The following is a 72,089-nucleotide window of genomic DNA, read 5'->3' as shown; positions in this document are numbered from 1 at the left end:
GTTGGATACAATGAATGATGTATCCTTTATAATTTTTTAATTATTTATAATTTTTGTACTTTGTATTTTTTCAAGCTTTCCGCTAGTATTTTAATAAAATTCTCCAGCTGTCTGAAAAAAAAATAAATGGTTCTTCCTAAAAAAAGTTCATAGATTTCTTGACTCTCTGATCTTACATTTGAATAAAATGCTCAATTACTCGTTTTTTTTTCTTTTCTTTTTTTCGTTTTTATGATCTTTCGACAAAAAGTATTGATTACTATGACACAAAAGTAACGAATACAAAAAAAAAATTTAACAAAAACAAACTCGAAAACAAACTCATATGCATATGATAACGCGTTATATTATATGCTTCAAGAATCAAGATAATATTTTTGATTTTACACATTAATTATTTTTTGTTGTAAAACGCATTACAAATAATAATATAATATTTTATAAACTATAGGAGCTTAAATCTTGTTATAATCGTATTTTTTTTGTAAACTAAACTAACGGTAGTACATAACTTGACTTTTGTAACAAAAGTAGAGCAAATATATTTTCAAGGATGCCAATGTAAATATATAGAAAGACAAGGGATTTGTAAAGCCTTTCCTACCAAGACATGAATACATGTTGTACCATGATACCTCATACATCATTATGCAGCCCCTACTAGATTCAACTCTCAATACGAATTGCTGACGTGTACGGTCAAGATCCTATCCCACTTGTATTTCCAGCTTAGATCTGATATGGTACACCTATACCCCACCTTAACCCACCCCGTTTATAATTTCCATTCTTCGCCCTTTCGTTACTCTCTCATCTAATTTTTCTCGATTCACTATTTGCGCACGCCGTTTGATCTCAAAATTCTTTTTTGTAATTCTAATTTAAATTTTTTCAAAATCATTAATTCAAAATCAAATCGAATTTGATTTCCGTATTCCAATCAAATTATTATTTCGTCATTATTTAATTTTATTATATCTCATCACATTTAGGGTTACGATTAATAACTCCAGACCCTAGCTTTTGAAATTTGAACAATATCCGATTTGATTTAATAATTATTACATCTGTATCTAATTACTATATCTATCTATAAGGTTGTATAATTAACGTCAATCAATGGGTAAAGATATAGTTATAGTTGATGTAGAAGAAGGTGAAATATCAGATTCTGCTGGTGTTGAAGAAATCAGTGCTTCCGAGTTTACTCCGAAATCACCGGCGATTATACCGGAAACTAAATCGGAAACTGTTGATTTTAATAAGAATGCAATCGTTGACCAGTCAAAGCAACAACCACAACAACAACAAGTGTGGACGATGGAAGATCTGGTCAAGTATCAAAAAAAGTATCAGATGTCTAGGAATTATGCTCCAGGGTTGTATAATTTTGCTTGGGCACAAGCTGTTCAAAATAAACCTCTTGATTCTTATTTAACAACCATGAATAATAACAATAATAATAATTTGAATAATGATTCGAATCAGTTGAGTGATGTAAATAATGTGGTAGTGGATGTAAGTGGTGATGATAGTGAGAAAGAAGAAGGTGAAATTGAAGAAGGTGAGATTGATTTGGATGTTGATATGAATACGGATACTAATACTATTAAACAAGGAGATGATGATGATAATGCTTTGAAGTTGATTAATGTGATTCGTATTGGTTTCGAGGGTATAACTATGAATGATGCAAATAAGTAAGCGAATTAAATAGTTAATTTAGTAATTGAAGTATTTGAATGTTCGGTTTAAATTTGATTGGTTGATTAATTTTAATGACTTGTTTGTAGATCATTTAGTGGAGTTTGTTCTCGACTTGAGGATTTGATCGATAGCTTGTCGAAATTGCTTTCTGAGACCTCCGTTGATTGTAAAGATGATTTGGTTCGGTTGGCCTTTTCTGCTATTCAGACGGTTTATTCTGTAAGATGACATTTAGGATTTGTAGTATCAGTTAGATTGATAACTTTTTTAAAACTGCATTCTGTTTCTAGTTACAATTCAGTGTTAAGTAGAGTCTAAAATGTGTTTGATTGCAGGTCTTTCGTTCCATGAGCCAAGATCAGAAGGAACAAAGTAGGCACCTTATGTCAAGGTCTTTATCCCCACTTTTATTAGTTTGTATTCTATATTTCAATGTATTGTTACTTCATTGGTGTCTGACATGGTTATTGTACCGTTTGCGGTGATTCTTTCTTCTATAGGATGCTGACTAATGTGAAAAACAATACCCCTGTTATATTGTCTCCTGAACAATTGAAAGAGGTTTGTTATGAATTGGATGATGATTTGTTATCGAGTGTTTTGAGTGTGATGTAGTTATAGAATATTGAGGTCTTTTTATATTCAACAGGTAGAGACAATGTTGCAGTCATGTAACTCACCTGCTGTTTCTTTGCGTACTAAAGACAGCGTTGAGAATGGCGATGTAATGGTTACACAGGAAGAGACTTCTGTAAGTAAAGAAACAGTTGCAGATGTAATGCGTGTTGAACCTGTAGATCAAAGCACGAAAAAATCTGAATCTTTGAGCATACAAACATCTACATTCAAGAACAGGGTGTTACTCCCTCTTCTCGACCTTCATAAGGATCATGATGTTGATAGTCTTCCATCTCCAACACGTGAAAATACAAACTCTTTACCTTTAGGCAAAGGACTATTTGCAAGGGATGTTGCAACAAGACCAGAGTGGCCTACCCCTCGTGCGGTTCTACATCGTTATGAAACAGATGCTCTGAAAGCTGTGTCTAGTTATCAACAAAAATTTGGACGTAGTTCTTTTATGACGAATGATCTTCCAAGTCCAACCCCATCTGAAGAAAGTGGTGATGCAGGCGGTGATGTTGGCTGTGATTATGGTGGTGAGGTTTCTAGTTTTTCTACTGTTCAGAATTCGAACAGTGTAACTCAAGCTACTTTAGAACTAAAAGATAATGTTATCAGTCCTTTTGTAGAAAGACCTACTGTGGAGTTATTCACAAATTCTAAGAGTTCTCCGCCTGTGTATTCCATATCTAGTTCTGTGACTAGGGTTCCGAATAAAACACGTGACCCTAGACTCCGATTAGCCAATAATGATAACTCGGTAGTTTCCAGTCAAGGTCCCTTATCATTGCCTAGTAAACAACCTAAAATTGAACCGCTTAATGGATTACAAGATTCAAGGAAGCAGAGGAGTTTAGATGAGCTTGTTATGGCTGATGGTCCTGCACTTAAAAGGCCAAAAAATGACGTTGCAGATTCTGCTATTCCTAGAAATACTATGGCCGTTTCACAAAGTAGTGGTTGGTTAGAGGATAGGGTTTCAACTGGGATGCGGGTTTCACATAGAACAGGTAATGTAGTAAATGAAGCCAGAGGGTTAGTAACTGCTGCTACAACTTCTGCTTTTCCTAATAATAACAGTAATGGGAGTTTGCATGTACCTGTTACGGGGATCAATCCCACTTCATCTTCGTTGCAATCGATTCTGAAGGATATTGCGGTGAATCCTGCTCAGTGGATGAATTTAATTAGTATGGAACAACAGAAGTCGGCTGATCCCCCAAAAAGTGTGACACAGACTCCAAGTCAGAATCCTTTGATGGGGTCCACACCAATGACTACTGTTGCCTCTCAACCATTGGTGATTGGGCAGAGATCAACAGCTGAGATGCAAATACCTCAGGCGGTCTTAGCGGTCAGCATTTTATCATGATCTGTGTTTTTAAATGCTATATTTTTTGTGCTCTTGCAAATGTCATTTATTCTTGCTATGGTCTCATTGGTCTATCTATGGCTTCCATGGTTGCAAATGGCGGTTGCGGCGTCTGTTGCGGCGGTTTGGTGACTAGGCTGTCTTGTTACGTCTAATTAGTCGGTCAACGCTAAAAAGTCTAAAAAGTCAGGTCAAAGTCTGTCAAAAGTCGACTTTTTGTTTGGCTTTGCTTTATTGTAAACGAAAATCCCAAACCTTTTTAAAAATTAATAAATACACTATAATTTATTGAAAACATTATAGAAAACCTATATATTATCTAAAACTAACACCCCATCATCTTATTTGTAGATCACTTATTTTAAAAATCTATGTTTAAAATGTTAATATTTAATTTAATATATTTTTATTCAATATATCCTTATAAAAGTCAATGTTGTTCAACGTCGGTCTCGACCCCGTCTTGACCCACTCGAACTTTCAAGATCCTGACCAACTTGTCTCCGTCTCACGTCATTTTCAACCTTGATGACTTTGGCTGTATGCAATGTGCTGAAATTTTTTCTGATCCGTCTACATGATGTGTAAATGTGCTCATTCTGTTATTGTCCACTTGAGCTTATTATGCGAATGTGTGGGTGCTGTCATTAATTGCTTGTTTGGCCTATTGGTTGATCAGCTTTTTGTGTGGGTGATAAGGCATTCCTTATAATATTGTGGTACAATGCGATTTTATGTGCATGTCACTGTTAGATTATGAATGGCCAACTTTTAATGTTTTGCAGGACGACTCAGGAATAGTCCGAATGAAACCTCGTGATCCTCGCCGTGTTCTGCACAGTAAATCATCACAAAAACCTGAGTTGAAAAAACCCGATTTAATTACCAGTTCATCAACTGGTGACAGTACTAAGGGCAACTCAAAGCGAGATCCAAGATTATCGTCCAAACCTGTCTCGGCACCTGATATCACTCACCAATTTACCAAGAATTTGAAAAACATTGCTGATATTGTGTCGACAACTGCTACTGCATCTGTGCAGACACCTTCCCAGATTGGGAGTGGGCCCACAGCAGAAGTTGCTCCAGGTCCAGACCCCTCGCAACCACAGAACGATTGGGGAGAGGTTGAACAATATTTCGGAAAGTTTGACGATAAACAGCTGGCGGCTATCCAACGGGAAAGATCAAAACGAATGGAAGAACAGAAAAAGATGTTTGCTGAACGCAAACTATGCCTTGTGTTGGATCTTGATCATACTCTTCTTAATTCAGCTAAGGTAATATAGTAATTCTATCTTGTTTGGTATATGTATAAAGTTGTTTATTATATTAAATTTATTTAATTTCTGTGTCAATGTTCCCAGTTTTCTGAAATTGAACCGTTGCATGATGAGATGTTAAAAAAGAAAGAAGAACAAGATCGTGAGAAGCCGCATAGGCATCTTTTTAAATTTCCTCATATGTGTATGTGGACCAAACTGCGGCCTGGGATATGGAAATTCTTAGAAAAGGTACGAAATCGGATAACTAAATTTCTCTAAAACTCAAATCATAAACTACTGCCAACAGTTGGTTTTTAATTCGTTGTTTTTTCTACCTCAGGCTAGTAAATTGTATGAGCTTCATCTATACACAATGGGAAACAAACTATATGCCACTGAGATGGCCAAAGTGCTTGATCCAAAAGGAGTTTTATTTAACGGGCGTGTTATTTCAAGGGGTGATGATGGCGATAATGTTGATGGAGATCCAAAGAGTAAGGACTTGGAAGGCGTTCTGGGTATGGAGTCTGCAGTTGTAATTATAGACGATTCTATAAGAGTTTGGCCTCATAATAAACTTAACTTGATAGTTGTAGAAAGGTACACTTTGACTTGATTCTATAAGAGTTTGGCCTCATAATAAACTTAACTTGATAGTTGTAGAAAGGTACACTTTGACTTGATTCAAGGTGTAATTGCTATTTTTTAGAGTAGTGTTTTATGTCTTTGTGTTTTTTAACCATGTTTATTTGCAGATACATATATTTTCCATGTAGTAGACGACAGTTTGGGCTTCCGGGTCCTTCGCTTCTTGAGATCGATCATGATGAAAGGCCAGAAGACGGGACTTTAGCATCTTCTTTGGCGGTAAACACCTCTGATATTATACCTACTTGCTGTGATCACTGTTGTATAAGTCGGCCGACGCATCGGTTTGGGGACTTACCTGTCCTGTTTCGCCCAAAAACACCTAAAAAGTCGGTCAAACGCTAAAAGGTCTGGCCAAAGTCGGTCTGAGTCTGACTGAGTCGGTCAAAGTCAAAATTGGTTAAAAGTTTTAGTGTTTTCTAAAACTATTTTGTGCCCTATATCTATATTTGAAATATTTATGTGTAGTATGTATATGTTTGATAATAAAAGTCAATGTTGGTCAACGCCTGACTCGTCCTAAACTCAACCGACTCATACTTCCATGGTCCGGACTGACTCATCCTCGACTCGCGACATTTACAACCTTGGCTGTGATAGTATACTGATGTGTTTTGAATTTTGATACATGGTTGATGTGCAGGTTATTGAGAAAATACATGAAAAGTTTTTCATGGAAAAGTCTCTAGATGACGCTGATGTTAGAAATATACTAGCATCAGAGCAGAGGAAGATTTTAGGTGGTTGTCGAATTGTATTTAGCAGGGTGATCCCTGTGGGTGAGGCCAGTCCTCATTTACATCCGTTATGGCAAACTGCTGAACAATTTGGTGCTGTTTGCACCAATCAAATCGATGAACAGGTCACCCACGTGGTTGCCAATTCTCTCGGCACTGATAAGGTATCTTGAAATAATCTTTTGTAATGTATAGCATCATAAAATTTATATATATGTGTTACAAGAAGCTTGATTTATGTGGTTTCGTATTAGGTTAATTGGGCCCTGGCTACGGGAAGACCTGTGGTGCATCCCGGATGGTATGAAAATTATTAATTTTTCTTCTTAAATGAAAAGCTTGTTACTTCGGTTGGTACACCGTGTTCTCCAAAACTGGTTTAACATATGCACAATTCAACAGGGTGGAAGCATCAGCGTTACTTTACCGAAGAGCGAATGAGCATGACTTTGCAGTCAAACCTTGAAAATCATGGTTTTACAACTTTGGGAAATTATACCATGCCCTTAAAAGTAAAAAAGGAAGAAGGTGAAACTGTTACTAATTTTTACCAATGTTAACCCAATGATAAAGGGTTACAGTTACACATCCCCACTTATACTGCTGACAAAATGCCATTGCATCCGTCACAACTAAACCCTTTCAAGGAAAACCTATACCATAGAGATGCTTTCTTTTCGAAGGTGAACGACTGAAAACCTAGAGGGAATGGTGACGTGGCATACTTGACGAGTCCAACGAAAGCGTGGGACAAATTATACACTACTAAATTGAATGCACAAAATAAAAGTTGCATGCTCATTGTTTTAATGTCAAATCAAAAGAAAAGGAATATATAATTTTGGAAATGATTTTTGGGTAAATATCAAGATATCTCAAGTCCAATAAACCATTGACCTAAGTCTCGTTTCAAGAATAAAAAACATTAGGAAAGATGTTTGCTTAATTCTTAACTATGTTTGATCATGTACAAAGTTTCCGTACTTGTTCAAATGATACTACTTTCAAAACGGAAACAGTGGTGCACTAACTTGAGACTAGTAGTGGCACTGTGGCAGAGGGGTTGATTGTTGAATGAAGAGTTGGCAGGATATTGTTATCTTGCAGTTGGGTTAATCAGAAAATTGAAAGTGACAAGTTCTAATTGTATGTTTAACCTCAAAATGTGATCTTGATTTAGAAATTAAAGATATATAGAATATAGATATAGATGTGACCAGAAATAATACCCAAATAAGGATCACTGTAATGGATAAGAGAACCTCTAAAGTAGGTTCTGTACCTCACTCTGGCATCCCTGCATGTTTACTCTTATAGTTTGCTGATCCATTTTCTACTTCTCGAAATGCTGGGAAGACACTTGATAAGTAACTAAAGCTTACTTTAGGTTCACGTCTTCAATAAAGATAAGAGATTAAGAGCCGTTCTCGACAAACGTGATCAAATATAATCTGTTTGGAGCTTCCTCTTGTAACTAGCTTTTAAGGCATTCAAGTTTGTTTACTGCAGTTGTAGATTGTCAACAGTAACTGAGCAAAAAGACCACACATTCAGGATGCACTGCAAATTGTAGAGCTTTGGGGTGATGGTGACAAATGTATACGGTCACTTGAAACTACCGAAAGTATACTTAAACTAAGATGAAAACATTAAATTAAATTCTAGTATTAAAAGAATTGAAGTGATAACATGATAAAAAAGACATCCCAGATGAATTGTGTTGAAACTACTATCAGCATCACAGCCCAAGTCAAAACTCTTGACTCACTCATACCATCATTGACAATGTGATCTGGTCATTTTCACATGTAATGCTTGTTGATTAGCGCTATTTAAGCTGCATATAATCAATCTTTACGAGAGGGTAAAGGGATAGTTTACAGTATGACCAACTTTAGTCCTCATAAGTTGTAAGACTAACTAATTAGGTATTAGTGTGCTAACAGATTACAAGTATTAGTGTGCTAACAGATTACAACTGTTGTCACCTAACAAGTGTTCGAGTATTCATCACCCCTTCAGACATGCCAAAGCTATCTTATTAATAGCAAATGTTTCTCCATTGGCTGCTAGAAATTGTTGGTAATGTGGTTTTCAGAAGTTTGGTGGAAGAATCGTAATATAGTAAGAATGAGAAAACGAAAGGGTCTAGACTGCTTATCTTTAACCATGAATCCATGATAGTACCTTCTGATTAAAATTCAGTGATTAGTTCTTTTAACAGAAACCACGATCGAAATGATTATTTAAGTTTAAAAGTTGACTGACATTGCAATGTGTACATGTAAATTTTGCAATGTGGTAATAATATCAAAGGACAGTTAACGACTAACGAGAGACAGTGTAACGACTAAAATTATCAGTTAAATTCTGCAAACCCGAAAGTGGTCCTACCAGCGGCGGAACTTGAACTCGGATACAGGTGGGGTGGGTGTAATTTTTTTTTAAATATTTCATATTCAGCAGGGACGAACACTAAAAAAAACCTTAATTTTTGGTAAATTTTTTTTTTTTTTAGTGTAAAAATTTTTGTTCTGTAAAATCCAGGGTGGACGGATACCCACTTTGGGTTACCCTATGTTCCGCTTCTGGGTCATACGTTTAAATTTGAGAATCTTTAACATCATTGACAGTAAGTCGTATGGGTTACACGTCCGTAAGAACGATAGATCACATTCTATAGTTATATGTAAAGTGGAAAAGGAGTTGTGTCAAATCGTGTATATATGGCAGGGACATGCTAACCCTGTGTGCCGTAGCACCCACCAATCCCACTCCGAAAGAGACCTGTGCCGGAAAAGTACCTCCTCCCAGTATCCACAGTGGCGGCAAGAGCAATTTTTACCCCAGCTAGCTAGACCCCCGAAAACACTTCACAAATTCCCCCCGGAGGAGAAATAATTCCATGCGGAGCGCCCAGACTGAGAATCGAACTTGCGCCTTTCTTGTGTCAAAGCTTCCCCCACTGTGGGCCCAGGGATCAAAGGCATCGGGTACCACTGAGCTAGAAGCTCGTTCCGTAAGAACGATAGATCACATTCTATAGTTATATGTAACGTGGAAAAGGAGTTGATGTTGTTAAGAAGAAGCAAATTTAGCAGATTTTGTTGATAGATAACTATATAATCTAAAATAAGGGTAATACACAGAGGACTGGAGAGTGCACTGAAGTTACCTTTGGAGAGATGCTACTATAGTCTTTTGGCTCATGTTAAATGGGTAGCCTTGCAACATGTAGACAAGAATCCTTTGACATTGCATGTAAAATAAAGGATAAAAGTTCTCTCCATTTAGAAATAACATGACTAGTAATGTTAAAAGATTTTGTGAGAGGAAAAGTAGAGGGCCACCATTTATTCTATTTATTTGAGATTAAATTGTATTTGTGTACAAAAATTAACATAACGAGTCATTTTAGTGGAGAGAATCCCACTCCGTAAATAAAAACATCAACATATTTTGCATTATTTTATTAACTAGCTTACGAACCCTCGCTTCGCGGAGGGGGTTCGGTTTTCAATTTATTTTATTGCGTTTAGTTTGTAAAATTATTTCGTGGCTAACGATGATGTCGTTGAAGCGCAACTCGAGTCGAACTAAAAGGTATAATCCGTGAAAGATTTAAATGTTATTTTAAATTAACAATATATGTGCATCTCCGTGTTTCGCTATGGAATTGTCGATTTTTAAAAATTTAACGCAAAATCAACGTGTATGAAAAGTACCTCAAATATTTAGCGTTTTTTAAAAAGCGTTCGTTTTGCGTATAGTTAGTGACATTGTGTTCCTAAAATTATTTCGAGTTTAACGATGGTGCCGGAAAAATTTAACTCGTTGCGAGCGAGAAGATATGAGCCGTTGAGTATTTGGGTGGAGTTTATTTAAGATTTTTTTTTTATGAAAATAGGTGTTTGACACTTTACCCCCTGTGTGGGGGGTCGATTTTAATTTTTGGAAATAGTGTGCGGTTTTTTTTTTGGAAAATTTTAAAAAGGTGGGAAAAGAGAAAAAAAAAAGTTAAAGGACGAAAACGGCCCTGGTGCTATTTATAAGTTTTGTCTAATAGTATGATAATTCCCCTAGTAGTAGTATATAATTGTAAAAACCTTGTTTAAATCTTTTTACACTAGTGCTTTATTTTGGCTGTCATTATGCGTTAGTAACTCTGCCAAATTTTAAATATCTGATGAAATTTCAGTCTATGAATCCCAGAGACATCTTAGAGTGTGTGTGTGAGTGTGTGCAATTGCACAGTTTAAAAATTGAGTATTTGATCAACTGAGTAATTTAGACGCAAAAAAGTCATTTTAAACAAGGTATTTGATCAGATGGTTCGAAATTCGGCAGAGTTACTAACGCTTAATGAAAGCTTAAATAAAGCACTATTAAACAAGGTTTTTACTATCATATACTACTAGGGGAAATAATAAAATAATGCAAAATATATAGATATTTTTATTTATGGAATGAGATTCTCCCATTAAAATAAATCGGTTATGTTACTTTTTGTACACAAATACAATGAAATCTCAAATAAATATATAGTGGCACTCTTATTTTTCCTCTCACGGTTTAAAAATACTTTATTTAATAAATAGAATAAACTAGTGAAATGACTCGTGGAACTACGAGTTTGTTTAAACGAAACAGTTTAATAATATGTTTTAGATATTAAGTTAACGTAAATGCTAAAGTTATTTAGTTTAATGACCCCTGGAACCACATTTTCGACTAATAAACTTGTCGTTGTTTTTACAAACATATTGATATACTTAATTTTCTCAGAATAAATGAGTTACATTTATTCTTACACGACTTTTTCCAATTTTCATTACAATTACTATTTTTCTTGTCATAAAAACCTACATTACAACATTTTATTCAGACATGTATTTCTTATACATATGTAACGTAATTAATCCCATAAAGAGAACCCATATTTGAATTTGAATAATAATAATAATAATATAATAATAATAAATTTGCTCAAAAATTGAGTATTTATATTTTTAATAATAATTATAACAAATGACTCTTTATTTTAAAAAAAAAATTAAAATATAATTATTATATGAAGGTTGTACTACATGTTTCAAAGTTTTTTTCACATGTGTTCATGGGGTGTTTTGTAAAAGATTGTACAATTAGTTTTAAAGTTTGTAAATATGATCATGAGGATGTTTTATTATAATGTTGTACATAATGCTTCAAATATTGTACATATGGTCATGAAGGTATTTTACTATAAGGTTATACATAATGCTTCAAATATTATACATATGATCATGGAAGTATTTTTATCATAAGATTGTACATAATGCTTCATATATTATACAATGAGTTAATATTTTTATTAAATATAATTAATTATTTTAATGACATCATTATGAGGGATTCATATGTTTTTTTCTTTATTTTTGAAAATTTTTAAGCTTAAATAATCTTTATTTATGACATCATCATTTTAAAAATTTATATGATACTATAGATGGTAGGTTGACCGGTCTCTAATTTATGCTTGGAATGGTTATTAAAGACAAGAGTTTTATGTGATTTTAATGGTGGAAACAAAGTCTTTTAGTGGGTTTTCATGTATATTAAGTGTGGAAGAATATTGCGCGAAAAGATGATAAAAGATGCTGAAAACGCTGAAAAAATCGACTCTTGCGAGTTGTTACGAAACTGGTCATAACTTGAGCATACGACCTCCGATTGAGGTGATTCAAAAGCTCAAACGTCCGTATTTTAGAGGGCTACAACTTTGGTTTATATAGGTTGGCATAATTTAAGCCACCCATGGCATAAAATTGCGCCATTGTTAGTTGGAAGACAGTACAAATCCACTTTGTGAATTTTACGCCTGATATCCACCTGGAGGCGTAATTTACGCCTGTTCCAGCGTAATTTACGCCAGTTATGATTTCTTCTTCCGAATTTGAGGGGTTTTTGACATAGGGAACAAGTTGGTGATATCTATAAATACAAACCCCTAGGTTACGAATTTAGGAACTTTTTACCTCAGTTTTGGAGCTACAAACCCTAACCTTAACACCAGAATTCACATCTTTTCAAGGATCAAAGGCTCGTTCATCATGCTTCATCATCCATTCATCATGTTCATCATCACCAATATGTTCGGCTAAGTTTCTTATTTATTCTTTCCATTGAACAATTGTGTATTTATGATTTCATTCAATGTATTATTGTGATTCATGAATTGTATTGATAAAGTGTTTGGATTCATGAATTCTTGAATTAGTCAAGTTATCGTTTAATTCAAATTTATCAATTTCTATTGTAAGACTTATCATTGTTAATTGATAATTTGTTCTACATCCATTTAGTGTTAATTAAGTTAGGGATAAAGACAAGTTATATGACTTACATGAAAGTGCCCAAGATAATACTTTTGATACATTGAAGAACTTATGTCTATGTGAGTTATATGAAAACTTGATAAAGCTTAATAATTGTTTGAATGAATTGTATCGATTGGGATTTGAAAGGGATAAATTTTTTTACTATTGATCACAACCAATCACTATCAATTACTAGTTTCATGCTCTTTGCTTAAACCTCATAAGCTTAAGTCTTTTCATTTAAAGTCTTTTAATTAGTATTAATTTTGTTTTAAAAACCCAACTCTAAGAATTGCTTGTTTTTGACCACCATCTCCCGTGGAACGAATCCTATTTACCCTAGCTAGTCTAGAGTGTTTAATTCATTTTTGGTTAGTACTTCGATGAAATGTCCCGTTCATATGGATTATAAACGTTTCATATTAATTGGTTTCGTTGCGAGGTTTTGACCTCTATATGTGAAATGTCCCGTTCTTATTGATTAAAAACGTTCCATATTAATTGATTTCGTTGCGAGGTTTTGACCTCTATATGAGACGTTTTTCAAAGACTGCATTCATTTTTAAAACAAACCATAACCTTTATTTCATAAATAAAGGTTTAAAAAGCTTTACGTAGATTATCAAATAATGATAATCTAAAATATCCTGTTTACACACGACCATTACATAATGGTTTACAATACAAATATGTTACATCGAGATCAGTTTCTTGAATGCAGTTTTTATACAATATCATACAAACATGGACTCCAAATCTTGTCCTTATTTTAGTATGCAACAGCGGAAGCTCTTAGTATTCACCTGAGAATAAACATGCTTTAAACGTCAACAAAAATGTTGGTGAGTTATAGGTTTAACCTGTATATATCAAATCGTAACAATAGACCACAAGATTTCATATTTCAATACACATCCCATACATAGAGATAAAAATCATTCATATGGTGAACACCTGGTAACCGACATTAACAAGATGCATATATAAGAATATCCACATCATTCCGGGACACCCTTCGAATATGATATAAATTTCGAAGTACTAAAGCATCCGGTACTTTGGATGGGGTTTGTTAGGCCCAATAGATCTATCTTTAGGATTCGCATCAATTAGGGTGTCTGTTCCCTAATTCTTAGATTACCAGACTTAATAAAAAGGGGCATATTCGATTTCGATAATTCAACCATAGAATGTAGTTTCACGTACTTGTGTCTATTTTGTAAATCATTTATAAAACCTGCATGTATTCTCATCCCAAAAATATTAGATTTTAAAAGTGGGACTATAACTCACTTTCACAGATTTTTACTTCGTCGGGAAGTAAGACTTGGCCACTGGTTGATTCACGAACCTATAACAATATATACATATATATCAAAGTATGTTCAAAATATATTTACAACACTTTTAATATATTTTGATGTTTTAAGTTTATTAAGTCAGCTGTCCTCGTTAGTAACCTATAACTAGTTGTCCACAGTTAGATGTACAGAAATAAATCGATAAATATTATCTTGAATTAATCCACGACCCAGTGTATACGTATCTCAGTATTGATCACAACTCAAACTATATATATTTTGGAATCAACCTCAACCATGTAAAGCTAACTCCAACATTCACATATAGAGTGTCTATGGTTGTTCCGAAATATATATAGATGTGTCGACATGATAGGTCGAAACATTGTATACGTGTCTATGGTATCTCAATATTAAATAATATACAATACAAGTTGATTAAGTTATGGTTGGAATAGATTTGTTACCAATTTTCACGTAGCTAAAATGAGAAAAATTATCCAATCTTGTTTTACCCATAACTTCTTCATTTTAAATCCGTTTTGAGTGAATCAAATTGCTATGGTTTCATATTGAAATCTATTTTATGAATCTAAACAGAAAAAGTATAGGTTTATAGTCAGAAAAATAAGTTACAAGTTATTTTTGTAAAGGTAGTCATTTCAGTCGAAAGAACGACGTCTAGATGACCATTTTAGAAAACATACTTCCACTTTGAGTTTAACCATAATTTTTGGATATAGTTTCATGTTCATAATAAAAATCATTTTCCCAGAATAACAACTTTTAAATCAAAGTTTATCATAGTTTTTAATTAACTAACCCAAAACAGCCCGCGGTGTTACTACGACGGCGTAAATCCGGTTTTACGGTGTTTTTCGTGTTTCCAGGTTTTAAATCATTAAGTTAGCATATCATATAGATATAGAACATGTTTTTAGTTGATTTTAAAAGTCAAGTTAGAAGGATTAACTTTTATTTGCGAACAAGTTTAGAATTAACTAAACTATGTTCTAGTGATTACAAGTTTAAACCTTCGAATAAGATAGCTTTATATGTATGAATAGAATGATGTTATGAACATCATTACTACCTCAAGTTCCTTGGATAAACCTACTGGAAATGAGAAAAATAGATCTAGTTTCAAAGGATCCTTGGATGGCTTGAAAGTTCTTGAAGCAGAATCATGACACGAAAACAATTTCAAGTAAGATTTCCACTCGAAATAAGATTGTTATAGTTATAGAAATTGAATTAAAGTTTGAATATGATTATTACCTTGTATTAGAAAGATAACCTACTGTAAGTAACAAAGGTTTCTTGATCTTGGATTATTACTTGGAATGGATTTAGAAAACTTGGAAGTAAACTTGCAATCTTGGAAGTATTCTTGATTTTATGAAACTAGAACTTTTGGAATTTATGAAGAACACTTAGAACTTGAAGATAGAACTTGAGAGAGATAAATTAGATGAAGAAAATTGAAGAATGAAAGTGTTTGTAGGTGTTTTTGGTCGTTGGTGTATGGATTAGATATAAAGGATATGTAATTTTGTTTTCATGTAAATAAGTCATGAATGATTACTCATATTTTTGTAATTTTATGAGATATTTCATGCTAGTTGCCAAATGATGGTTCCCACATGTGTTAGGTGACTCACATGGGCTGCTAAGAGCTGATCATTGGAGTGTATATACCAATACTACATACATCTAAAAGCTGTGTACTGTACGAGTACGAATACAGGTGCATACGAGTAGAATTGTTGATGAAACTGAACGAGGATGTAATTGTAAGCATTTTTGTTAAGTAGAAGTATTTTGATAAAGGTCTTGAAGTCTTTCAAAAGTGTATGAATACATATTAAAACACTACATGTATATACATTTTAACCGAGTCGTTAAGTCATCGTTAGTCGTTACATGTAAATGTTGTTTTGAAACCTTTAGGTTAACGATCTTGTTGAATGTTGTTAACCCATTGTTTATTATAACAAATGAGATGTTAAATTGTTATATTATCATGATATTATGATATATAATATATCTTAGTATGATGTATATACAGTTAAATGTCGTTACAACGATAATCGTTACATATATGTCTCGTTTCGAAATCATTAAGTTAGTAGTCTTATTTTTACATATGTATTTCATTGTTAATACACTTAATAATATATTTACTTATCATTTAACATAATTAACCAAGTGTATCAATATCTTAATATGATTCATATGTACCTAGTAAGACGTTGTTATAACGATAATCGTTATATATATCGTTTTCGAGTTTCTTAAATTAATAGTCTCATTTTTATGTATATAACTCATCGTTAAAATACCTAATGAGATACATACTTATAATAAAATCATGTTAACTATATATATAACCATATATATGTCATCGTATAGTTTTTACAAGTTTTAACGTTCGTGAATCACCGGTCAACTTGGGTGGTCAATTGTCTATATGAAACCTATTTCAATTAATCAAGTCTTAACAAGTTTGATTACTTAACATGTTGGAAACACTTAATCATGTAAATAACAATTTCATTTAATATATATATATATAAACATGGAAAAGTTCGGGTCACTACAATATGAGACGTTTTTCAAAGACTGCATTCGATTTTTTAAAACAAACCATAACCTTTACTTTATCGATAAAGGTTTAAAAGGGGGAATTGGCTCAAATATACATTTTTAAAAAATTTTCGTTCAATATACACTTTTTAAAAAAAATTGTCTTTTTACACCATTAGATCGACCAACAATATGGTCGACCACCCCTTTACTTGGTCGACCACCTCATTTTTCAAGGTGGTCGACCAAACTTCAATCAGAGCATGGTTGAATACCTTGTAAACATGGTCGACTACCACCTCAATTGGCTATGGTTGACCACAAAGCAAAAAAATAACGCGGGCGACCAATGAGTTGGTCGACTTCCCTGGATTCAGGTTTCACGCATCTCGAAATCTGCAAAGTGTTACTAAATATATTTTCTCGAATTAATCCACGACCCAGTGTATACATGTCTCAGACTCGATCACAACTCAAAGTATATATATTATTTTGGAATCAACCTCAACCCTGTATAGCTAACTCGAGCATTACCGCATATAGAGTGTCTATGATTATTCCAAATAATATATATAGATGACGTCGATATGATATATCAAAACATTGTATACGTGTCTATGGTCTATCAAGATTACATAATATATATTATACTACATGTATAATACAATATAAGTTAGTTAAGTTATAGTTAGTATAGATTTGTTCTAAAATTTTAGTAGCTAAACTAGTAAATCTAACCAATTTTGTTTTACCCATAATTTATTCGTTATAAATCTGTTTTGAGTGAATCAAGTTGCTATGGTTTCATAATGAACTGAAATTTATGTAACTAAACAGAAAACGTATAAGTTTATAGTCGAAAATACAAGTTACAAGTCATTTTTGAAAGAGGTAGCCATTTTCGTCGAAAGAACGACATCTTGATGACCAATTTGAAAAACATACATCCACTTTAAGTTTAACCATGATTTTTGGATATAGTTTCATGTTCATAAGAAATATCATTTTCCCAGAAGAACAACTTTTAAATCAAAGTTTATCATAGTTTTTAATTATCCAAACCAAAACAGCCCCCGATTTTACTACAACGGCGTATGTCCGGTTTTACGGTGTTCTTCGTGTTTTCAGGTTTTAAATCATTAAGTTAGCATATCATATAGATGTAGAACATGTGTTTAGTTGATTTTAAAAGTTAAGTTAGAAGGATTAACTTTATTTGCGAACAAGTTTAGAATTAACTAAACTATGTTCTAGTGATTACAAGTTATAATCTTCGAATAAGATAGTTTTATATATCAGAATCGAATGATGTTATGAACACCATTACTACCTCAAGTATAGTAGGTAAACCTACTGGAAATGATGAGAAAATAACTTGAGCTTCAAAGGATCTTTGATGACTTGGAAGTTCTTGAAGTAGAATCATGACACGAAAACAAGTTCAAGTAAGATTACTACTCGAATTAAGATTGTTAAAGTTATAGAAATTGAATCAAAGTTTGAATATGAGTATTACATTGAATTAGAGAGATAACCTACTGTAAATAACAAATATTTCTTGAGATTGGATGATCACTTGAAATGGATTTGCAAGATTGGAAGTGAGCTAGTAAACTTGAAAGTGTTCTTGATGTGTTCTTGAGTAGTTGTTTTGTAAGTTGATTTATGTTTGGATTTTTGAGCTAGATTGATGTAAATTTTGATGAAGATGATGAAGAACACTTTAAACACCAAGAGAGAACTTGAGAGAGATGTGTTTGATGCATGAAAGTTGCAAAATGAAAGTGTTATGGTTGGTGAGAAAAAATGTGATACTACACTTGTGATATAGACTCCATTAGTTTGTATTTTTGTTAGATATTTCATGCTAGTTGCCAAATGATAGTTCCCACATGTTTTATGACTCGTTAAGGGCTACTAAGAGCTGATCATTGAAGTGTATATACCAATAGTATGTACATCTAGGAGCTGGGTATTGTACGAGTACGAATACGGTTGCATACGAGTAGAATTGTTGATGAAAATGAATGAGAATGTAATTGTAAGCATTTTTGTTAAGTAGAAGTACTTTGATATGTGTCATGAAGTCTTTCAAAAGTGTATTAACACATCTTAATACACTACATGTATATGCATTTTAACTGAGTTGTTAAGTCATCGTTAGTCGTTACATGTACATGTTGTTTCGGAACCTTTAAGTTAACGATTTCGTTAAATGTAATAAATCCCATTGTTATTATTTCTAATTAGGTGTTAAATTGTTACATTATCCTGATAACATGATGTACTAATATATCTTAATATGATATATAAATATTAAGACGTTATTACAACGATAATCGTTACGTATAGGTATCGTTTTTGAATTTCTTAAGTTAGTAGTCTTGTTTTATGTATAAAGTTCATTGTTAATATACATAATGAGATACTTAAATATCATTTCATCATGTTAAACATATATATATGTTCATGTATATAATATCATGTCATATACAAGTTATAACGTTCATGAATCATCGGACAATCTGGGTGGTCAAACGTTAACACAAAATCCGTTCCAATTAATCAAGTCTTAACAAGTTTGATTGCTTAACATGTTGGAAACATTTATTCATGTAAATATTAATCTCACATAATATATAATCATGGAAAAGTTCGGGTCACTACATTCGACACCCATCATAGGCCCTCCTATTTGATCAGATGATTTGAAATTTTAAACAAGGTACGTTTAAATTTGAGTATTTTTAAATTGTTTTTTTTTCTTTTTTGTAAGCGAGAAAAATCCTCCTATGAACGAGCACATTGGCCCCCCATAGATGGTAAAACCTCGGGTAATCAAACTTTCCGAGTGCGATACCTGATACCGGGTGAATCGCACATTATGCGCACTCTCTAGTCACACTCACTTTTTGAACAATTTAGCATTGCCAGGAATTGAACCCGGGTGGTGTGCTTCATTGGGCAACTCGGTGGCCATTTATACGTGGTTTATTTTAAACTGTTATTTTAAAACTGTTTGCGACGAGCCTAAACGAACTCAAGTCCCGAACTTGAACTTATCGAACTTGAACTTAATTTGAAGTTCGTTTAGTAAATGAGCCCGAGCTTTATATCTCGAGCTCGAACAAACTCGTGAACTTAAGCAAAATTTTCATTTATATACACTAAATATTATATTTTTCTAAGCAATATGATTATAATGCATATAATGAATAATGCATATAATGCATAATGCATGATTATACAATAACAATTACTATCATATTAATATCATTATTAATATCAATGTCATTCAAATTTTATTATAGGTAGATAAAAATTATAAGAATATTTCATCCGTCTCATTAAAAATGTCCAATATTGACTTTAAATATATTTATTATTCAACTATGACTTTAAATATTTTTTGTGTTATGTGATACCCGATGAAAGATATAAGAATGATAACTCATTTAAATGTTAATCAATTCATATAATTTTCATCAAATATCATATAATACGAAAATATATATTTAAAGTCAAAGTTGAAAATGAGAGAATGACAAAAGTCAAAGTGGACAATTCTTATTGTACAGAAGGAGTATAAATAAATAGTATAAAATTAAATATAATAAAATAAAATTAAAAAGTATGAAGAAAATTATGAATTATGTAATTAACGGAGCTAGGCTCGAGCTTCTAAAATATCCTACGAGCTGAATTCAAGCTTAAAATATCATGATAGAACCGAGCCTAACTCTCGCTTTATTAAATTTAAACGACTTGAACTCGAGCTTATTGAGCTCAAGTTTGACTCGACTCATTTACACCTGTATAATTACTTTGGTTGTTCGGTTTAAATTAAATTTAAAAATAGATAAAACTAGTTTTCGAACTCTCGCTTCGTGTCGGTGGTTTAGTTTTCAATGTATTTTATTGCGTATAGTTTGTAAAAAAATTTCGTGGCTAACGATGATGTCGTTGAAGTGCAACTCGAGTCGAACTAAAAGGTATAACCCGTGAAAGATTTAAATGTTATTCTAAATTAACAATATATGTGCATCTCCGCGTTTCGCTACGAAATTGTCGACTTTTAAAAATTTAACGAAAAATTAACGTGTATGAAAAGTACCCAAAATATTTAGCGTTTTTTAAAAAGCCTTCGTTTTACGTATAGTTAGTGACATTGTGTTCCTAAAATTATTTCGAGTTTAACGATGGTGTCGAAAAAATTTAACTCGTTGCGAGCGAGAAGATATGACCCGTTAAATATTTGAGTGGAGTTTATTTAAAATTTTTTATGAAAATTGTTATTTGACACTTTACCCCATAGAGGGTAGATTTGAATTTGTAAAAAAAGTGTTGGGGCTTTGTTTGTGTAATGAAATTTAGTTAAATTAAAAAAAAGGTGAATGGGCGAAAATACCCCTAATTACTATTCATAACTTTTGTCTATATTAGAAGGTGGTAGAAAAGTCGCATTTGAGGACCAAGCTAGATAGCTAACTAGATATCAATAATCACTACAAAGATATACAGCTAGCATATATACCATCAAGGTTATCTATATATTCAGAGCAACCGATCAACTCCTGTACGTATAGATATGGGTGAATCTCATAATAATTATATATAGCGTGTTTGTATACAATTGTATCAGTATCTACGCAGTATCAATTAAGATATATATAGAGATCATTCGGCCAGTTGGTTATATCGATCACCGGCTGTATATATAATATAGTACTAGTAATCTTATATGTAGATCCGATCCAGGTACGTAATTAATCAATCATCTAAGCTGGATCAGCGCATATATGGATAGTCAAAGTAGCATCACTAATGATCAGGAGAAACAACAACAACAACAACAAGAAGAAAGTGAAAGTAATAGAGACGACTGGTCAAACCCTAATAATTATAATCTTCTTCATCATCATCAGATTGTCGGAACAACAACTCCAACGACAAATGATGATATTTACGGTGGTTATATTCCTCCGTCGATGATGATAATTAATCCTCAATTTCAAAATCAACAATTGCCACAACCACCTACAGATCATAATCATCGTCAACAAGGTACGCCTAGCCTCTATATATACCCTTAATTGCCTAGCTTGTTCTCCCTATATGTATGTATCTATTAGATAGAGGTAATTGTTTTGGTTATATTAGGGTTTTTACTTTTTAGTTTGGAGCCTTCTTGTAGTCCGTTGTATTCCTCTTTAAGTATTTTCATGAAAGTTCATGAAAGTTCGTTATTATAAAATTTTAGTTTTTTTTTATATAAAAAAAAATGTATCTCTCTACCATTTATTATGCCGTACGAGAATAAACTCTTTAATCGTATAGATTAAGGAAAAGGTAATCCTGTTGTAATTTAGTGACGATCCAAAAATGTTTTTGTAAGCAAACTACAAGTAACATTTTTTTTTTTTTGTAATAGGAAATGCAGATATATTAATTCATTTAGTTAAACCAATGAATATGAACATATTTTTCATTAATGCCTATTTTATTTTCGTATATTTGTAGGCTTTTGCTACTTATTTTCGTATAAAAAAAATTAAATTAACTTTTAACTTTTATTTTGTAGCATAAAATTTATTAATTATACTTATTAGTTTCTAATTATACTTGATTATTGATTTAATAATCATATATGGTTTAGATTTTATTTTTTATGAAAATATAGTTTTCTTCAAAATTTTCTTAACACATACCTAAAAGACACAATATAGCTTTTCCCATATAATAATGTAATAAATTTAATTATATCATTATCCAAATTATCTTTTATATTATACGTAATATTAACGTATCTTATTTCATATTTTCATCGATTCGATAATGTTATCCACTGCACGTTAATGACAAAGTTTAATTTTGTACATTAAATTGTGATTAAGCCTTAAATTTCACCCTTTCATTTAATTGTCATATTACAATCTTCTTTTTCAAATTAAATTTAATATATTTGATGTAGTGTCCAGATCGATCACTTCCTATATATGTTAGAGAAACTTATCCGTTACACATATATAGTTTATCGTACGTTGGTGAAATTAAGGTGCGTATGTAAGCCAGGCAAGTTCAATGAACTGCTACCAACCTGGCCTACCTTATTATGTTTTTATTAGCAATTCCGTGTACGACATCAATTCCCCTTGGGTTTCACATTCACATGCTCCTACACTTGTGCATGCCTCTAACATGCACAATTGCACAAATATACATTGTTTATTTGCTTAGCTAATTACAATAATTGTCACTTAATTAGATATGTGTCACTACGGATTCTTAGTAACTTTCAATTCTAAGTTTAATAATTTCAATCTCTTCTTAATGAGTTACACATGTTTTTTAAAATAATAAAAGTATTTATTATTATTGTTATTATTGTTCAAAGAAAACAAATTATTATTACTAAGGAGAGTTACTCCGCATTAAGTAGCTTTGGGAGAAAAACTCATTGCAAGCTTCAGGTTTAGTCACAATCTTGTTGTCAAATATACTTTTAATCGTCAAAGAGTATAGTATACACTACTAGAAAAATAAAAATGAAAACAAGCGACGATCACTTTTGCGGTGCACCGCTAAAAGGTCACTAAATGACAAAATTTTATCAGCTAATTAATATTAATATTTTAATAATATCAACATCATATTGTAAACTAAAAGCATGTTATCAGACCACTCTCAACCATGACGCCGTCATGGGCACTTCCTCAGCGCCACATCAGCTTTCTCTCTCCTCTTTTCTCACCACTTCCTCCCATAACACTCCCATAACACACCATTGCCAACCATGACATACTTCCTCAATTTTTTTATTTACTTTATGTATTATTATTAAAACTAAGTTAGAGTTAAAAATCAATAATTTACCAATCAAATATATGAAATAATGATTAAAAAAAAAAAAAAAAAACAAAAATCAAAAGAAGACTACACGTATACTACTAGTATAGAACTCCCAATTTTTAGCAACTATCAATTTTGTAGTGGGTCCCATATAAATAAAAATATAAAATACAAAATTAAATAAATTACACCTACCAAACTCATCTTCAACCTCACCCCTTCCTCAACCTCACCCACCTTTTTTTAAACTTCCATTTTTCATGATATATAAATTTACAGCAAAAAAAAGGAAAAAAAAATGCACTGAAAATTGAAAAAACCACAAAACTTCGCCCTCACTCTCGTGGATATGAGGAAATTTTCCAGGGCGAGGAGCTTGAGTACGAGGGAGGGAGGAGTCATGGCGGTACAATGCCATCGGCGCCCTCGAGGAAGTGCAAGGAGGGCGGCCCGATGGCTCACCGTTGGGAGTGGTCTCAAGGGTCATTGATCTAGCAATATTGTGGTGACTCTTTGTACCTTAAGGTTGAGGGAATATTGTGGTGCTTCTTTGTACTTTAAGGTTGAGGGTTTAAGTCTTGCTGGTAGACTTATTCGTGAATTATCATATATATTCGTGTTAATAGATGTGTGAGTTATGTAAAAAAATAAATAATAAAAAAAAAATGTTTAATTTGTTAAAAATCCGAACTTGTTTTTTCTTTCCGATTAAGTAACGATTTTGGTTCTATACTATGGGACAAGAAAAAAAGCAATATAAAACTTAGCAAGAATCAAAGAGACAAATGGAGGATTTGGTTTAAGTGTATCACAATATGGGGCTTTTCAGGTTCGACGTTTTTGAGCCATCAATTACAAACTTTACTAGCAAACCGGATTTTTGACACTCAAAAGAAATTTGACACTTCATTTTTATCTTATTTATTACTCTCTATTTTTTTCGACTCAACTTTCAATAATATTTTATTACATCATTAAAAACTTTTCCTCAACTTAACATTCAAATTTGACATCCACTTAATAACATAATCTCAAAATTTAACATTGTTACATTTGAGTACCGAGTGTCCATGTCTCTTTGTTAATTAACGTCTATTTCAGTGTCGAAAATGGACCTTAAAATTGACTAAGGTGGTGTGTCGTTCTGTGTTCATTTCGGTGTCTATTTCAGGGTCGATTTTAGTCATGCACCAATAAGAAAATAGAATAATTAAAAAGGAAAAAAAAAGTAGAAACATCACCGTTGCAACAGCAACGGTGGGAAGGGGTGGGAAGGGACGGCGAAATTGAAGTTGAGGCGGTATCCCTGTCCTTGCAGCGTGGTGATGTATAGCGGAATTGAAGCCCGGACACCACATGCTCTTACAGTCAAAATTTTCTATTTTCTTTCCACAAACATCAAATTTACCTCTACATCATAGTCCACTCTAACGGGTGATCTAATTAGCAATGTAATGCCAAACTTGTTTAAGAGCTTAATTTCTAAATGATGCCAAACTTATAGATTTATGTATATCTATATCTATATCTATACAATATCTACACAAACTATGTTTGTATGGAGTAGTTATCTAGAGAGACACGTGTTGGTGCCACATGGGCTTCTAGAATTGAAATATTTCATTGTGAATGCAATCAAAATACTGGCGTACCACATGATGCATCTCACATTCTTACCTACCATATTCTTAATTTTAAGACCATCAATCCATCAATCCATTCACCATTTCCTTATTTAGTCATTTTATATCCATCAACAACCCCAATTTTGACTTCTGTTGGTATTTTGGTATATATAATCCAAAATCAATTAACATTGCACTTTTTAACCAAGCATTTTTCTAATATTATTTTCTTAATTAATAGATTCTCACAAATCTCTTTTAGTGATAACTTTGTTAGTGATTTGAGTATCACTAAGTAATGCTCAATAATGAATCTGAAGAGTAGACCGCACGTACGACCGTTCGAGCAAACTCAATATTGTCGTAAAAATAGCAGGAAGTTGTCGTGGAGATTAGGAAAACTGAACGGTGGAAACTTGATACTATCACAGAAATTGTTAATTTAATAACTAAAACCCCGTTTGGCTCACGGAATCCAATGAGATTTCGTGAGCCAAATGGGGCCTAAAGTGTTTACATGATTCAAGAATCATCCAAATCATCAGTCTAAATACATTGTTTTCTGAAACTTTGTTAAAAGATCAAAGGCAATATTTACAATCATCGATTTTTATTTAAAGTTTAAAATTATTACTTTTAAAACGTTGATAATAATACAGTAAGAACCCGTTTGGTTCACGGAATCTCATTGGATTCCGTGAGTCAGACGAGACCTAACATTAATAATTGCATGTATATATGTCTAGCTAGCTAGTTTAAACTAATCAATTGCATGTATATATGTCTAGCTAGCTAGTTTAAACTAATCAAATCTTTCTCGGCTTGAAAGAGGAAAGGATACATGTAATATGCCTATATAGCTTTACCAGCGTGCATGTATATAAAGTAAATCGATCCATATCAAATATTATTCAATTATTTAACTTCAATTTTTTTTATGCATGGTATGATGAAGAATTTCCGGTTAAAAGACACTACCGAGGAGTAAGACAAAGACCATGGGGAAAATGGGCTGCCGAAATACGAGATCCCAACAAAGGTGCGCGTGTATGGTTAGGTACTTTCGAAACAGCCGAGGGTGCAGCCCTTGCTTATGATCAAGCCGCACTTCGGTTCAAAGGCTCCAAAGCCAAACTCAACTTCCCTGAACGTGTTCAGGGTCACTCTTACATAACCACATCAACAACCAACACCACCACTAGCCGCCCACAACTGCCTATTGCCACCTCATCACCACAACCTCCTAATCCTACATCACATCAAGCCATAGCCACTAATTATCCTGATTTTCTTCAGTATGCTCAACTTTTGTCTACTAATGAATCCCAATTAAACTACTTAAGCTCTACTTTACATCCTCATAATAGTAATTCGAGTTACGCTAATTACTCTCATCAACAACAGTATTCTGAATATGGTCAATCTGACCAATCTTCTGCATCAATGGATGGATCATCAACAATTTCTTATCAGCAACATTACACCAATGATCCGAATAATTTGTCATCGGATTCAGGGATGTCGAATCAACGTGTTAATAATTGGGACCAGTGGAAGGATGGTTGATCCTAATTAGTAGAATGTGATTTATGGGGATTAATTGCAAAGGTTACATATGAGTATCATTAAGTACGGACTTAATTAATCTGAGATTTAGGCCGGCTTGCAATTTGTTATAAGCAAGAAATTAATTAAGCTCCATCATGGCATTGCTAATATGAGTGATTATTTATTGTTGATTGGTTTCAATGTACTGTTGTACTAGGGATTGGTGTGTATTGATTCAGTATTTGTTATTATTGTCATTAGTTCTTTTATAACTAGAATTTGTTAAATGCATGCAATAGAGTTCAGAATTCAGTACATGCACTTCTGAATATTGTCACGGTTTAAGCAATTGGTATCCTTTGGATCCCTTATCTTTGGTATAATATTGTATGCCCAAAGTCTGCAGAATTAGGAGATCGATCCATATTAGATCATCAAACAAGCAATTGGGAAATTATGTAATGATAAAAAATGGACAAACTGTGCACGGTGGTAAAGTCGTTCTTAATCGCTGGTGACACAGAATAGCATGTTAATGGTATCTTGTGTAAAATCAATATCATGTCATTGGATAAGCTTGGAACATGTAAACAATGTAACATGTTTAGGGTACATTGTTCATAAATAATAAAATTAACAATGTTATAGTTTTTAATGGTTTGAATATTATTAAGTTTTTTTTTTTTTTTTTTTTTTTGAATATTATTAAGTTGAATTGTCTTTTAAAGGTAATAAAAAGTGTGTGGTTACTTTGTGAAAGCTACAAAGTTAATTGGAGTGCAATTAAATATAATTTTAAATAAATTATTATCAAAAAACTTATAGTTTGGCGATTTTAAATAAATTATTATCAAAAAACTTATAGTTTGGCGGTATTTGAAAGATTCTATCAGTCAAAGAAGTTAGAGGTTCAAGCTTCATTGCTCAGTTATTGCTCAGTTGTAGAGTTCAAAGAGTGGATGTGTCATCTGACTAGCCAATATATCTTACGTACTACTATGTGTGCAACAATTTCATCTATGGAATTATCGTGATATGAAATGCATAGGGGACCATCATTTTGTTGCGGCATGCTCCTCGAATTTACGGATTCACAGGGGCCTCAGGCTCTACTTAGTTGATTAACAATGAAAAAGGCTTGCGAAATTTAGTTGGGCCTTTTGAATTGAATCTTAAGTAGTCACTGCTTTAGCTTTTTGGCGTTAAAAAATATGATAAAACTCTTATTTTTTTGGTATATTTTTTTGAACGGCAAGTTTTGCATCAGTGTATCATTTATTTCAACGACACTCTTCATTTACACACACACGCGTTCGGGAGGAAACCCGAATCGCATTACTGGAACCCGATCCTTAATATTTTAGAATTTCGTGTAATTTAATCGTGAACATTATATTATTAAAAATTGGGAGTTGAGAATAAATATAATAAGTCGATATATAATAACCGATCTAAAGTACCTCATTTTCTTTTTGTCGTTAAAAAATCTCTTTAAAATAAACCAAATTGTGATGTGATGCTTGTAGATTGACAAGACAGTAACTCGATCAAGATCATATAATTGTGGATCTTGATAATGATGGCTAATTACAGTCTTGTAGGAATATAATAGTGCGTTGCTAAAAATAAAATATAAATTATTTAATTGGAAGGGGATAAATCCATTTCAATTTTGATAAATCTACTAAATTTATCTATTACGGATTAATAAGTTATACCATACAACTTGTTAATCCATAAACATAGTGGTTAATAAAAAATTAAAATGGATTTATAATTGCTCTAGTTAATTAGGTTTAATTTATAAAATCGATGGTTTGTGGTAGCCGGTATTTTCCGCTAGCTTATTCGTTTTTCTTTTTCTTTTTCTTTTGCTTTGTTCAGGTTTGTTGACGTGGTGATTCTATGATTAACATTAAATAAATTTCTATACAACTTGATTGAGACTTTGTAAAAAAAATTTAAATGATCTTTTACTTTCTTATAACCAATAAATTTCAAAAAATATGAAATTTTATTTTAAATTTAATGATGTCCTACATAATCTTCGTATAGTTTATTTTTTAAAATTTATACTCCGTATATGTGTATTTTGAAAAAATAACAGAAATAAATAAAAAATACAAAAATAAAAATAAAAATACAAACATCAATCTGCCCATGCATGCGTTGAGCGTGGGTGAAGAGGTAGTAGTCCCATGTGCTTTATTAAAGTGGTCAGTCAATCAGTCAGCCTAGCAGCTAGCTAGAATTTCATCACTTTCGTCAACAACGCATATTGTCACATACTTATTATTGAAGAAAAAAAAAGGTGATCCGAATCATTTTGCAGATATTAAATCGGATCTGATCAAGTGGTCCATTTTCAATCAAATCATTCATAACGTTTGATTATAAATGTAAAGATAAATTTATTTATTTTTATTCTATATTTTGTCCGGGACATCCGATAAATTAAAACCATCGATAGAAAATTAGGAGATGATCCGTACACCACCTTATTTTTGGCATACGCCATCAAAACAATAATTTAAACATTTTTATCCTTCATTTTATTCACCACCAACTCCTCATAACTTCTCAAAAGAAGGGTAGAAATGTCCAAATAATTATTTTGGTGGTATATGACAAAAACAAGGTGGTGTACGAATCAACTCTCAAGAAAATTAGAATGACAACAAAGACACATCCAAATTTTAAAATGCTCTATTCTTTTTTTTTTTCCTTTCTAAAAATAAAAATAAATTAAAAAGAAAGATTAAAGATAAATGAACATATATGGTCCATTTTTATTAGTGTTTTGTTTATATTCTTTTTGAAACAGAAGCATTTGAAATTACTGACGGAAATAGAAATTACTCACCTGATATATTTTACTCACCTGATCATTTTTTATGCACCTACGTGCTTTCGGACGGTAATCCGAACCGCATTACAAGGAGTGATCCTTAAACCATCCCGGGAGGCAGGCGTGGTTCCTAAAATACGGGTCATTAAAACCTTTCCGAAGCAATCCATAATCGGGTAAATACCCTATATATTTTTAAGAAAAAGACTCGAACTTAAGACCTCACATTCTCATTCAATACATAAAGTATTATGCGTACCACTAGGCTACAAGGAAGGGTACACAGTTTTGATTATACTACTAAATATTAGATCATTAGTTACGCAACCGTTTAGGATCGTTGTTGCCTTCGTGGAAGCTAATGACTCCAAAACACCCGTTTTGGGGCGTCGTTGGGCAAAGTTGTAGGGGTTGCGCATAGAGCATGTTTCAACGGAGAACATAACATGCTTTTTTCAACTAAATAGTACGAAGTATTACTGTTTTTTACTTTCTAGTCACATTTTTTAAATCAGGACATCACCCACAACTTTTGGTATCTCCTCACCAAGTTTCTATAATATCTCTCGCTATTTCAAAAAAAAAAAAAAAAAAAAAAAAACACCTCCCACAATTTTCACAATACTTTTTCATAACATTTCTCTTAATAATACTCTTTATCCCAACATTTTCACATCATAGTGATAACCTCACAACGTTCATCCTTATAACTATTGATCTAATAAATATATAGCGTGTTCGAATATGTATCCGGTCCCGAGAATTTGAAAAAAATTGTCCTTAAACTTTAACGAATAATATAAATTATTTAATAAAAAAAATCCTTTCGGTCTTGCTAGAATGTTAGTGGTCTTTGATTTTTTTCTATGGCTTTTAATTGTTGTTATTGGGCCTATTATGTTTTGTCTTCGCTGCTTCAGTTGTGTTTTTCTAATTTTCATATTTCTTAAATCTCCGATTATGCATGTATATGTAAATAATTTGGGCCTCCCGAAAGTTCTGAACTCTGAAGGGTCGATCACTTTGTTCCCCCTCCGGACCTATCAGAATATGATATATAATATTTGTATATTTATTTGATGAAAGTTCAATAATACTCTGTACTTTCGTAATTTTTTTTTTTTTTGACATCAGTTTGGGATCACCCGAGGGGACTAAACCACCCACGTGTTCATCTCTTATAGTTGCATAACCTGCCCCCAACTACTGCCCCCGCATTAAGCGAAAGACGATCACGCGTTCATCTCCTGTAGTTGCATAACCCACCCTCAACTACTGCTCCCCGCATTAAGCGAAAGGCAACCTAGGTGGATACTTCAGATTAAGGATAACATTGAGTACAATGTTGCAGCTCAGTAGAGTCGAACTCCTGACTTCTCGTTAAGAGAGACATGCTAGTACCAGTTGAACTATAATTTAATGATTATTTTATTGTATACATAAATAAATAATTATTTTATGGTAGATTTATATATATACCATTGGCATGAAATTATTCAGGGCCAAAAAGCAGGTCAAATATTTCGGCTATACTGTCCTTTTGACAATTTTTGCATTTCTTTCACACCTGTTCTGATTACTATCATCACATTCTCACTTTCCGCATGTTACTTCAACAGTACGTGTTTCAGTTTTAAATTTATCATTTGACGAATCATATGAGTTGACTTTCTTAGTGCTAGAAACTGGAATTAATGAGTTCAAAAACCACAAATAGTAAAAGCGATTAATCTACTGCATCAATCTATGAATCTGTGTTATGTATAATTTTGCATTTTAACTAATTATAAAGTTATAATTTTTGTATATTAATTAATCAGTAGTAATAAACGAGATAAAACGGGTTACAGCGAGTAATAACTTGTATATTAAATTCGGCTTCTTTTATGTCACGATTCATTTCCATATTAGTATTGTTATTAATCATTTAAGTATTAAATCTTATCACTATTATCATTTCTTTAAATTAACAATTAATATTTATGATATGAAAAAACAAATATTCATGGTAGAGTCTGATAAAATTGATTCATGAATCCGTGAACGTGTTTAAACAATTTGCGGGTATACATGCTAACCTAAATTTTTACTCCTTCCGTTTCACAATAATTGTCATTTTAACTTTTCAAAGTCTTTTTTTTTTTAATTTTAATTTTAGATATTTTGATTTGTGTCATATAATATTTGTTAAATTGAGAGCAACAATCAACAAGAACACCATCAGAACTTTAATATGAATAATCAAATTATCACTTGACACAATACAATCGAATCAAATGGTTTTATCTCATAAACTGGAGATAAAACTAACAGGTGCTAAAATTACAGAGTATTCAAGGACACAATTGATAACAAGATTGGTTGAAATCAACCAAACATAATGAACCAAAATTAGGGTTTATGATCGAATAGCAGAGAACAAAAAGAGAGGAGCGTTTGTGATGTCTGCAACCCTAGCCCACACCAACACTTAAATATTGACAAAAGAAACAACATCAACCTTGAGGAAATATCAAATGACAGAACCAGTCCCTTAGCTTTAATATCTTGGCAGCACATGTTCTGGAACTTTGCACAGGAAGTCCTTTTAACGGAAAATGTAACCTACACAAACAAATTAGAACAAACCACAAATGAGATCAAGATAAACCAAAAAGGAGTTTGATAATTCATTAATGCATTAATTTTAACATCCCCCCCCCCCCCCCCCCCCCCCCCCCAAAACTCATTTTTGGTATAAGTCATAAAGACCAAGTTTGCTAGTCAAAAAATCATGTTGGGTCACACTAAGACCTTTGGTTAGAATGTCTGCCAGTTGACTTTCAGATTACTTTGACAGTTTTAATTAACCCACTTGAAACCTTTTGTATGATATAGTGCACATCAATTTCAAAATGTTTGATTCTATCATGAAAAACAGGATTAGCAGCCAATTGGATGGCTGAGTTGTTATCACAGAATAAGTCAACTGGTAGGTCAACATTAACACCAAGTTCTTGTAGTAAATTCTTGACCCATACAATTTCACAAGCTGTACTTGCCATGGCCCTACATTCAGCCTACGTTGAGGACCTGGCAGTGGTAGCTTGTTTTTTACTTTTTCAAGAGATTAAAGACCCACAAAAGTATACCAAGTAACCAGTAACAGATTTCCTATCCACCTTACATTTACCATAACCAGCATCACAAAAGGCATTTAGAGTAAAAGCATCACTTTTAACAAATTGCACACCTCTACCAGGAGAGCCTTTTAGGTATCTAAGAACTCTTAAAACAAGATTAAAATGAGACTGTAGAGGTGCATGCATGAATTGGCTAAGAACTTGCACATAAAATGATATATCAGGTTTGGTAAGGGTCATATAGATCAGTTTTCCAACCAGTTTTTGGTACTCAGTTATGTTGAATAATAAGGGGTCTTTTTCACTTGGTTCACATGAGACATTAAGATTTGGTTCAATGGGAGTGTTAGAAGGTTTACAACCTAGCAGAGCATATTCATCAAGAAGTTCAAGGCAATATTTTCTTTGAGAAATACAAATTCCATTCTCATTGTTTAAGACTTCACTTCCAAGAAAATATTTAAGTTTCCCTAGATCTTTAATAAGGAACTTGGTTTTCAAAAGCAGTTTTACCTTTTCAATTTCAAGATTGTTATTGTCAATGATGATAATGTCATCCACATACATAAGCAGAGCAATAAACACATCACCAGTGTTTTTGACATACAAAGTGTGATGCCTCGTACAAAACCATCATGTACGAATCGTCAACAACAGGTCCATTACATGGTAAAATACTACATGCTATTTTTAAACAAGTTTTCATTTCATGAAAAAATAACGTTTTACAAAAGATAATGTGACACAAAGGTCGTTACAAGGCCATTATTCAAAATAACATAAGTTGCGAATGCAAAATAAAAGTTCTATGATTGAGACATCTCTAAGTAATGCAGCGGAAGTCTAACACAGCGAGTCTGTAACAGCAAGTCTATAACACCAAGACAGCAAGTCTAACAGAGGAAGCAACAATGTCTAAGCACCTGAGAAATACACGCTTAAAGGTCAACACGAATGTTGGTGAGCTATAGTTTGTTTGTAATCAGTAATGTAATGTAGACCACGAGATTTCGTATTCAAAACAGTATGAAAAGTATATGCTTATCCGTGGGCACCCGGTAACTAACTTAACGTAATATTACCCCCTAAAAGTACACTTGGCGAGTGCGTCTGTTTACGAAGTATTAAACACCCGTTGAATGCTAGCGCTACTAGCCCGAGTGGGGATGTCAAACTTTATGGATCCATATCTAAGATTCGCGTTCACCGATTCATAAACCAATGACTAAATGTTACCGAGCTAAGGGGAATCTTTGTGCCGTTATATCACCCACACATATATAAAGTTTAAGTACTCGTGTCTAGTATGTAAAACATAAAAAGCGCATGTATTCTCAGTCCCAAAAATAGTTAAAGTAAAAAGGGAGCTATAACTCACAGTGAATATACGGTAAAAGTCGATATGAAAAGTATGCAGGTAGTAAGTCGGTCCGAAAGGTCGTCAATGTGACGACCCGGAAATTTTCGACCAAATTTAAACTTGATCTTTATATGATTTCGACACGATAAGCAAATACTGTAATGTTGAGTCTCAAAAATTTTGAACTGTTTCATACATTCATTTGACCTTCGACTATTCCCGACGATTCACGAACCACTATCTGTAAATAAATACATATATAAATATGAAATAGAAACTTATATAATTTAATTCATTTGTGTAAATAGAATAATACGTGATATTACTATAAATCTATATATATATATATATATATATATATATATATATATATATATATATATATATATATATATATATATATATATATATATATATATTTCATTTAATAAACGCTCGTAGCACTCGCTTGTCATTCCATTGATATTAAACAAGTTAAAATTATGGGATTTTTTTTATTAAATATTTTTATCCGTTACTGTTTGAGCAACGGGGCACGAAATACTATCCTTAATAAAACTGTCGGTAGGATATTTGCCAATCAATTTTCACGGATGAAATATATGAATTAAATTTACGGTTTTTGATTCCTTTCATCCACGTGTTTTCTTTATTTATATATTGAACGCTCCACTACTTTACAGCTGGTCTAATGTTAAGAAATTAATCAAAGATGTAGCTATCTCCTTTTAAAAAGAAAAAGTGGAATTTGAAATCTCTTTTCTTTCCGTGTTCGCTAGTTATACACATACAAAATGTAACAACCCAAACCAAACCACGTTCGAACCCGCTTAAAGTATCACAAAAAAATATTTATTTTGTTGCACAGCTATTGGCGTGGCGCGCCAACCTTCTGCGCGGCGCGCAAAAAGGCCTGGACAGGCTGCTGTCCCAAAAAGTCAAAAACATGAAAATGTTTGACCACTTCCCGACGTATTTGGGCAAAACGCTTTTTACAACACATTCATATATGTAAAACTAACACGTTCCATTAATAAGATAAGTTTTACGAAGCGGGGCCCACATCGACCCAAATTACCCTTTACGTACAAAATACAAGTTTCGACCCCACAATTTTAAACACAAAATAAGAGCCGAGCATGGCGATTGGGGATACGCTACCCAATCCTAATTAGTCCAAAAGCAAGCCTTCTAAAGCAACTACGCGAGCCACTAGTTCCCACGCTTACCCGAGCCACCTCATCCAAGCAAATCTATAAAAAAATGTAAACAACGAGAGGGTAAGCTAACGCTTAGTGAGTGAGAATATACTACATACATATATATGCATAAAATGGACACGCCACACAAATAATCAAATACCGCATACCAGAGCATCCAAGCATAAAGGCAAGCTAAGCTAAGCATACCGTATAATCACTAAGCAACAAGCTAGTAACAACAACCATAAAGTAAGTCACCAACGACGATTTGAACAACGCTAATAAGCTACACCCGGAGGGTTAGTTACATCACAACAATACATTAATATATATATATATAACAGAGCGTAAAACCGCCCAAGGTTAACCAATCGTACAAAGGAATGGTACTCGAATTTCCCATCGGTGTTCATAACAACCGTTAGTGTACAACACATATATCACTAACCCTTGGACAACACATATCCGTTCATGAAACCGTTAGCGTACAACGCATATATCACTAACTTGGACAACACATATCCATTCATAAAATCGTTAGCGTACAACACATATATCACTAACTTGGACAACACATATCCATTCATAAAGCCGTTAGCGTACAACACATATATCACTAACTTGGACAACACATATCCATTCATAAAATAAATACATCACAATTCAATATCAACCCTTCGCCATTGGGGTTATCCAATTCACAACCACGTGTGATAATGTACACACAAAACGTGTACCTCGCCAAAGGTGGTCAACCAAAACGCACATCCGTGCTAATTGGGCCTATACACAAGTCCATCAAATCCGCCTATATGTGAAGTGAGTTCTATAACCGAGAACCACTTCACCTGACCCGTTCCCATCCTACACATACATATGCACATAGGATATTAACACTCACCTTGTCGCCTTGAAGAATGCCACCGAATAATCCGTAATCGCCGATGGAATGTACCTATTCCATTTATCACATAACAAGTAACACAATTAGGGTGGATATACAAATCAACCCAAATTGATTACTAGTGCAATTTCGACCCAAATGCACTTCCAAGCACAAATCGCGTCCAAACTAATCAATAATCACTAACACAAGTGAGAATGGTCCTAATACGCCAATTAAACCCAATCATAGGTGTTAAACACCTATCTTGCCCAAAATGACACGTAAACCCTAATTTGACCCATAAGAAGTCAATATCATGCCATTAGCAAGTTTTGACACCAAAACATATTTAACTCGGTTCTATGCTTCAACTTAATCCATTTTAAGTTTATAAACCTTATTAAATCGACAATTGGGTCATAATCATCACCAAACCCTAATTTTGACTCTAGTCACAATTAGTCAACCCAAATTCACCTAAAGTGGTTCCAACACTTCCATAATCACTAAACCTAGTGATTAAACTCAAGATTAAAGCCTAATCAAGGCCAAATCGTCAACCAACCCAAAACCCGCCAAGTGACAAGAATAACTAGTCACCATAAACCCATTTCATCATCTAAGAGGGTTTCACTACAAATCAAACTCAAACCCTAACTTGAATATCAAATCTAACAAATGTAATTCGGAGTTTGAACTTACCAATACCACCAAAATGATGCCGTTGACGAGTAGAACAACTTTAAAACCCGAGCTTTGGTGAGAATCCAACTCCTTCTTCTCCAAATCAAGCTCTCTCTCTCACTAAAAGTGGGTTTCTCTCACTAGTGTTTGAAGAGAGTGTTTGTGTTGGTGAAATGTGATCCACAATGATCAATGGATCAGTTTTGATGACCCCAAACCGACCTCTAGTGAAAAGACCAAAGTACCCCTCATTTAAACCTTTAAAAAAGCTGAAAATTGCATCAGACGGGATCGGAGCGCCGCTCCAACCATCAGGTCAGTTTTCAGTAACTTGTTTTGGCCATAACTTTTTGACCGTAGCTCTGTTTTCGATGAATCAAATATCGTTTGAAACGTAATAAGATTTTCTTTCCAATGGTAAGGCTTTGAAACATCAACTCAAACTTTATTTGGGGTTGAAAAGATACGTACACACCTTGCCACTTCAGACAACGTTCAGTTTTCTTCGACGTTCGAGCAAGCAACACGTACATGCTTCGTACACTTCATACACGCATCGTACACCATAAATACATTATGTACAATAAATATTTGAGTCTTACAACTCTCCCCCACTTAAAATCGATCACGTCCTCGTGATCCTCGTCACTTAACCATCCGGACCAACACTCAAAGTTCCTCAACATATGTTCCAATCCGACTTTCTTAGGCAATCCTTCCCAATGAACGCCTTTAACAACTAAATCGTCACCCGCGATTTAACAAAATCACCATCCGAGCACTAAAACCTGCTCTTTTCCCCATATCGGGAGAAACTCAACCAATCTCATACCGAGATATAAATTCCTTAGCGTACCTTTACCAAGGGCAACGCTAAAAGCGACCAAGTTTCAACCTAAAGTCAACAATCCCAACGTTGAAGATCGAACCACAAAAATCCTTACGGATTACACTTACCACTAAACATCCTTTGTAGCGCGCAATACAACCAATACGCCACTAACCTAACATCATAAGCAACGACTAAGACCGATAGCGTCCAAAACGACTATCGCAACGCTAAACCCACGGTGCACAAAAATCGACTATTGTTACACCCGTAACAACATGTGAGCGAAACATGGCTATCACCTCACTAATCCCACGACATGGTCCTCACGACCCCACCATCGGCGTATAAAACCACCGTTAGTTCACACAACGTGGTCCTTACGACCCCACCATTGGCGTATAAAACAACCAATAGATCGCACATCCAACAACACGAAGGCTGGCAGAAAACTACACGCGACCCACATCCCAAATCTCAACACCAGATGAAGTCAGCGGACCCCCTCAACGGTCATGCTTCACCGATATAACACTACACCCATGATGAAGTCAGCGACCCCGAAGGTCATGCTTCACCAATCAACGATCTCATGATGAAGTCAGCGGACCCCGAAGGTCATGCTCCACCAATCAACGATCCCATGATGAAGTCAGCGGACCCCGAAGGTCACGCTTCATCAATCAACGCCCTTTTAGCCTCGAACGACGAGTAGCGTAACATCGCGCTCTGCTACGCCATAGTGAATCCTAACGGATACCACTAACCATTCACACAATCGAGCAAGAACCACCTCTATCAAACATACGTACCAAACAATAATTCTCCAAAAGAGAAACCGACTCACACACTTCCCTTAACCGAGGGATTTCCCCTTGCTCGCCAAACACGTCAATTATATCTCAACGAGATTTACCATCTTACCACCTCGGTGATAATTTACAAGTCCAAAATCATATGTACAATTTAACCGAAATTGTACTCTACCACGAATCGACCAAAACTAGGTCTCGACCAAATTTCCGGATCAACCAAAAGCATCATCCGAAATCTCACCCCAAAACCTCCTCGTGCAGGAGTGTAACTCCCCCACTTGGAACTACGTTCCAATATCACAACTCGTACAATCGTACAATGCTACCAAAGGTAGACTTTACCAACAATTGGGTTCACACGGCCCATCACCATGTCTTGCTTCAACTTTGAGCATACCAAGGATCCTAACCTATCCTTAAACACTTCGAACAAAAAGTGTACCACAAATTACACGAACTATACACTCGAAATCGTCCAACTGCTTTAGTTTGTCGAATTTCACCCGATCACTCATGTACCTAAGGGTTTCACTTCGGTACCCTAAGTACAATGTAACCGCAACACAATCGGAGTCGAACACCACGCTAGTAGGTATAAAAAGGCACCTAATGTCGCGTCACGTAGACTCCTTTACCAACATACATCGAGATCCACACTCGATTTCAAGAATTTCAATCCACCCGACGAACCTCATCGTTCATCAACTTCTACGCGAAAGCGAACACGCGCTTAACGACCGAACACCAAAACCCATTTCCATGGTTTAGTAGAAACATTTCCTAAATACTAAGGGATGCTTGGTTGCACCAAGTCTTACGCCCTTTGCCCGACAATCCCAGGTCACCATAGGGTACTTTCATTAGGAACGTCACCCATATCAATAACATGCACAACACAATTGAGACCTTAAGGGTCTCACTCGAACGAGCTTAACGACCCGATACCAACCAAAATGCCTAAGCACCCAAGGATTCGCACCATAGGGTCAAGGCACAAAACACCACTTATACACTCTACTGAGAGCAAATCGGAACCATAAACGTAAACCGCCCGCTCGCTACGAATTATCTCCAACGGAGAATAAAGTTTAGCTAAGACTTACGCACATACTTCATGTTATTACAAATAAACAACATATAATTTCGTACTAAAAGTACCTGATGTAGCGCTGTGGGGCTTCCTTGCTCCACTTCCCATCATGTATTCGAGCTCTAACCTCCTAACCCGATCGTCATGCGATTCGGAACACTCTAACTTCCGGTGTCCCTCCATCTGGCAAATGAAACACTTGATTGAGCCTAAAGGCACCACCGTACAATCTTGTGCCAAATGACCCCGTTCCCCACACTTAAAGCACGTAAGCTTGTAACCCTTCTTACTCTTCTTCTTCACATTCCCGACGCCTTCAGGCGTACTTCGTACCCTCTTACCATGAGCACCATGTAATCCTAACCTTGCAAGTACATCTTCATCATCACTACCTCGAGGTTTGGGAAACCTCTTTTCAAACTCTTCCTTTACAACTTTAGTCACTTGGTCTCGGACCATTTCCATCATTTGTCCTTCGACCAACTCCTTGATTACTTCCCTAACTTTGCCGGTGAAAACTGAGACATATTGTTCAAACACGGCCTCAATCTTTAACGTTAACTCATCATTCCCTTCGTTAATAGGCTCACTCGTTCCGTATCCATCTTCCGTTTTCATTCTAAGGAATGCAAACGATTAGATCACGAACGTATAAACCACACGCACAACACCGCCCCATCTTGCTAAACACTTATCGTACATCACTTGTTAGACACGATTTGCACCAGTAATAGGGTTTGCAAGTCCTTATTACGCATGCACACCGTATCAACTTGTTAGTACAACGACCACCTCGCTCGATGATATTAGCAAACACAAACAAAATTCTACGCGATAAAAACACACGCGAGAATTATTATCACAACACAATAATATATTAATAATATCCACATAACTAATATAAACGTTAGTCCACTTACAATGAGGCACTAACTATAACCCATTCCGACCCGTAATCCTACAAGTCCCGCAACAAATTAAGCACATACAAAAGTCTAAGTCTAGGCACCTATCTCAAGTCACCTAAATCCCTTAGACCATGCTCTGATACCACTTGTAACAACCCAAACCAAACCACGTTCGAACCCGCTTAAAGTATCACAAAAAAAAAATTTATTTTGTTGCACAGCTATTGGCGCGGCGCGCCAACCTTCTGCGTGGCGCGCAAAAAGGCCTGGACAGGCTGATGTCCCAAAAAGTCAAAAACATGAAAATGTTTGACCACTTCCCGACGTATTTGGGCAAAACGCTTTTCACAACACATTCATATATGTAAAAGTAACACGTTCCATTAATAAGATAGGTTTTACGAAGCGGGACCCACATCGACCCAAATTACCCTTTAAGTACAAAATACAAGTTTCGACCCCACAATTTTAAATGCAAAATAAGAGCCGAGCATGGCGATTGGGGATACGCTACCCAATCCTAATTAGTCCAAAAGCAAGCCTTCTAAAGCAACTACGCGAGCCACTAGTTCCCACGCTTACCCGAGCCACCTCATCCAATCAAATCTATAAAAAAATGTAAACAACGAGAGGGTAAGCTAACGCTTAGTGAGTGAGAATATACTACATACATATATATGCATAAAATGGACACGCCACACAAATAATCAAATACCGCATACCAGAGCATCCAAGCATAAAGGCAAGCTAAGCTAAGCATACCGTATAATCACTAAGCAACAAGCTAGTAACAACAACCATAAAGTAAGTCACCAACGACGATGTGAACAACGCCAATAAGCTACACCTGGAGGGTTAGCTACATCACAACAATACATTAATATATATATAACAGAGCGTAAAACCGCCCAAGGTTAACCAATCGTACAAAGGAATGGTACTCGAATTTCCCATCGGTGTTCATAACAACCGTTAGTGTACAACACATATATCACTAACCCTTGGACAACACATATCCGTTCAAGTACAATGCATATATCACTAACTTGGACAACACATATCCATTCATAAAACCGTTAGCGTACAACACATATATCACTAACTTGGACAACACATATCCATTCATAAAGCCGTTAGCGTACAACACATATATCACTAACTTGGATAACACGTATCCATTCATAAAATAAATACATCACAATTCAATATCAACCCTTCGCCATTGGGGTTATCCAATTCACAACCACGTGTGATAATGTACACACAAAACGTGTACCTCGCCAAAGGTGGTCAACCAAAACGCACATCCATGCTAATTGGGCCTATACACAAGTCCATCAAATCTGCCTATATGTGAAGTGAGTTCTATAACCGAGAACCACTTCACCCGACCCGTACCCATCCTACACATACATATGCACATAGGATATTAACACTCACCGTGTCGCCTTGAAGAATGCCACCGAATAATCCGCAATCGCCGATGGAATGTACCTATTCCATTTATCACATAACAAGTAACACAATTAGGGTAGATATACAAATCAACCCAAATTGATTACTAGTGCAATTTCGACCCAGATGCACTTTCAAGCACAAATCGCGCCCAAACTAATCAATAATCACTAACACAAGTGAGAATGGTCCTAATACGCCAATTAAACCCAATCATAGGTGTCAAACACCTATCTTGCCCAAAAATGACACTTAAACCCTAATTTGACCCATAAGAAGTCAATATCACGCCATTAGCAAGTTTTGACACCAAAACATATTTAACTCGGTTCTATGCTTCAACTTAATCCATTTTAAGTTTATAAACCTTATTAAATCGACAATTGGGTCATAATCATCACCAAACCCTAATTTTGACTCTAGTCAAAATTAGTCAACCCAAATTCACCTAAAGTGGTTCCAACACTTTCATAATCACTAAACCTAGTGATTAAACTCAAGATTAAAGCCTAATCAAGGCCAAATCATCAACCAACCCAAAACCCGCCAAGTGACAAGAATAACTAGTCACCATAAACCCATTTCATCATCTAAGAGGGTTTCACTACAAATCAAACTCAAACCCTAACTTGAATATCAAATCTAACAAATGTAATTCGGAGTTTGAACTTACCAAAACCACCAAAATGATGACGTTGACGAGTAGAACAACTTTAAAACCCGAGCTTTGGTGAGAATCCAACTTCTTCTTCTCCAAATCAAGCTCTCTCTCACTAAAAGTGGATTTCTCTCACTAGGGTTTGAAGAGAGTGTTTGTGTGGGTGAAATGTGATCCACAAAGATCAATGGATCAGTTTTGATGACCCCAAACCGACCCCTAGTGAAAAGACCAAAGTACCCCTCATTAAAACCTTTTAAAAAAGCTGAAAATTGCATTAGACAGGATTGGAGCACCGCTCCATAAGGTGGAGCGCCGCTCCAACCTTCAGGTCAGTTTTCAGTAACTTGTTTTGGCCATAACTTTTTGACCGTAGCTCCATTTTCGATGAATCAAATATCGTTAGAAACGTAATAATATTTTCTTTCCAATGGTAAGGCTTTGAAACATCAACTCAAACTTTATTTGGGGTTGAAAAGATACGTACATACCTTTCCACTTCAGACAACGTCCATTTTTCTTCGACGTTCGAGCAAGCAACACGTACATGCTTCGTACACTTCATACACGTATCGTACACCATAAATACATTATGTACAATAAATATTTGGGTCTTACAACTCTCCCCCACTTAAACTCGATCACGTCCTCGTGATCCTGTCACTTAACCATCCGGACCTACACTCAAAGGTCCTCAACATATGTTCCAATCCGACTTTCTTAGGCAATTCTTCCCAATGAATCGCCTTTAACAACTAAATCGTCACCAGCGATTTAACAAAATCACCATCCGAGCACTAAAACCTGCTCTTTTCCCCATATCAGGAGAAACTCAACCAATCTCGTACCGAGATATCAATTCCTTAGCGTACCTTTACCAAGGGCAATGCTAAAAGTGACCAAGTCTCAACCTAAAGTCAACAATCCGAACGTTGAAGATCGAACCACAAAAATCCTTACGGATTACACTTACCACTAAACATCCTTTGTAGCGCGCAATACAACTAATACGCCACTAACCTAACATCATAAGCAACGGCTAAGACCGATAACGTCCAAAATGACTATCGCAACGCTAAACCCACGGTGCACAAAAATCGACTATTGTTACACCCGTAACAACATGTGAGCGAAACACGGCTATCACCTCACTAATCCCACGACATGGTCCTCAAGACCCCACCATCGGCGTATAAAACCACCGTTAGTTCACTCAACATGGTCCTTACGACCCCACCATTGACGTATAAAACAACCAATAGATCGCACATCCAACAACATGAAGGCTGGCAGAAAACTACACGCGACCCACTTCCCAAATCTCAACACCGGATGAAGTCAGCGGACCCCGTCAACGGTCATGCTTCACCGATATAACACTACACCCATGATGAAGTCAGCGGACCCCGAAGGTCATGCTTCACCAATCAACGATCTCATGATGAAGTCAGCGGACCCCGAAGGTCATGCTTCACCAATCAACGATCCCATGATGAAGTCAGCGGACCCCGAAGGTCATGCTTCATCAATCAACGCCCTTTTGGCCTCGAATGACGAGTAGCGTAACATCGCGCTCTGCTACACCATAGTGAATCCTAACGGATGCCACTAACCATTCACACAATCGAGCAAGAACCACCTATATCAAACATACGTACCAAACAATAATTCTCTAAAAGAGAAACCGACTCACACACTTCCCTTAACCGAGGGATTTCCCCTTGCTCGCCAAACACGTCAATTATCTCTCAACGAGATTTACCATCTTACCACCTCGGTGATAATTTACAAGTCCAAAATCATAAGTACAATTTAACCGAAATTGTACTCTACCACGAATCGACCAAAACTAGGTCTCGACCAAATTTTCGGATCTACCAAAAGCATCATCCAAAATCTCACACCAAAACCTCCTCGTGCAGGAGTGTAACTCCCCCACTTGGAACTACGTTCCAATATCACAACTCGTACAATCGTACAATGCTACCAAAGGTAGACTTTACCAACAATTGGGTTCACACGGCCCATCACCATGTCTTCCTTCAACTTTGAGCATACCAAGGATCCTAACCTATCCTTAAACACTTCGAACAAAAAGTGTACCACAAATTACACGAACTATACACTCGCAATCGTCCAACTGCTTTAGTTTGTCGAATTTCACCCGATCACTCATGTACCTAAGGGTTTCACTTCGGTACCCTAAGTACAATGTAACCGCAACACAATCGGAGTCGAACACCACGCTAGTAGGTATAAAAAGGCACCTAATGTCGCGTCACGTAGACTCCTTTACCAACATACATCGAGATCAACACTCGATTTCAAGAATTTCAATCCACCCGACGAACCTCATCGTTCATCAACTTCTACGCGAAAGCGAACACGCGCTTAACTACCGAACACCAAAACCCATGTCCATAGTTTGGTAGAAACCTTTCCCAAATACTAAGGGATGCTTGGTTGCACCAAGTCTTACGCCCTTCGCCCGATAATCCAAGGTCACCATAGGGTACTTTCATTAGGAACGTTACCCATATCAATAACATGCACAACACAATTGAGACCTTAAGGGTCTCACTCGAACGAGCTTAACGACCCGATACCAACCAAAATGCCTAAGCACCCAAGGATTCGCACCATAGGGTCAAGGCACAACACACCACTTATACACTCTACTGAGAGCAAACCGGAACCATAAACGTAAACCGCCCGCTCGCTACGAATTATCTCCAACGGAGAATAAAGTTTAACTAAGACTTACGCACATACCGCATGTTATTACAAACGAACAACATATAATTTCCTACTAAAAGTACCTGATGTAGCGCTGTTGGGCTTCCGTGCTCCACTTCCCATCATGTATTCGCGCTGTAACCTCCTAACCCGATCGTCATGCGATTCGGAACACTCTAACTTCCGGTGTCCCTCCATCTGGAAAATGAAACACTTGATTGAGCCTAAAGGCACCACCGTACAATCTTGTGCCAAATGACCCCGTTCCCCACACTTAAATCACGTAAGCTTGTAACCCTTCTTACCCTTCTTCTTCTTCACATTCCCGACGCCTTCAGGCGTACTTCGTGCCCTCTTACCATGAGCACCATGTAATCCTAACCTTGCAAGTACATCTTCATCATCACTACCTCGAGGTTTGGGAAACCTCTTTTCAAACTCTTCCTTTACAACTTTAGTCACTTGGTCTCGGACCATTTCCGTCATTTGTCCTTCGACCAACTCCTTGGTTACTTCCCTAACTCTGCCGGTAAAAACTGAGACATATTGTTCAAACACGGCCTTAATCTTTAACGTTAACTCATCCTTCCCTTCGTGAATAGGCTCACTCGTTCCGTATCCATCTTCCGTTTTCATTCTAACAAATGCAAACGATTAGATCACGAACGTATAAACCACACGCACAACACCGCCCCATCTTGCTAAACACTCATTGTACATCACTTGTTAGACACGATTTGCACCCGTAATAGGGTTTGCAAGTCCTTATTACGCATGCACACCGTATCAACTTGTTAGTTCAACGATCGCCTCGCTCGATGATATTAGCAAACACAAACAAAATTCTACGCGATAAAAACACGCGAGAATTATTATCACAACACAATAATATATTAATAATATCCGCATTACTAATATAAACGTTAGTCCACTTACAACGAGGCACTAACTATAACCCATTCCGACCCGTAATCCTACAAGTCCCGCAACAAATTAAGCACATACAAAAGTCTAAGTCTAGGCACCTATCTCAAGTCACCTAAATCCCTTAGACCATGCTCTGATACCACTTGTAACAACCCAAACCAAACCACGTTCGAACCCGCTTAAAGTATCACAAAAAAAAAATTATTTTGTTGCACAGCTATTGGCGCGGCGCGCCAACCTTCTGCGCGGCGCGCAAAAAGGCCTGGACAGGCTGCTGTCCCAAAAAGTCAAAAACATGAAAATGTTTGACCACTTCTCGACGTATTTGGGCAAAACGCTTTTCACAACACATTCATATATGTAAAACTAACACGTTCCATTAATAAGATAAGTTTTATGAAGCGAGGCCCACATCGACCCAAATTACCCTTTAAGTACAAAATACAAGTTTTAACCCCACAATTTTAAACACAAAATAAGAGCCGAGCATGGCGATTGGGGATACGCTACCCAATCATAATTAGTCCAAAAGCAAGCCTTCTAAAGCAACTACGCGAGCCACTAGTTCCCACGCTTACCCGAGCCATCTCATCCAAGCAAATCTATAAAAAATTGTAAACAACGAGAGGATAAGCTAACGCTTAGTGAGTGAGAATATACTACATACATATATATGCATAAAATGGACACGCCACACAAATAATCAAATACCGCATACCAGAGCATCCAAGTATAAAGGCAAGCTAAGCTAAGCATACCGTATAATCACTAAGCAACAAGCTAGTAACAACAACCATAAAGTAAGTCACCAACGACGATGTGAACAACGCCAATAAGCTACACCCGGAGGGTTAGCTACATCATAACAATACATTAATATATATATAACAGAGAGTAAAACCGCCCAAGGTTAACCAATCGTACAAAGGAATGGTACTCAAATTTCCCATCGGTGTTCATAACAACCGTTAGTGTACAACACATATATCACTAACCCTTGGACAACACATATCCGTTCATGAAACCGTTAGCGTACAACGCATATATCACTAACTTGGACAACACATATCCATTCATAAAACCGTTAGCGTACAACACATATATCACTAACTTGGACAACACATATCCATTCATAAAGCCGTTAGCGTATAAAACATATATCACTAACTTGGACAACACATATCCATTCATAAAATAAACACATCACAATTCAATATCAACCCTTCGCCATTGGGGTTATCCAATTCATAACCACGTGTGATAATGTACACACAAAACGTGTACCTCGCCAAAGGTGGTCAACCAAAACGCACATCCATGCTAATTGGGCCTATACACAAGTCCATCAAATCCGCCTATATGTGAAGTGAGTTCTATAACTAAGAACCACTTCACCCGACCCGTACCCATCCTACACATACATATGCACATAGGATATTAACACTCACCTTGTCGCCTTGAAGAATGCCACCGAATAATCCGCAATCGCCGATGAAATGTACCTATTCCATTTATCACATAACAAGTAACACAATTAGGGTGGATATACAAATCAACCCAAATTGACTACTTGTGCAATTTCGACCCAAATGCACTTCCAAGCACAAATCACGCCCAAACTAATCAATAATCACTAACACAAGTGAGAATGGTCCTAATACGCCAATTAAACCCAATCATAGGTGTTAAACACCTATCTTGCCCAAAATGACACTTAAACCCTAATTTGACCCATAAAAAGTCAATATCACGCCATTAGCAAGTTTTGACCCCAAAACATATTTAACTCGGTTCTATGCTTCAATTTAATCCATTTTAAGTTTATATACCTTATTAAATCGACAATTGGGTCATAATCATCACCAAACCCTAATTTTGACTCTAGTCAAAATTAGTCAACCCAAATTCACCTAAAGTGGTTCCAACACTTCCATAATCACTAAACCTAGTGATTAAACTCAAGATTAAAGCCTAATCAAGGCCAAATCGTCAACTAACCCAAAACCCGCCAAGTGACAAGAATAACTAGTCACCATAAACCCATTTCATCATCTAAGAGGGTTTCACTACAAATCAAACTCAAACCCTAACTTGAATATCAAATCTAACAAATGTAATTCGGAGTTTGAACTTACCAATACCACCAAAATGATGCCGTTGACGAGTAGAACAACTTTAAAACCCGAGATTTGGTGAGAATCTAACTCCTTCTCCAAATCAAGCTCTCTTACACTAAAAGTGGGTTTCTCTCACTAGGGTTTGAAGAGAGTGTTTGTGTGGGTGAAATGTGATCCACAATGATCAATGGATCAGTTTTGATGACCCCAAACCGATCCCTAGTGAAAAGAGCAAAGTACCCCTCATTTAAACCTTTTAAAAAAGCTAAAAATTGCATCAGACGAGATCGAAGCGCCGCTCCATAAGGTGGAGCGTCGCTCCAACCTTCAGGTCAATTTTCAGTAAATTGTTTTGGCCATAACTTTTTGACCGTAGCTCCATTTTCGATGAATTAAATATCGTTGGAAACGTAATAAGATTTTCTTTCCAATGGTAAGGCTTTGAAACATCAACTCAAACTTTATTTGGGGTTGAAAAGATACGTACACACCTTATCACTTCAGACAACGTCTAGTTTTCTTCGACGTTCGAGCAAGCAACACGTACATGCTTCGTACACTTCATACACGCATCGTACACCATAAATACATTATGTACAATAAATATTTGGGTCTTACACAAAAATAGGTGATTATTCAATATAGGGTACTGTTTTTATGTTGACTTACATATTAACATATGCATATATGTAAACTGCATATATTATATATACATATGTTTATATGGACACCATCTCCACAAAACAACTAACTTGTTAATTTTTGCTACTCAATGACCTCCTTCTTCGAGTTCTGTTTTGAACTACCGTACACCATCACCATTACAACTACAACAACTATGGGAGACACCTATGAACCAACTTCACCATTGAAACCCATCTTCATCACCTCTATTAAACCCACCATCATTCGTCATCGGCTACAGTTCACGGTTACATATGGGTCTGGTTACGTTTCTATTTAAGAATCGAAGACCCACAATAAACCACCCATGAACAAACACCTTCTTTCACCACTATCAAAATACCTTAAACTATTTTCATCATTTGATTACTGCTACCATTCTTTCTTTTTGCCTTCTGTCTAAACAAGCCATCAACCAAAAACAACCAATATTTCCATTACCATTGCTGCTACGTGTATGTCTGTTTCAACTGCTGTCCGGGAACGACCACATCAACCACCTACAATCACATTGGAAGTCAACAGAGATGCTACTGCTATCCTTGTTTTCGATTACCAAATTAGCCCATTTAACCCACTGCAGCTCGAATAAACTACCACTTGAACCACCACAAACCGAATCTTCTTTTTCTTCTTCTCAAATCCACAAAGAACAACACCTTGAAACAACCGTTACATTAAACCACCACACCATCATCCCACCTGCAACACCAAATGTTCAACCACCTCGCCATTACTCTCTCTATATCTATCTCCCTCTCCTCTTCATGAACCCATCATCAACTCTTCCACCACAAGACCATCACCTTCTCATATCTCTCATATCGTCTCTCTCTTTTTAATTTTTTTTCTTGTGTTTCGTGAACCTTGAAAGCTATTATCGTTCCTGTCAACAATCTATCATCACTATTGTGCTACTGATTCTCGTATGATATGCTAACTGCTTCTATCATTATGTTTTTCTCTTATGATCGATCAACACCACGAACCATGATTCAACACCATGAACCATGATTCAAACTACTGCAGCTATTTTACTATTTCCTGTTTCCAATAACTGCTCGAAAACAGCAACATTTACTGCTGAATATTTCTGTTTCTTCAACCTTTACAAACATTCAACAAACTATAAAATTCATTTAATAGATATTATAGATCGAAGAAGAAGATGAACAATAATGAAACGATCTTGGTACCTGCTGTGTTTTCCTTTTCTAATTCCATCCAGCTCTTGCTTGTCGATATTTTTTTTTTGTTGTTCTCTTGATCTAGTCTGCAACTGCCTTCTTTGTTTCTATTAGTTAAAGATGAGTGGCAATGATTATTATGAAAAACACAGCGATTATTATATAAAGAGAGTGATGAAATTGTTAGTGCGAATTAGGTGTAAAGTCATAAAAAAAATAAAGCACCGAAACTTTCTTTTTAGGGTTGTCGATTTTTTTTGGCCTGCTTCGAGATTTACCAGGAAGAGAAACGAACCTAGATCTTGGATCAATTAAATTAAAAGTGGGCTGTAGTGAAATCCATATTGTATGTTGGGCCGAACCCTAATTGGGTTAGTAGCAGGCTAGCAGCAGGAAGCAGTTATTTAATCGATTGTATATATTCAGGGTGCTATTAATTTCAGAAAAACTGGAGTGAAGTAATGGTTAAGGTTGTTGTTGGATATCGAGAGGTCGCGGGTTCGAGCCCGACTGATGCCATTTTTTTAAAACCCTTTTCTTTTGAGGTATAACTCCCATTATTATTAATATTATTACTATTATTGTTATCTTTATATTATTCATTATTAATATCATGATTACATTATAAGTTATGTTATTATCAATACTAAGTATTATTATTAGTATTATGATAAAAATTATTATAAGAATTATAATTATATATATTATAAATACAATCATGAGAATAAGTAAATCTATAATTAAATCATGTTCTTAAAAAGATATTATTATTATTATAAGTATTATTACTATAATTATTATCATTCTTATTATTATTAGTATTAAAATTACCATCTGTATTAAAATTATCATTTATCACAATATTGCCTTTATTATTAAAACTATCATTATTATTATTATTATTATTATTATTATTATTATTATTATTATTATTATTATTATTATTATTATTATTATTATTATTATTATTATTATTATTATTATTATTATTATTATTATTATTATTATTATTATTATTATTATTATCATTATTAGAATTATAACTATTATTATCTTTGTTAGTATTATCATCATAACTATTTTGCAAACAAAAGAAATTATATAAAAACATAGTTATTATCTAAGTATATTAATATTACATAAAATCATGTTTCAACTAAAATAATATTATTTATATTGATATAATGTAATTACATATCAAATAAGTGTTATAACATATTATATATAATAATAAAATTTTATATAAGAGTATTAATCTTTATACATAATCAAAAAATATATAAATTGTTCAATTATGATTATAAGTTTAATATATATACAAATGATATAGGTTCGTGAATCCAAGGCCAACCCTGCATTGTTCAATGTCGTCATATGTATTTTTACTACAAAATACACTATTGTGAGTTTCATTTGCTCCCTTTTTAAATGCTTTTGCAATATATATTTTTGGGACTGAGAATACATGCGCTACTTTTATAACTGTTTTACGAAATAGACACAAGTACTTAAAAACATTCTACGATTGAGTTACGAGTACATTGGATATCACCCCTTTATAGTCTGGTAATCTAAGAATTAGGAAATCGAGCTCCTAATTGACGCGAATCCTAAAGATAGATCTATGGGCACTCACAAGCCCCAGTTAGAGAATTTGAAGTGCTTTAGTACTTCAAAATAGGTATACAACTGCCAGCTTTAAAAGATATGATCTGTTTGTGAGGTGTACAAAACCATCATATATAAAAGAGTGGCCTGTTTGTATGCTTTTGCATGACCGTGCGAAATGCCGGTATGCGGGGGATATTCTATATGCATCTTGTTAAGGTCGATTACCATGTATTTATATATCGTATGAATGATTTTCCAGCAGTGAGCAAACTGCACAGATTGTTTTCGAAATATGAGTATCTTGTGGTCTATTATACTATCTGAAATGATTATTTATGATAAACTAATGAACTCACCAACCTTTTGGTTGACACTTTAAAGCATATTTATTCTCAGGTATTAAATAAATCTTCCGCTGTGCATTTGCTCATATTAGAGATATTACTTGGAGCCATTCATGACATATTTCAAAAGACGTTGCATTCGAGTCGTTGAGTTCATCAAGATTATTACTAAGTCAATTATAGTTGGATATATTATGAAATGGTATGCATGCTGTCAACTGTCGATGTAATGAAAGTTTGTCTTTTAAAAACGAATGCAATATTTGTAAAATGTATCATATAGAGGTCAAGTACCTCGCAATGTAACCAAATGTAATGTATTCGTCCAGATGGATTAGGACGGGTCATGAAAGTTGGTATCAGAGAGGTGGTCTTAGCGAACCAGGTCTTGCATTAGTGTGTCTAACTGATAGTTGTATAGATGCATTAGTGAGTCTGGACTTCGACCGTGACTGCATGTCAAAAGTTTTGCTTATCATTTCTAGTCGGAAATCATCTGCTTATCATCCTTATAAAATTACCTACTTATCATTTTTAGTCTAGACACGTCTTACTGCAGTTAGTACATCGATAGTGTATAGAAAAAATTCATATCTTAGCGTATCTGTTACTATAGACTTTACCTAACAGCTTCCGTAGATTCATCAGTAACTTATGAGATTTTAGTATTATATATGCATATGTAAATTATGTATTGCAGGGTACTAATCTACATCCTATAATCTATTTCTTATCAAAAATCCTTCATCTGATCGTACGAGATGAATCCCTCAACCAGTTCGAATTCCTCGGATTTCGACAGCTATTCCGATATGGAGTTTCACCTAAGCTCCGAAAGCAGTGTCACCAGAATGAATCAACCAATCATCCATCCCCAATTCATCTGATGGGTTCGTAGCCTCCTCAATCATTGGAGACAAGAAGAAGGTGATCCCTTCCATCCACCACATTGTCCTCTTGGTGAAGAACCTGAAGTACTTACCGGCGAACCTGTCCGAAACACCATTTTCTCTCTCATTTCCAGAGTATCTCGTCACGATTATATACTACATCAAATTCTAGATTTTATTTATCCGCTCGTTCGAACCGACAATCACCCCGGTGTAATAGAAAAAGTTAACGAGCTTCGCGCTCGGGTAGTGGCTTTGGAGAATATGGTGCAAAGGTTACAAACACCAGCAGCATAACCAGTACCACCATCATCAACACCAACAATATCATTACCACCCCCAATCACAACCGCGTCGTAAACCTCAACCTTACAATATGTCCCACGATCACCAATGTCATATGATCTATAGATACCAAGGAATACCAACAACAACAAACGATAAAGTATTGATTCATAACTTCATTGAAGAAATACTCCGCGACGATTATGTAATCTCCAAAATCTTAGAGATTATCTATTCTAGCCCTAACCATAAACTAGATGAGTGAACCGAAATGATAGAAGGAAGAGTAGAAACCCCGAAAGAATGGTGCGCAATTTACAAGCTAAACTTGTTTTACCAACAGCATCAACAGTACCGTCAACATCGTCAGAAATCAGCAGCACCTCTAACATCACAAGCCCCGCCAGTTCAAGACTCACCGTGGATATCATTATAAATCAACAACAAGTATGTCATCTCAACGAGTTATGAAGTATTAACTCATTTCCACTGAAGGATTTATATGTATATCTTATATATATATATATATATATATATATATATATATATATATATATATATATATATATATATATATATATATATATATATATATATATATATATATATATAATTTTTAAACCATAATAAATCTTTCCGTACTAAGCTATTATGTGTGAATCTTAACTACTCGGTTAATTCATATTACTAATATGCAATAATGTACGTCCTTCATCCACAACATAACCATTGTTAACTATAATCTCTGTCTCAATTCAATAAATTTTAATTCATAATAAAACAAGTGTATTATTCAAATATATATTTGATTTTACACTTTCATCATCGATGTACTCGAAACTTTTCAAATAACATCATTCGTACCTTGCAAAATTCACAAGAATTTCACGAAAACCAACATCATGCATCAACAAATAACAAAGTATTGATTCATAATTTCAATATCATTGAAGAAATACTTATGAAATTTCTAAAGTTTTATGGACTATTCAATTCTAATTTCAACCTTAAATCAAATGAGTTTAATTTAATATTAACTCATTAAATCTATGTTACATCTGAAGAAAATATACACATATATATTTTCATTAAGACTGTAATAAAATTCTTTTGTACAAAATATTAATTGTGAATTTTTTTTTACGGGTAGGTAATGCCCGAGAGATAGATAAATTCACAATTAATATGTTTCAATCTTCGAATCTGATTCAGCAATCACCAGTTATAATCACTCTTTTCATAACAATATACATTCTTTCATAGAAATCAAAACAACCATACTCATTCAAATTCAGTTACATATTCTGATTTTGAAATCGCAGAATTCAATTCAAGATATAACTGGTATCATCACTCTTAGATTCCTACATCTTTCAAAGCTATACTTTGACTTCAAAACTGTGTTAAAACATCATATGTATATTAACGATTACAATTTGTGTTCAAACCCTTCGAAATTCCTGAAGACACTTCAAATAATGAACAATCGAGATGATGATCCAACCACATATTAACCACAGTTATGCACATGAAAAACTCTCGTAACCAAAGTCATAGTTTAACATGTATCCGTGACAAACCCTTTGGCATTTATTAGCAAAAATAACTTTGCGATTTCTTTTCAAATTAGCCAGTTTTGTCACAGCTCCAGCAAGTCAACTTCGACTATTCAGTTGAAACAGTCTTATTATAACCTCAATATAGACGTTGTACTTTCGTCATCGTTACCAGAGAACCTTTTATATCTCACCACATTAGCAATAAACTTACCAACAACTTCACTAATCTTTGACTTTCCCAAAAAATTATTATATTTATCGAAACCCCATCATTTACTCATTCGCATCTTGCAACAAGAATTGTCATACCAATTACTGGGAATCAGCAATCAGTATTTTGAAATCTTGCAGCATGTCTACGCCAACAGTTATATGTGTACATATAACGTCTATCTACTGTAGTGACCCGAACTTTTCCATGTTTATATATATTAATTGAGATTGATATTTACATGATTAAATGTTTCCAACATGTTAAGCAATCAAACTTGTTAAGACTTGATTAATTGAAATATGTTTCATATAGACAATTGACCACCCAAGTTGACCGGCGATTCACGAACGTTAAAACTTGTAAAAACGACATGACGATATATATATGGATATACATATGGTTAACATGAGATTATGATAAGTAAGTATCTCCATAAGTATATTAACAATGAGTTATATACATATAAACAAGACTACTAACTTAAGGATTTCGAAACGAGACATATATGTAACGATTATCGTTGTAAAGACATTTAAATGTATATATATCATATTAAGATATATTAATATATCATAATATCATGATAATATAATAATTTAACATCTCATTAGATATAATAAACAATGGGTTAACAACATTAATTGAGATCGTTAACTTAAAGGTTTCAAAACAACACTTACATGTAACGACTAACGATGACTTAACGACTCAGTTAAAATGTATATACATGTAGTGTATTTAGATGTATTAAAATTGAAATGTCCCGTTCTTATTGATTAAAAACGTTCCATATTAATTGATTTCGTTGCGAGGTTTTGACCTCTATATGAGACGTTTTTCAAAGACTGCATTCATTTTAAAACAAACCATAACCTTTATTTCATCAATAAAGGTTTAAAAAGCTTTACGTAGATTATCAAATAATGATAATCTAAAATATCCTATTTACACACGACCATTACATAATGGTTTAGAATACAAATATGTTACAACAAAATAAGTTTCTTGAATGCAGTTTTTACACAATATCATACAAGCATGGACTCCAAATCTCGTCCTTATTTAAGTATGCGACAGCGGAAGCTCTTAATAATCACCTGAGAATAAACATGCTTAAAACGTCAACAAAAATGTTGGTGAGTTATAGGTTTAACCTATATATATCAAATCATAATAATAGACCACAAGATTTCATATTTCAATATACATCCCATACATAGAGATAAAAATCATTCATATGGTGAACACCTGGTAACCGACATTAACAAGATGCATATATAAGAATATCCCCATCATTCCGGGACACCCTTCGGATATGATATAAATTTCGAAGTACTAAAGCATCCGGTACTTTGGATGGGGCTTGTTGGGCCCGATAGATCTATCTTTAGGATTCGCGTCAATTAGGGTGTCTGTTCCCTAATTCTTAGATTACCAGACTTAATAAAAAGGGGCATATTCGATTTCGATAATTCAACCATAGAATGTAGTTTCACGTACTTGTGTCTATTTTGTAAATCATTTATAAAACCTGCATGTATTCTCATCCCAAAAATATTAGATTTTAAAAGTGGGACTATAACTCACTTTCACAGATTTTTACTTCGTCGGGAAGTAAGACTTGGCCACTGGTTGATTCACGAACCTATAACAATATATACATATATATCAAAGTATGTTCAAAATATATTTACAACACTTTTAATATATTTTGATGTTTTAAGTTTATTAAGTCAGCTATCCTCGTTAGTAACCTACAACTAGTTGTCCACAGTTAGATGTACAGAAATAAATCGATAAATATTATCTTGAATCAATCCACGACCCAGTGTATACGTATCTCAGTATTGATCACAACTCAAACTATATATATTTTGGAATCAACCTCATCCCTGTATAGCTAACTCCAACATTCACATATAGAGTGTCTATGGTTGTTCCGAAATATATATAGATGTGTCGACATGATAGGTCGAAACATTGTATACGTGTCTATGGTATCTCAAGATTACATAATATACAATACAAGTTGATTAAGTTATGATTGGAATAGATTTGTTACCAATTTTCACGTAGCTAAAATGAGAAAAATTATCCAATCTTGTTTTACCCATAACTTCTTTATTTTAAATCCGTTTTGAGTGAATCAAATTGCTATGGTTTCATATTGAACTATATTTTATGAATCTAAACAGAAAAAGTATAGGTTTATAGTCGAAAAAATAAGTTACAAGTCGTTTTTGTAAAGGTAGTCATTTCAGTCGAAAGAACGACGTCTAGATGACCATTTTAGAAAACATACTTCCACTTTGAGTTTAACCATAATTTTTGAATATAGTTTCATGTTCATAATAAAAATCATTTTCTCAGAATAACAACTTCTAAATCAAAGTTTATCATAGTTTTTAATTAACTAACCCAAAACAGCCCGCGGTGTTACTACGATGGCGTAAATCCGGTTTTACGGTGTTTTTCGTGTTTCCAGGTTTTAAATCATTAAGTTAGCATATCATATAGATATAGAACATGTGTTTAGTTGATTTTAAAAGTCAAGTTAGAAGGATTAACTTTTGTTTGCGAACAAGTTTAGAATTAACTAAACTATGTTCTAGTGATTACGAGTTTAAACCTTCGAATAAGATAGTTTTATATATATGAATCGAATGATGTTATGAACATCATTACTACCTCAAGTTTAGTAGGTAAACCTACTGGAAGTGACAATAAATGATCTAGCTTCAAAGGATCTTGGATGGCTTGAAAGTTCTTGAAGTAGGATCATGACACAAAAACAAGTTCAAGTAAGATTTTTTACTCGAATTAAGATAGTTTATAGTTATAGAAATTGAATCAAAGTTTGAATATGAATATTACCTTGAATAAGAAAGATAACCTACTGTATATTACAAAGGTTTCTTGTTCTTGAAGTGTTCTTCCTATGATGATTATAGCTTGATTCTTGAAGTGATTTTTGATGAAGATGATGATTAACTACTGGAAAAATATGTTCATAATAGTGTGGGTGTGTTGAGAGAGAATTAGAAAGAGAATTGGAAGTGAAATGGAGTGAATGATGAGTGGTAATTGGTGAGTGGTGAGTGGGGTTAAAAGGAGTTCTAGTTAGTTGACTAGCTCATGGTAGAAGTTAAAATTGATTAGTCATACATGACATAATCAAGAGTGGAATCCCATGCTAGTTCCTATTGGTATATACCCATAGTAAGTACGTTTTGAAGCTGTGTATAATACGGGTAAAAATACGACTAGAATTCTTGATGAAAGAAAAGAATGGGAAAGTAACTGTAACCATTTTCGTTAAGTATGAGTGTTTTGATATATGTCTTGAAGTCTTCCAAAATTATTTTAATACATCTAAATACACTACATGTATATACATTTTAACTGAGTCGTTAAGTCATCGTTAGTCGTTACATGTAAGTGTTGTTTTGAAACCTTTAAGTTAACGATCTCAATTAATGTTGTTAACCCATTGTTTATTATATCTAATGAGATGTTAAATTATTATATTATCATGATATTATGATATATTAATATATCTTAATATGATATATATACATTTAACTGTCGTTACAACGATAATCGTTACATATATGTCTCGTTTCGAAATCCTTAAGTTAGTAGTCTTGTTTATATGTATATAACTCATTGTTAATATACTTATGGAGATACTTACTTATCATAATCTCATGTTAACCATATGTATATCCATATATATATATATCGTCATGTCGTTTTTACAAGTTTTAACGTTCGTGAATCGCAGGCCAACTTGGGTGGTCAATTGTCTATATGAAACATATTTCAATTAATCAAGTCTTAACAAGTTTGATTGCTTAACATGTTGGAAACATTTAATCATGTAAATATCAATCTCAATTAATATATATAAACATGGAAAAGTTCGGGTCACTACAGTACCTACCCGTTAAATAAATTTCGTCCCGAAATTTTAAGCTGTTGAAGGTGTTGACGAATCTTCTGGAAATAGATGCGGGTATTTCTTCCTCATCTGATCTTCACGCTCCCAGGTGAACTCGGGTCCTCTACGAGCATTCCATCGAACCTTAACAATTGGTATCTTGTTTTGCTTAAGTCTTTTAACCTCACGATCCATTATTTCGACGGGTTCTTCGATGAATTGAAGTTTTTCGTTGATTTGGATTTCATCTAACGGAATAGTGAGATCTTCTTTAGCAAAACATTTCTTAAAATTCGAGACATGGAAAGTGTTATGTACAGCGGCGAGTTATTGAGGTAACTCAAGTCGGTAAGCTACTGGTCCGACACGATCAATAATCTTGAATGGTCTAATATACCTTGGATTTAATTTCCCTCGTTTACCAAATCGAACAACGCCTTTCCAAGGTGCAACTTTAAGCATGACCATCTCTCCAATTTCAAATTCTATATCTTTTCTTTTAATGTCAGCGTAGCTCTTTTGTCGACTTTGGGCGGTTTTCAACCGTTGTTGAATTTGGATGATCTTTTCGGTAGTTTCTTGTATAATCTCCGGACCCGTAATCTGTCTATCCCCCACTTCACTCCAACAAATTGGAGACCTGCACTTTCTACCATAAAGTGCTTCAAACGGCGCCATCTCAATGCTTGAATGGTAGCTGTTGTTGTAGGAAAATTCTGCTAACGGTAGATGTCGATCCCAACTGTTTCTGAAATCAATAACACATGCTCGTAGCATGTCTTCAAGCGTTTGTATCATCCTTTCACTCTGCCCATCAGTTTGTGGATGATAGGCAGTACTCATGTCTAGACGAGTTCCTAATGCTTGCTGTAATGTCTGCCAGAATCTTGAAATAAATCTGCCATCCCTATCAGAGATAATAGAGATTGGTATTCCATGTCTGGAGACGACTTCCTTCAAATACAGTCGTGCTAACTTCTCCATCTTGTCATCTTCTCTTATTGGCAGGAAGTGTGCTGATTTGGTGAGACGATCAACTATTACCCAAATAGTATCAAAACCACTTGCAGTCCTTGGCAATTTAGTAATGAAATCCATGGTAATGTTTTCCCATTTCCATTCCGGGATTTCGGTTTGTTGAAGTAGACCTGATGGTTTCTGATGCTCAGCTTTGACCTTAGAACACGTTAAACATTCTCCTACGTATTTAGCAACATCGGCTTTCATACCCGGCCACCAAAAATGTTTCTTGAGATCCTTGTACATCTTCCCCATTCCAGGATGTATTGAGTATCTAGTTTTATGAGCTTCTCTAAGTACCATTTCTCTCATATCTCCAAATTTTGGTACCCAAATCCTTTCAGCCCTATACCGGGTTCCGTCTTCCCGAATATTAAGATGCTTCTCCGATCCTTTGGGTATTTCATCCTTTAAATTTCCCTCTTTTAAAACTCCTTGTTGCGCCTCCTTTATTTGAGTAGTAAGGTTATTGTGAATCATTATATTCATAGATTTTACTCGAATGGGTTCTCTGTCCTTCCTGCTCAAGGCATCGGCTACCACATTTGCCTTCCCCGGGTGGTAACGAATCTCAAAGTCGTAATCATTCAATAATTCAATCCACCTACGCTGCCTCATATTTAGTTGTTTCTGATTAAATATGTGTTGAAGACTTTTGTGGTCGGTATATATAATACTTTTGACCCCATATAAGTAGTGCCTCCAAGTCTTTAATGCAAAAACAACCGTGCCTAATTCCAAATCATGCGTCGTATAATTTTGTTCGTGAATCTTCAATTGTCTAGACGCATAAGCAATCACCTTCGTTCGTTGCATTAATACACAACCGAGACCTTGCTTTGATGCGTCACAATAAATCACAAAATCATCATTCCCTTCAGGCAATGACAATATAGGTGCCGTAGTTAGCTTTTTCTTCAATAACTGAAACGCTTTCTCTTGTTCATCATTCCATTCAAATTTCTTCCCTTTATGCGTTAATGCAGTCAAGGGTTTTGCTATTCTGGAAAAGTCTTGGATGAACCTTCTGTAGTAACCAGCTAGTCCTAAAAACTGGCGTATGTGTTTCGGAGTTTTCGGGGTTTCCCACTTTTCAACAGTTTCTATCTTTGCCGGATCCACCTTAATACCTTCTTTGTTCACTATGTGACCGAGGAATTGAACTTCTTCCAACCAAAATGCACACTTTGAAAACTTAGCATACAATTCTTCCTTCCTTAATACTTCTAACACCTTTCTCAAATGTTCACCGTGTTCTTGGTCATTCTTTGAGTAAATAAGTATGTCATCAATGAAAACAATGACAAACTTGTCAAGGTATGGTCCACACACTCGGTTCATAAGGTCCATGAACACAACTGGTGCATTAGTTAAACCAAACGGCATGACCATAAACTCGTAATGACCGTAACGTGTTCTAAAAGCAGTCTTTGGAATATCATCTTCTTTCACCCGCATTTGATGATACCCGGAACGTAAGTCAATCTTTGAATAAACAGACGAGCCTTGTAGTTGATCAAATAAGTCGTCGATTCTCGGTAGTGGGTAGCGGTTCTTGATGGTAAGTTTGTTCAACTCTCGGTAGTCGATACACAACCTGAATGTACCATCTTTCTTCTTGACAAACAAAACAGGAGCTCCCCACGGTGATGTGCTTGGTCGAATGAAACCACGCTCTAAAAGTTCTTGTAATTGGCTTTGCAGTTCTTTCATCTCGCTGGGTGTGAGTCTGTAAGGAGCACGAGCTATTGGTGCAGCTCCTGGTACAAGATCTATTTGAAATTCAACGGATCGATGTGGGGGTAATCCTGGTAATTCTTTCGGAAATACATCGGGAAATTCTTTTGCAATGGGAACATCATTGATGCTCTTTTCTTCAGTTTGTACTTTCTCGACGTGTGCTAGAACAGCATAGCAACCTTTTCTTATTAGTTTTTGTGCCTTCAAATTACTAATAAGATGTAGCTTCGTGTTGCCCTTTTCTCCATACACCATTAAGGGTTTTCCTTTTTCTCGTATAATGCGAATTGCATTTTTGTAACAAACGATCTCTGCTTTCACTTCTTTCAACCAGTCCATACCGATTATCACATCAAAACTCCCTAACTCTACTGGTATCAAATCAATCTTAAATGTTTCGCTAACCAGTTTAATTTCTCGATTCCGACATATATTATCTGCTGAAATTAATTTACCATTTGCTAATTCGAGTAAAAATTTACTATCCAAAGGCGTCAATGGATAACTTAATTTAGCACAAAAATCTCTACTCATATAGCTTCTATCCGCACCCGAATCAAATAAAACGTAAGCAGATTTATTGTCAATAAGAAACGTACCCGTAACAAGCTCCGGGTCTTCCTGTGCCTCTGCCGCATTAATATTGAAAACTCTTCCACGGCCTTGTCCATTCGTGTTCTCCTGGTTCGGGCAATTTCTAATAATGTGGCCCGGTTTTCCACATTTATAACAAACTACATTGGCATAACTTGCTCCGACACTACTTGCTCCGCCATTACTCGTTCCGACACCATTTGTTCCTTTCGTTCTATTAACCCCTGGTCCGTAGACCTCACACTTCGCCGCGCTATGACCATTTCTTTTACACTTGTTGCAAAATTTGGTGCAGAACCCCGAGTGATACTTTTCACACCTTTGGCATAGCTGCTTCTGATTGTTGTTGTTGTTGTTGCGGTTATTATTGTTGTTGGGATGATTGTTGTAGTTGCTTTTGTTGTTGTTGTTGTTGTTGTTGTTGTTGTTGGGCCGTTTTTTGTAGTTGCGATTGATGTTGCGATTGTTGGGATAATTGTTGCGATTATTGTTGTAATTGCTGTTGTTGTTGTATTGGTGATTCTTATCACCGTTTTCCTCCCACTTTCTTTTGACTTGCTTCACATTGGCCTCTTCAGCAGTCTGTTCTTTAATTCTTTCTTCAGTCTGGTTCACTAGTTTGTGAGCCATTCTACATGCCTGTTGTATGGAGGCGGGCTCGTGTGAACTTATATCTTCTTGGATTCTTTCCGGTAATCCTTTCACAAACGCGTCGATCTTCTCTTCCTCATCTTCGAATGCTCCCGGACACAATAGGCACAATTCTGTGAATCGTCTTTCGTACGTGGTAATATCAAATCCTTGGGTTCGTAACCCTCTAAGTTCTGTCTTGAGCTTATTGACCTCGGTTCTGGAACGGTACTTCTCGTTCATCAAGTGCTTGAATGCTGATCACGGTAGTGCGTACGCATCGTCTTGTCCCACTTGCTCTAGATAGGTATTCCACCATGTTAACGCAGAACCTGTGAAGGTATGCGTAGCGTACTTCACTTTGTCCTCTTCAGTACACTTACTTATGGCAAACACCGATTCGACCTTCTCGGTCCACCGTTTCAATCCGATCGGTCCTTCGGTTCCATCAAATTCCAAAGGTTTGCAGGCAGTGAATTCTTTGTAGGTACATCCTACACGATTTCCTGTACTGCTAGATCCAAGGTTATTGTTGGTATGTAGCGCAACCTGTACTGCGGCTATGTTTGAAGCTAGAAAAGTACGGAATTCCTCTTCATTCATATTCACGGTGTGTCGAGTAGTCGGTGCCATTTCCTTCAAAATAGTCAAATGGAACAAGTTAATCATACAGAATATTAAGAGTAGTTAATAGTATTTCGTAGCATAATATGAACTCATTTATAAAAGCTTTTTCTTCATATTAGCATTTTATAAGTTTAAATTCGGGTAGTACCTACCCGTTAAGTTCATACTTAGTAGCTAATATACAATTCAACTACTACAATTCTATATGAAAAACTGATTATAATAATATTTCTCGTTCAAACTTTTATACAATATTTTACAAACTTACAATACCGCTTATTTTACATAAAGCATGAAATATAGCACACAATAACTTTGATACAAGATAGTTGTGAAGATAATTCTAGCTAGTACACAAGTCGTTCAGCAAAGGCAATAAAGACACGTAATTCATACGTCCAGAAACAAGTCATGCATTCTGGTTTTACTAGGACTACTTCCCATCCTTGGTCTTGTGGAACATAACCGTTATGGCCGTTGATAAGACAGCGTGTTGTAACGTCGTCAAAGGGACGAGGGTTACGTAATGTCCAACAGTCCCGTAACAATCTAAAAACCTCATTTCTTACCCCAATTACCGACTCCGTCACTTGTGGAAACGTTTTGTTTAATAGTTGTAGCCTGATGTTCTTGTTCTCACTTTAGTGAGAATCGAACATTACTAATCCGTAAGCATAACATGCTTCTTTATGTTGCATGTTAGCCGCTTTTTCTAAATCACGAAGTCCAATATTCGGATATATTGAGTCAAAATAATTTCTTAACCCGTTGCGTAAAATAGCATTTGGGTTCCCCGCAATATATGCGTCAAAGTAAACACATCGTAACTTATGGGTTTCCCAATGTGATATCCCCCATCTTTCAAACGAAAGTCTCTTATAAACCAAGACATTCTTGGAATGTTCTTCGAATGTCTTACAAACTGATCTCGCCTTAAATAGTTGTACCGAGGAATTCTGACCGACTCTAGACAAGATTTCATCAATCATGTCTCCGGGTAAGTCTCTTAAAATATTGGGTTGTCTATCCATTTTGTGTTTTTAAACTGTAAAATAGACAAGAGTTAGATTCATAAAAAAATATTTATTAATACAAGCAATTTTTACATATATCATAAAGCATAAGCACACTATATTACATATATTACAGCACACGAATACAACTATCTTATTCCGACTCGCTCGTTTCTTCTTCTTCTTCAGTTTTGGTTCGTTTTGCCAAGTTTCTAGGGATATATGATGTTCCCCTAATACGAGCCGTCGTTGTCCACATTGGTTTAGAAAAACCTGGTGGTTTAGAGGTTCCCGGGTCATTGTTACAACTTAAGGACTTCGGGGGTTGATGATACATATAAAGTTCATCGGGGTTGGAATTAGATTTCTCTATTTTTATGCCCTTTCCCTTATTATTTTCTTTTGCCTTTTTAAATTCAGTTGGGATAATTTCTATAACATCATTGGAATTCTCGTCGGAATCCGATTCATCGGAGAATTGGTAATCCTCCCAATATTTTGCTTCCTTGGCGGAAACACCATTGACCATAATTAACCTTGGTCGGTTGGTTGAGGATTCTCTTTTACTTAACCGTTTTATTATTTCCCCCACCGGTTCCGATTCTTCTTCCGGTTCTGATTCTTCTTCCGGTTCCGATTCTTCTTCCGGTTCCGACTCTTCTTCCGGTTCCTCTTCGGGAACTTGTGAATCAGTCCACGAATCATTCCAATTTACATTTGACTCTTCATTATTATTAGGTGAGTCAATGAGACTTGTTCTAGAGGTAGACATCTATCACATAATATCAAACACGTTAAGAGATTAATATATCACATAATATTCATATGTTAAAAATATATAGTTTCCAACAAAAATGTTAAGCAATCATTTTTAAAGAAAACACGGTCGAAGTCCAGACTCACTAATGCATCCTAACAAACTCGATAAGACACACTAATGCAAATTTTCTGGTTCTCTAAGACTAACGCTCGGATACCAACTGAAATGTCCCGTTCTTATTGATTAAAAACGTTCCATATTAATTGATTTCGTTGCGAGGTTTTGACCTCTATATGAGACGTTTTTCAAAGACTGCATTCATTTTAAAACAAACCATAACCTTTATTTCATCAATAAAGGTTTAAAAAGCTTTACGTAGATTATCAAATAATGATAATCTAAAATATCCTGTTTACACACGACCATTACATATTGGTTTAGAATACAAATATGTTACAACAAAATAAGTTTCTTGAATGCAGTTTTTACACAATATCATACAAGCATGGACTCCAAATCTCGTCCTTATTTAAGTATGCGATAGCGGAAGCTCTTAATAATCACCTGAGAATAAACATGCTTAAAACGTCAACAAAAATGTTGGTGAGTTATAGGTTTAACCTATATATATCAAATCATAATAATAGACCACAAGATTTCATATTTCAATATACATCCCATACATAGAGATAAAAATCATTCATATGGTGAACACCTGGTAACCGACATTAATAAGATGCATATATAAGAATATTCCCATCATTCCGGGACACCCTTCGGATATGATATAAATTTCGAAGTACTAAAGCATCCGGTACTTTGGATGGGGCTTGTTGGGCCCGATAGATCTATCTTTAGGATTCGCGTCAATTAGGGTGTCTGTTCCCTAATTCTTAGATTACCAGACTTAATAAAAAGGGGCATATTCGATTTCGATAATTCAACCATAGAATGTAGTTTCACGTACTTGTGTCTATTTTGTAAATCATTTATAAAACCTGCATGTATTCTCATCCCAAAAATATTAGATTTTAAAAGTGGGACTATAACTCACTTTCACAGATTTTTACTTCGTCGGGAAGTAAGACTTGGCCACTGGTTGATTCACGAACCTATAACAATATATACATATATATCAAAGTATGTTCAAAATATATTTACAACACTTTTAATATATTTTGATGTTTTAAGTTTATTAAGTCAGCTATCCTCGTTAGTAACCTACAACTAGTTGTCCACAGTTAGATGTACAGAAATAAATCGATAAATATTATCTTGAATCAATCCACAACCCAGTGTATATGTATCTCAGTATTGATCACAACTCAAACTATATATATTTTGGAATCAACCTCAACCCTGTATAGCTAACTCCAACATTCACATATAGAGTGTCTATGGTTGTTCCGAAATATATATAGATGTGTCGACATGATAGGTCGAAACATTGTATACGTGTCTATGGTATCTCAAGATTACATAATATACAATACAAGTTGATTAAGTTATGGTTGGAATAGATTTGTTACCAATTTTCACGTAGCTAAAATGAGAAAAATTATCCAATCTTGTTTTACCCATAACTTCTTTATTTTAAATCCGTTTTGAGTGAATCAAATTGCTATGGTTTCATATTGAACTCTATTTTATGAATCTAAACAGAAAAAGTATAGGTTTATAGTCGAAAAAATAAGTTACAAGTCGTTTTTGTAAAGGTAGTCATTTCAGTCGAAAGAACGACGTCTAGATGACTATTTTAGAAAACATACTTCCACTTTGAGTTTAACCATAATTTTTGGATATAGTTTCATGTTCATAATAAAAATCATTTTCTCAGAATAACAACTTCTAAATCAAAGTTTATCATAGTTTTTAATTAACTAACCCAAAACAGCCCGCGGTGTTACTACGACGGCGTAAATCCGGTTTTACGGTGTTTTTCGTGTTTCCAGGTTTTAAATCATTAAGTTAGCATATCATATAGATATAGAACATGTGTTTAGTTGATTTTAAAAGTCAAGTTAGAAGGATTAACTTTTGTTTGCGAACAAGTTTAGAATTAACTAAACTATGTTCTAGTGATTACGAGTTTAAACCTTCGAATAAGATAGTTTTATATATATGAATCGAATGATGTTATGAACATCATTACTACCTCAAGTTTAGTAGGTAAACCTACTGGAAGTGACAATAAATGATCTAGCTTCAAAGGATCTTGGATGGCTTGAAAGTTCTTGAAGTAGGATCATGACACAAAAACAAGTTCAAGTAAGATTTTTACTCGAATTAAGATAGTTTATAGTTATAGAAATTGAATCAAAGTTTGAATATGAATATTACCTTGAATAAGAAAGATAACCTACTGTATATAACAAAGGTTTCTTGTTCTTGAAGTGTTCTTCCTATGATGATTATAGCTTGATTCTTGAAGTGATTTTTGATGAAGATGATGATTAACTACTGGAAAAATACGTTCATAATAGTGTGGGTGTGTTGAGAGAGAATTAGAAAGAGAATTGGAAGTGAAATGGAGTGAATGATGAGTGGTAATTGGTGAGTGGTGAGTGGGGTTAAAAGGAGTTCTAGTTAGTTGACTAGCTCATGGTAGAAGTTAAAATTGATTAGTCATACATGACATAATCAAGAGTGGAATCCCATGCTAGTTCCTATTGGTATATACCCATAGTAAGTACGTTTTGAAGCTGTGTATAATACGGGTAAAAATACGACTAGAATTCTTGATGAAAGAAAAGAATGGGAAAGTAACTGTAACCATTTTCGTTAAGTATGAGTGTTTTGATATATGTCTTGAAGTCTTCCAAAAGTATTTTAATACATCTAAATACACTACATGTATATACATTTTAACTGAGTCGTTAAGTCATCGTTAGTCGTTACATGTAAGTGTTGTTTTGAAACCTTTAAGTTAACGATCTCAATTAATGTTGTTAACCCATTGTTTATTATATCTAATGAGATGTTAAATTATTATATTATCATGATATTATGATATATTAATATATCTTAATATGATATATATACATTTAACTGTCGTTACAACGATAATCGTTACATATATGTCTCGTTTCGAAATCCTTAAGTTAGTAGTCTTGTTTATATGTATATAACTCATTGTTAATATACTTATGGAGATACTTACTTATCATAATCTCATGTTAACCATATGTATATCCATATATATATCGTCATGTCGTTTTTACAAGTTTTAACATTCGTGAATCGCAGGCCAACTTGGGTGGTCAATTGTCTATATGAAACATATTTCAATTAATCAAGTCTTAACAAGTTTGATTGCTTAACATGTTGGAAACATTTAATCATGTAAATATCAATCTCAATTAATATATATAAACATGGAAAAGTTCGGGTCACTACAAAAATACTTTTGGAAGACTTCAAGACATATATCAAAACACTCATACTTAACGAAAATGGTTACAGTTACTTTTCCATTCTTTTCTTTCATCAAGAATTCTAGTCGTATTCTTACCCGTATTATACACAGCTTCAAAACGTACTTACTATGAGTATATACCAATAGGAACTAGCATGGGATTCCACTCTTGATTATGTCATGTATGACTAATCAATTTTAACTTCTACCATGAGCTAGTCAACTAACTAGAACTCCTTTTAACCCCACTCACCACTCACCAATTACCACTCATCATTCACTCCATTTCACTTTCAATTCTCTTTCTAATTCTCTCTCAACACACACACACTATTATGAACGTATTTTTCCAGTAGTTAATCATCATCTTCATCAAAAATCACTTCAAGAATCAAGCTATAATCATCATAGGAAGAACACTTCAAGAACACTTCAAAAATCCCTTCAAGTTTACTAATTTACTTCCAAGCTTTCTAATCCATTCCAAGTAATCATCTAAGATCAAGAAACCTTTGTTATATACAGTAGGTTATCTTTCTTATTCAAGGTAATATTCATATTCAAACTTTGATTCAATTTCTATAACTGTAAACTATCTTAATTCGAGTAAAAATCTTACTTGAACTTGTTTTTGTGTCATGATCCTACTTCAAGAACTTTCAAGCCATCCAAGATCCTTTGAAGCTAGATCATTTCTTGTCACTTCTAGTAGGTTTACCTACTAAACTTTAGGTAGTAATGATGTTCATAGCATCATTCGATTCATATATATAAAACTATCTTATTCGAAGGTTTAAACTCGTAATCACTAGAACATAGTTTAGTTAATTCTAAACTTGTTCGCAAACAAAAGTTAATCCTTCTAACTTGACTTTTAAAATTAACTACACACATGTTCTATATCTATATGATAAGCTAACTTAATGATTTAAAACCTGGAAACACGAAAAACACCGTAAAACCGGATTTACGCCGTCGTAGTAACACCGCGGGCTGTTTTGGGTTAGTTAATTAAAAACTATGATAAAATTTGATTTAAAAGTTGTTATTCTGAGAAAATGATTTTTATTATGAACATGAAACTATATCCAAAAATTATGGTTAAACTCAAAGTGGAAGTATGTTTTCTAAAATGGTCATCTAGACGTCGTTCTTTCGACTGAAATGACTACCTTTACAAAAACGACTTGTAACTTATTTTTCCGACTATAAACCTATACTTTTCTGTTTAGATTCATAAAGTAGAGTTCAATATGAAACCATAGCAATTTTATTCACTCAAAACGGATTCAAAATGAAGAAGTTATGGGTAAAACAAGATTGGATAATTTTTCTCATTTTAGCTACGTGAAAATTGGTAACAAATCTATTCCAACCATAACTTAATCAACTTGTATTGTATATTATGTAATCTTGAGATACCATAGACACGTATACAATATTTCGACCTATCATGTCGACACATCTATATATATTTCGGAACAACCATAGACACTCTATATGTGAATGTTGGAGTTAGCTATACAGGGTTGAGGTTGATTCCAAAATATATATAGTTTGAGTTGTGATCAATACTGAGATACGTATACACTGGGTCGTGGATTAATTCAAGATAATATTTATCGATTTATTTCTGTACATCTAACTGTGGACAACTAGTTGTAGGTTACTAACGAGGACAGCTGACTTAATAAACTTAAATCATCAAAATATATTAAAAGTGTTGTAAATATATTTTAAACATACTTTGATATATATGTATATATTGTTATAGGTTCGTGAATCAACCAGTGGCCAAGTCTTACTTCCCGACGAAATAAAAATCTGTGAAAGTGAGTTATAGTCCCACTTTTAAAATCTAATATTTTTGGGATGAGAATACATGCAGGTTTTATAAATGATTTACAAAATAGACACAAGTACGTGAAACTACATTCTATGGTTGAATTATCGAAATCGAATATGCCCCTTTTTATTAAGTATGGTAATCTAAGAATTAGGGAACAGACACCCTAATTGACGCGAATCCTAAAGATAGATCTATTGGGCCTAACAAACCCCATCCAAAGTACCGGATGCTTTAGTACTTCGAAATTTATATCATATCCGAAGGGTGTCCCGGAATGATGGGGATATTCTTATATATATGCATCTTGTTAATGTCGGTTACCAGGTGTTCACCATATGAATGATTTTTATCTCTATGTATGGGATGTGTATTGAAATATGAAATCTTGTGGTCTATTGTTACGATTTGATATATATAGTTTAAACCTATAACTCACCAACATTTTTGTTGACGTTTAAAGCATGTTTATTCTCAGGTGAATACTAAGAGCTTCCGCTGTTGCATACTAAAATAAGGACAAGATTTGGAGTCCATGTTTGTATGATATTGTGTAAAAACTGCATTCAAGAAACTGATTTCGATGTAACATATTTGTATTGTAAACCATTATGTAATGGTCGTGTGTAAACAGGATATTTTAGATTATCCTTATTTGATAATCTACGTAAAGCTTTTTAAACCTTTATTTATGAAATAAAGGTTATGGTTTGTTTTAAAAATGAATGCAGTCTTTGAAAAACGTCTCATATAGAGGTCAAAACCTCGCAACGAAATCAATTAATATGGAACGTTTTTAATCAATAAGAACGGGACATTTCATCTACTAGACTTATATACTTCGAATGCGAAGTTTCTGAAAAACACCCCAATCTACGATTTAGTTCTCTGAATTCTTAGAAAAGCTGAATGAAGCAGCAGAAACGGTAGACAATCGTAACAGTCAAAAGTTTGATGATAAAGAATAGTGTGTTGGCAAAGCTCAGAAGAAGGGAAGGTTGAAACTGGAAAACGAATTGAGCAAAGTATGAAGGAGGCTGTGGACAAATCACAAAGACGAAATCTACCTTCAAAGAATCCAAATGATTCAGTATTTGCTAAAATCCTTAGCAAATACCTTGTTCCTTACTCTAAAACTCTTACAGACAATATTCTTCATCATCCCCTTATATTAAATATTCTAAGATATCATCGTACCTTTCATTATAAATATCCTCGATATTTCTGAAGATATATTCATAACTATTCTCATCTGAGATTATTTATCTCTTCACACTATCAGTGTTACATCATAAAAGAAACTATTTTAGTTTCTAAATTCTGAAACCATCGAGTTTAAAATATGAACGTTTTTGAAGTAGTGTTGGGAATTGATGCATGAGTTAGTATAATATAATGACACTTGATCAACGTGATTATATTACAGTAAGTCATGCTGAGTTTCTAATGAAACATGATGATTCACAGACCAT

The 72,089-nt window shown here is 34.6% G+C and overlaps 3 protein-coding genes across 3 annotated transcripts; 2 read left to right on the top strand and 1 right to left on the bottom strand.

Annotated features, from left to right (window-relative positions):
- Positions 1–849: 849 nt before the first annotated feature.
- LOC139850529 (RNA polymerase II C-terminal domain phosphatase-like 3) lies at positions 850–8,215 on the top strand. The gene is made up of 12 exons (XM_071840100.1): positions 850–1,700; positions 1,794–1,926; positions 2,043–2,098; positions 2,208–2,268; positions 2,357–3,685; positions 4,489–4,983; positions 5,071–5,217; positions 5,309–5,568; positions 5,724–5,835; positions 6,260–6,517; positions 6,608–6,654; positions 6,756–8,215. The coding sequence occupies exons 1-12, from the start codon at positions 1,120–1,122 to the stop codon at positions 6,817–6,819; spliced, it is 3,543 nt and encodes a 1,180-aa protein (XP_071696201.1). The 5' UTR covers positions 850–1,119; the 3' UTR covers positions 6,820–8,215.
- Positions 8,216–21,125: 12,910 nt separating this feature from the next.
- On the top strand, positions 21,126–26,936 carry LOC139847168 (uncharacterized). The gene is made up of 2 exons (XM_071836787.1): positions 21,126–21,663; positions 26,029–26,936. Exons 1-2 carry the CDS (start codon positions 21,399–21,401, stop codon positions 26,637–26,639), a joined length of 876 nt encoding a protein of 291 aa, XP_071692888.1. The 5' UTR covers positions 21,126–21,398; the 3' UTR covers positions 26,640–26,936.
- Positions 26,937–32,570: 5,634 nt separating this feature from the next.
- On the bottom strand, positions 32,571–33,158 carry LOC139849905 (uncharacterized mitochondrial protein AtMg00810-like). Its single transcript, XM_071839520.1, has one exon. It carries the CDS (start codon positions 33,156–33,158, stop codon positions 32,571–32,573), a length of 588 nt encoding a protein of 195 aa, XP_071695621.1.
- Positions 33,159–72,089: the final 38,931 nt, after the last annotated feature.

This window comes from Rutidosis leptorrhynchoides, chromosome 5 (genome assembly GCF_046630445.1).
Source record: "Rutidosis leptorrhynchoides isolate AG116_Rl617_1_P2 chromosome 5, CSIRO_AGI_Rlap_v1, whole genome shotgun sequence".
Classification (NCBI taxonomy): Eukaryota; Viridiplantae; Streptophyta; class Magnoliopsida; order Asterales; family Asteraceae; genus Rutidosis; species Rutidosis leptorrhynchoides.
The sequence above is the reverse complement of the archived record's forward strand: the minus strand, read 5'-3'. Positions and strand labels throughout refer to the sequence as shown.

Excerpts from the sequence above, each read along its gene's own strand:
- LOC139850529 (XM_071840100.1), top strand. The coding sequence starts at position 1,120 with ATGGGTAAAGATATAGTTATAGTTGATGTAGAAGAAGGTGAAATATCA. Across the intron at positions 5,836-6,259 it reads CTTTAGCATCTTCTTTGGCG|GTTATTGAGAAAATACATGA; the intron begins GTAAACACCTCT and ends GTTGATGTGCAG. Across the intron at positions 6,655-6,755 it reads CCTGTGGTGCATCCCGGATG|GGTGGAAGCATCAGCGTTAC; the intron begins GTATGAAAATTA and ends ACAATTCAACAG.
- LOC139847168 (XM_071836787.1), top strand. The coding sequence starts at position 21,399 with ATGGATAGTCAAAGTAGCATCACTAATGATCAGGAGAAACAACAACAA. Across the intron at positions 21,664-26,028 it reads TCATAATCATCGTCAACAAG|AATTTCCGGTTAAAAGACAC; the intron begins GTACGCCTAGCC and ends GGTATGATGAAG.
- LOC139849905 (XM_071839520.1), bottom strand. The coding sequence starts at position 33,158 with ATGTATGTGGATGACATTATCATCATTGACAATAACAATCTTGAAATT.